Raw genomic sequence first — 72,089 nt, forward strand, 5'->3', positions numbered from 1 at the left:
ACTCAAAAGGAGCAGCAGACAGAGACATTAACTTAGCAGAGTGAATAGTTTCTCTGACTAAGAGACTCATATCATAGTTCTAATAACAGGAAGTAAGGGACTGCTTTGTGAATGGATGCGGGCTTCTAAACAATTTGGCTGGACAAGCAGAATCGAAAGCTATTCTGCATTCCGTGCTGCGCCTTACCAAGGGTTGGCATTCTAATGTCCAGGTTGATTGCTTCTAGCAAAATCCAACACAGAGGGAAAAAAATCCTTCAAGTGCAGATCTCCTATTCCACTATTTATCGATACTTAAACCAACCTGATGATGGCCATTCAAGCCCTGCCCAGTCGTTCTTTATCTCACGGTCCTCTCTTTGAACTGACAGGAAAGTAACAGTGGGAAGAAACTCATACACCACAGAAAAGTCGGCTAGTAAGGCCTGCCATTATGTAGGCAAGAGTTCTCAAAGTTTAACTAGCGATATTTATTCGATACAATAGTCATTAAGCAACTGAAGTTCCCACTGACTTTTTAGGCAGTTCTAACCGTCAGAATCACACACGCACACGGAGTTAAGGGATGTCGCATGCGTCAATTGGGACGAAAATACCATCCAAGTGATCTGGCTTATGGCCGTGCCATTCCAAGTCGTTCCACCAACTCCTCTCCGCCCTGATTTTCTTCAAATGCTCACCGGAAACTTCATTGGTCGAAAGAGTCTTGAGACTCGGGCAGTCATAAAAACTCAACCTTTCTAACCTCGGTGCGATCTGTAGCCCACAGGATATACTGGAAAGTTTTGGTACGTAATGGAGGGACAACTTCTTCAAAATAGGGAGGAAATAAGACGTCTCACGGACTTTGCCAGTAGAAGTTTGGCAGCTAATTAGGCTTTTGATGGCTGCGCAGTCCTCAATTGTGACCTCTTCCAAATTGTTGAGATTATCAAGCATCTCATGTGAGAAAATAACTGTCAACTTGGGGCATTTACACAATGTCAACAACTTGAGAGAAGATAAACATCCCTTATGCACTGAGCCCTTCCAAATGTTCCTCAAGTTTCTCATGTAATACACGTACAGAAACTCAAGCGATTCAAGACAGACGCTTTTGCAATAAGATTCAGTCAAAGCTTCTAGATGAATGGTATCAGATGCATCCACGAGCACTTCAAGCTCGTTACACTCCCCCAGAACACACCATTTGAGTTGCTCCATGCTATCTATCCCTAGTTCAGACAGCTTCTTGAGATTAGCATGCCTTTCTAAGAAAAAAGCATCTGATTGTTGCAGAATGTCTTTAATATCTGTGAAGACACCGTCCCCATTTGTGTACCTCAAGTATCGGTCGCACCGCTCTAGCTCGAATTCAATATCTAATGGTAGTCGATTCATAATGCGGTTAGCCTGATTGCCAATGAGAAGTCTAAATTGAGCTAAATATGGATGCTGCATCGATTTCCTAAGCTGATTAAACTGCCTCAAAAGTTCCAACGTAGGAAAGGAGAACTTGATAGTGCTTAACCTTTTCAAGTTGCAAACTTCAGATACAACACCTTCAGCACATGTATCCCACCATTCAGCTTCAGCATCCACGTCGAGATTCAGTTCTTCCAAGTGTAATAGAGAAGATATTACCCCATGAGGAATCACTGTTTTAGAGTCATTTGAAGGTTCAGTTCCGCAAATTGAGATCCCCAAACAAGTTAGATTAATTAAACATTCAATTTCCTTGGGAAGATTCTTAATCTTGGTCCCCTCAAGATCAAATACCTCCAGCTGCTTGAGCCTTCCAATTGCTGGCGATATCGATCTCAAAAGCACACAATCATTCAAGAAGAGTCTTTTGAGGCTGACAAGTTGAGATATGGACTCTGGCAAGCACCGAATGCGGGTTCTGGACAGATTCAAAACTTCTAGAGCAGGCATCTGATTGAAAAATGAAGAAGAAAGCTTTCTCAGCTTGTAATTTCTTTGCAGAAATAACGATGAAAGTGAAGGGCACCTTGGTTCCTTCGGTAGCTCAGAAATTCCGGTATGCATCAAACATATCTCTTTTGCACTCTCCCATTCCTCAACCTCCGGTGGCTTTGTCAAATCCAAGCCACCCCGCAATAGAAACACGCGATTTTCCTCGGGCTGAAATATCAAGTTCACTAATATATCCTGATCCTGATCTTGAAACTTCACAAATTGCCCATTCTCATCAACTTCGACCAGGTTAGCATTGACAAGATCTTTTAGGACTCTTTGGCCATCATCATGGGTGTCTACAATACCATCCCTGACCCACAGGCCTATGGCAGAGTCAGATGCAATCTCATGGTAATTGTTACAAAGAGCAAGATTTTTCAAGCATCTTCTAGTTTTATCATCTTCTAGTTGGTCAATGCTGAATCTTAATACATTAACCATGAGATCTTCTATACCTGCTTCACGACTTGCTGGTCGAACAATCGATCTTTCAAGCGCACGTTTCCGCATTAAAATGTCATCAACATTTTGCAAAGGCCCTTGCCACTAGAATAACAGACATGCGAATATCGCCCGCACATCCTAACTATTTCCCTAGCTAGGACTTTTTTAGGATAATAAACAACATCACCCACATTCTGACGAAATAATTCACACAGCAACAGATCATCCAAACATATTTTCTTATCCACTGTGATTTCATCACAAAGTTGTGCTGATCCAGCCACAAAGACTATCTTGCTACCAACTGGTGTTGAATCAGGAATTCTCAATGTCTCCAGCTTCATGTGTTGATTAATGCCAACAAGAATGAGCAAAAACTTGAGGCCTTCCAATGCATTCGCCTCCAAATGTGGCATATCAACTGCATTGGCTTCAGTTAAATCAGAAGATATTTGTCCAGCAATCTCCTTTTGCACCTTGTCCATGTCGCAGTTCAAAGGAACAGTAATACAGATGACTCTATCAAATAGATTCCTCAAAATTGCAGATTCCTTCAAAGCTTCAATGACAATAGCTTTTCCAACCTCGTTTCTGCCATATATTCCAATTTTTTCAATGTTGGATTTTTTTATGGACTTGATGAGATGGTCGACTATAGAATCATAGTTAATGGCACCCCATCTTTCTGATGGTCTCCCTTTTTGTTTTCCACCGTTGCCTAACATATCCATTGAGGCATCGGTATTATCCAAAGTAGCGTGTGGAGAACTTTCCTTTTGCATTTTAGGTATGTGCAAAATATCGTTATATTCTGGACTTGCTTCAATCCTCGCCTTTTTATCCCCAACTTCATATTCCAGTTCCGAGCAATATGAATCAACTTCAGATTCTTGTTCCGAAGAATATGAATCAACTTCCTCAGAAGCAGTGTCTTGGTTTACTTCCAAGGAAAAGGGTTCAACCTCTGGCTCTACAGTGTTCTGCAATTGCAAAACTGCAGTTTCTGATGCTTCTCTCTTATGATATTCTTGACTTGCTTCAATCTTCATCTTCTTATCCTTGTCTTTAGATTCTGATTCTGAGCAATGTGAACCAACTTCCGATTCTGAGTGTGATGAATACAAGTGAACTTTTTCCAAAGCGGCATAAGGATCGGCGTCCCTTTTCACTAGCCAGGGAAATAGTTCAGTCTCTTTATCTCGAGTGTTTTGCATTGGCACAAAATCACTTTCTGCTCTTTGCTTCTGCATGGTTTCTACTTTTTCCGCTTCACTTGACACCATCACATTTTCTTCTTCTTTCAGATCACTCCGTAGTGATCCTTCGTTCGTGAGATGGCCTGACTTTGTGTGAAGCAAACCGATCCCAAAGAACGGCTTGACTTCTGTATAGAAACAAATTCATGAGGCAAAGGCACAATCGTTATTCATAATCTACCCCGGGATACAAAAACTTTTCTTTCTGTAATTTAGCCATCACATTTCACGATAATGCAGCTACACTTATCTAAGTGGACAACTTGAAAACAGAAAGCCAAAGTCAGTTCCTTTGTTCACCATAAACGAAATTACTTGGTCCCTCCATTTATCTGACTTTGGTTCAGTTCAGAGAAACAGAGAGAGCCTGTTTTTGCCCAAAATAAATCCCAATACACAAGAAGTGCTTCTTTGGAAATAGCAGCAATTCTAGACTTTACACTATCTACAATAGTAATTTGATGCATATATAAATGCAACTTTACTGATCGAACCAGTAAGATAGTGACCTCGCAAGCACAGTAAAAACTCTCGTCTCTTTTTCTCTATACAACACTAGGAGTTAAAGTGTGATTCTCAAATATGAATGGTAAATTGTATAGTTCGAGGGTAGTTTTCCCAAAAAGAAAAAGAATGGCACCTTTTAGTCACCTTCAGCTTAGCAATATGCTATTGTCTAAACGAAGAGTACTAGAAAACTTATCCTTTAGGACAAACGAAGGTTGAAATTGAATGGGCTAAGGTTATATCAGGGTCATGTTGCAAATTTCTCCCCAGAACATTTAACATGTAATAATTCTTTGAAGAATAAAAGCTACCTTTCTGATCTTCAGCAGCACGAGAACAGAGGCCCGAACCCAAACTAATGGATGATTCAACTGAACTAGCGATGGGCTGATCAGAGATTGATTTTTCCTGAAGCAGCAGGCAATTACAACAATGTCAGTACATTCAATATGCAAACGACATTGATAGTGTTGAAATTATATCTCGCGTCCATGCGGACCGTGCCTAACGTCACATTGATCTGCCTGAAGGCCTTGCTCGTCCGTCAGGCCAGAAGGTGGACTCCTTGCTCGTAGCCCACCTGGCCAGGCCACTGCGACGTGCTCAGTGGGGTTTTTTTGGGGGGCATAGCCCGTTAGGATTTATTCCAAGAATTCGCTATGTATTTGAGTTGTATCTTCATTTAATAGATAAGTCTTAGAGCGCTAGTTTGTGAGTTTAAGGGTGTAAAATCAGGGGTTAGCAAACACTTGAGATGTGAGGCAATGGTAATCTTCATTATATCGCTTGATTATTGTTAAATTTTTCTGTCACTCTTCATGTAGATTATTGATTGGTCCAACGAACCATGTAATCTCTTGTATGGTTTATTTTTGTTGTTTATCTCGCTTCTATTCGCATATTTTTTAGCAAATGAATATTATAGAGCCAAGGTTCCCAATGGCATCAGTAACATAAGGTTTGATAGAGGATAAGTTGCCTGCAACTTTTAGAGAAGAAATTTTTTCAAAAGAACGAAAAGGCACATGGCATCTTATAGTTGAATTTAGCAAAGGGTTAATACCACGATAAACCCCAAACTTGTACTCCTGTGACAAATTGACCCCAAACTATTTTTTTGACTAAAAAAAACAACAAATTGGTACACCTGTGACAGATTTACGCTAAACTAAGTTTTTGACAATCAAAAACCCCAAATTGATACGTTTGTAACAAATTTACCCTCTATTAAATTGGATTAATATCAAGAAAAATCACAAAATGGTACACCTGTAAACTGCCACGTGTTATCCAACTCAGAAATTTGACAGTAAAATTTAACGAAAACTAATAAAGAGTAAAATTGTCACAGATGTACCAGTTTGGGATTTTTCATGGTAAAAAAATTAGTTTGTGATAATAATTTATTACAAGTGTACCAGTTTAGGGTTCTTTGTGGTATTAACCCTTTAGCAAATAAGGTACTTTATGAAAAAGTTGGAGATTGAAAAGTAATGAGTTTTAGCAAGTGCTCAATGACAATCTTTAACATCTATATAAAAAATAAATAATACGAAAGTAGGATAGATTGGAGTTTTGTGATTAAACCACCTCGTCACAAAGCTTCATAATTATATTTAGTTAAGTTTGCACGTCCAATAACCATAACTTGTACCCTATTGAAGGAAAACATAGGCCCGAAAGTAATAATGTCATAAGAGGGAGAAAGAAAGGTATGGTGACCTCAACAAGTCGCTGCATCTCATTGCCATCCGACTTACTCCAGTGATATTCTACCTTCACGTCTGGCAATCGTCTCTGGAACAAAGAACATCATCAACCACGTTAACCCCGAAATAATTGCAGTCAGCAAAAAAAAGAAGAAATAATCCCGAATCATTCTGAGACTTATTGCTTAATCATATGTACGAGGATAAGAGATCACAAGAACAAAAGAGAAATCAAGTTATTCGCCATCGATTGAGAAAGTAGAATACAAATGATTTCTTGAGAGAGACGATTTACTTCTTCGCGATCGTAAACTCTGCCGTATCACTTGATTATAATTAGATATTGAAAAAATTACGAAAAAAGTTATAAATTTATGCATTTGTGCTAATTTAGTCCTAAATCGTGCCGATTTAGTCATAAACCTTTTGACAATTTGTCAATATTGACCGAAAATTGCTATTGTGGAAGCCAACCATCTTACGTGGCACGCTCGACGCTGACGTGAATAATTTTTACAATTTTTTTTGAATTTTTAATAATTATATTTTCTTTTTTCTTTTATTTTGTCCTTTTCTTTTCTTCTTTTCTTTCTTTTTCTTTTTCTATCTTCGGTTGCCGAGCCTCGGCGACAACCGGTGACCAGCCACAGGAGAGGACCGGCCAGGGCCAACCTCGCCGGCCTCGGGCGAGGCTCAAGCTCGCCAGATCTCGGCGAGGTCGAGCTTGCCCAAGGCCGGTGAGGTCAAGCCTTGCCCAATCCCGGCAAGCTCGAGCCTCGCCCGATCCCCAACTTCATATTCCATTCCCAAAGAATATGAATCGACTTCAGATTCTTGTTCTGAGGAATATGAATGAACTTCCTCAGAAGCAGTGTCCTTGTTTACTTCTAAGGAAAAGGGTTCAACCTCTGGCTCTACAGTGTTCCGCATTTGCAAAACTGCACTTTCCGATGTTTCTCTCTTAAGATATTTTGGACTTGCTTCGATCTTCATCTTCTTATCCGTGTCTTCAGATTCTGATTCTGAGCAATGTGAACCAACTTCCGATTCTGAGTGTGATGAATACGAACGAACTTTTTCCAAAGCAGGATGAGGATCGGCGTCCTTATTCACTAGCCAAGGAAATAGTTCGGTCTCTGTATCTCGAGTGTTTTGCATTGGCACAAAATCACTTTCTGCTCTTTGCTTCTGCATAGCTACTAGTTTTTCCGCTTCACTTGACACCGTCGCATTTTCTTCTTCTTTCAGATCACTCAGCAGTGATCCTTTGTTTGTAACATAGCCTGCCTTTGTGTGAAGCAAATCGATCCCAAAGACCGGCTTGACTTCTGTATAATCGATCCCGAAGACCGGCTTGACTTCTGTATAATCGATCTCAAAGAGCGGCTTGACTTCTGTATATAAACAAATTCATGAGGCAAAGGCACAATCATTATGCATAATCTACCCCGGGATATATAAAACTTTTCTTTCCGCAATTTCTCAAACACATTTCATGATAATGCAGCTGCACTTATCTAAGTGCGCACAACTTGAAAACAGAAAGCCAAAGTCAGTTCCTTTGTTCACCATAAACGAAATCACTTGGTCACCCCATTTATCGACTTTGGTTCAGTTGAGAGAGAGAGAGAGAGAGAGAGCCCGTTTTAGCCCAAATTAAATCCAAATACACAAGAGGTGCTTGTTTGGATATAGCAGCAATTCTAGACTTTATACTGTCTACACTAGTAATTTGATGCATATAAAGATACAACTTTATTGACCGAAGCATTAAGATAGTGATCTCGCTAGCACAGAAAAAACTTTCATCTCTTTTTCTCTATACAACACTAGAGGTAAAGTGTAATTCTCAAATATGAATGGTAAATCGTATAGTTCAACTGTAACTTTCCCATAAAGAAAAAGAATGGCACCTTTTTGTCACCTTCAGCTTAGCAATATGCTATCGTCTAAACAAAGAATACTAGGAAACTTATCTTTTAGGCCAAACGAAGGTTGAAATTGAATGGGCTAAGGTTATATCAGGGTCATGTTGCAAATCTTCTCCCCAGAGCATTTAACATGTAATGATTCTTTGAAGAATAAAAGCTACCTTTCTGATCTTCAGCAGCATGAGAATAGAGGCCCGAACCCAAACTAATGGATGTATCATCTGAACTAGTGACGGGCTGATCAGAGATTGATTTTTCCTGAAGCAGCAGGCAATTACAAAAACTTCAGTACATTCAAAATGTAAACGACATTGACAGTGTTGAAATAATATCTCGAGTCCATGTGGACCGTGCCCAATGTCAGATTGATCTGCCTGGAGGCCTTGCCTGTCGTCCGCCAGGCCAGAAACATCTCAATAAAATTTCCTGTCATTTCTCTATGTTATTCAAAATGAATAGATAAGTCTTAAAGCGCTCGTTTGTGAGTTTAAGGGTGAAAAAGCGGGGGTTAGCAAACACTTGAGACGTGAAGCGATTGCGATTTCCATTGTATCGCCTGATTATTGTTAAAAAAATTTCTGCCGCTCTCCGTGTAGATTATTCATCAGTCCAACGAACCATGTAATCTCTTATATGGTTAATTTTCGTTGTTTATCTCGTTCCTATTCGCATATTTTTTGGCAAATGAATATCATAGAGCCAAGGTTCCCAGTGGCATGGGCGACGATATTCGAATTGGAGAAAATAGTTTTAACAAGATGTGCAGATTTCTAGTGACATCAGCTTTGATTTGGCAGTGGTCTGGAGAGGATAAGTTGCCTGCAACTTTGAGAGAGAAGAAAATTTTTAAAGAGAAAGAAAAGGCGCATAGCATCTGATAGTTGAATTTAGCAAATAAGGTACTTTATGAAAAAGCTGGAGACCGAAAAGTAATGAGTTTTAGCAAGTGCTCCATGACAATCTTTAACATCTATATAAAAGATAAATAATATGAAAATAGGATAGATTGGAGTTTTGTGATTTAAACCACCTCGTCACAAAGCTTCATAATTATATTTAGTTAAGTTTGTATGTTCGGCAATAATTATAACTTGTACCCTGTTTGGAGGAAAACATAGGGGAGGAAGTAATAATGTAGTAAGAGAGAGAAAGAAAGGTATGGGTGACCTCAACAAGTCGCTGCATCTCATCGTCATCCGACTTACTCCAGCGATGAACTCCCTTCACCTCTGGTAATCGTCTCTGGAACAAGGAACATCACTAACCTTGTTAACCCCGAAATAATTGCAGTAAAAAAAAAACAAAAAGAATACTGAATCATTCTGAGACCTATTGCTTATTTATGTACGAGGATAAGAGATCATAGGAACAAAAGAACAAAAGAGAAACCAAGTTATTTGCCATGGATTGAGAAAGTAGAATGCAAATGATTTCTTGAGAGAGACGACTTATTTCTTTGCGATTATAATCTCCACTGTATCTTAGATCTTGGGAAAATGATCAAAAAAGTTTGAAACCTATTGTATTAGTGTCAATTCAGTCATAAACTTTTCAATTGTTCTAGTTGACTCATAAATCTTTTGACAATTGCCAATTTAGTCTTTCCTACTAATTTTGGTTAGAAATTGCAAACGTGGATGCCGGTCATCCTTTGTGGCACGGTTGAAGCTGACGTGAATATTTTTGCAATTTTTAATTTTCTTTTTCCTTTTCTTTTTCTTTCTTTCGCTGCCGGTTGCCAGGGCTCTCGTTGGCCTCTAGCGAGGCTCAAGCCCGCTAGATCCTAGAGGTCTACCTTGCCCAAGGCCAGCGAGGTTGAGCCTCGCCCAATCCCGAAAAGCTCGGGCCTCGCCTGAGCCTAGCGAGACTCGAGCCCCGCCCAATCCTGGCAAGCTCGAGCCTTGCTAGGCTGGGGTGAGGCTCGAGCCGCAAGATAGCGGCAAGATTGAGCCTTGCACGAGGCCGACGAGGTCTAGCCTGGCATGATCCCTGCAAGCTCGAGCCTCGCCAGGCTTGGGTGAGGCTCCACCACGCTAGATAGGGCGAGGTCGAGCTTGCTCAAGGCTAGTGAGGCACCACCTCGCCAAATCCTGTCAAGGGCAAGCCTTGCCCAAAATCGGCGAGGTCGGCCCTCGCCTGTGGCCAGTTGTCAAGGCCTGTCGACCAGCAGAGGAAGAAAGAAACAGAAAAAAAAAGAAAAAAGAAAATATAAAAAAAATAATTATTAAAAAATGTATAAATATTGTCCACGTCAGCGTTGATCTTACCACGTAGAATGGCCGACGTCCACGTCAACAATTCTGGCTAAAATTGGCCACAATGACTAAATTGGCAAATTATCCAAAGGTTTATAACTGAATTAACACAATTTAAAAGTTTAGGACTGAATTGGCACAAATACAATATATTTAGGATTTTTTTTGATAATTTTTCCTCAAAGGAAATGTTCTCGTTAGCAAACTCCATCCCGCAAAGCGCAGGATCTGAATTCGAACGTACCGTTTCTTGAGAGTTCCCTGAAGTAGCGGACGAGACAGTCATAGCAAGCTCGGATTTTGGAGTGCCGACCTGGAAACCGTCTAACCTAGCTGGAGACACTGAGAAGCAGTTGGTCCCGGAAATTGACGGAGACATGCAATGAGGGGTACTAGAGAAGTTGCTGTTGTTACTGATGACGCCGGAAATATTATCTGAGGTGCGAAAGAAATCAAACATCGAAGAAGATAAGTTGTGATTGTCATTGTTGGAGTCCAAGTTCGGAGTTATGACTGTGCGGCCTCTAAGGAAGTGGAACGCAATGTCTTGTGATTGGGTTTGCTTCTGTTGGGGCTGGGGTTGTATGATTTGGAGAGGGGCGGCATCGACGGAGGCATTGGAATCAGTTTGATTTTCAGGCGGCAGAGAAGGAGGGACGACAGAAGCAGGGTTGTCAATGCACGTGTGCCTTCCCCGGTACGTGATCTCGAAGACAGTGGGGTCGTCATCAGATCTTTGCACTTTCTTGGTAGCCAAACAACCTCGGACATTCCTATGAGTGCACCTATAGTAGCCCCTGAATATGAAGTGTGGGAAAATTATCAATGAGAGCTAGATATAGAGGCCAAAGAAAACATAATAGAACTTGTGTGCACTCATAGCCGAGCTACTTCGAAAGTGCTCAATTATATGTCAAACTTTAGTAGGCTAAGGAAGATAAATGTGATAGCAACATAAAAAGCTGCCAAACTGAACTAGCCGTTAATAACTGAAAGCGTTTCTAGGCAGCCGTGACATAAGAAAAGAATGGCTGATTCTACTCCTATCACACAACAAGGGGGACAAGTATCGAGTTCCTTCCCTTTAATGTTTTCAAGGATGTGGCTTATCTCAAGTCCACCAATGTAACGTGCTGGGGATGAATTTGGACTGATTGAGAAAGGCAAGTTCAAAGGAACAATGTGCTACTGAATCTTTGTGGTGGTGGAGCTTCAAGACCTGAGAATTAGAGAAGTGATCGTCTCTAAACTCACCTTGGATACTTGGATCCAAGAATTTCCTTCTGACCGTACTTCCTCCAAATGAACCCATCGTCAAGTAGCCCTCGGACCTCAACAAGTCGCTTTTCATCCGACTTTTTGCAGTGAAAAAGTTCCTGCAGCTGTTGTAATCTACGAAATCCCTGGAGCAAAGAACATCACCAACCTTGCAGTCAGCCCAAAAAAAAAAGGACAAAAAGAAAGAAAACTGAATCATTCTGAGACCTATTGCTTAATCATGTGCATACCTTCGGGAAATACTTTAACTCGAGTGGTGGTGGCTACAGAATTTCGACCACCGAGGAGGATAAGAGATGTCGCCGGAACAAAAGAGAAACCAAGTTACTTACCAAGTTCTTGAGAGAGAGAAACGATTATGCAAGACTAATAAATACACAGATGGAATAATAAATTTGGACAATATTTTTCTCCAATCATATCTTTTATAGGTAGTGTTTATTTTTTTTTGGCCACATTTTGATTGGTGAGTTAGAAGGTGTGAATATCACCCACTTTTAATATATGTAACCACCAATAAGAGACGTAATTGGATGACATCTTCTCTAAGAGATGGAAAAACACATGACCCTATTTCTTCCCATCTGATTATGAAGTGAAAACCTAAACTCTTTTACTTTGTTTGTAGTAACTAAAAATCCAACTGAAGGACCTGTTTTGATTAGTGATGAACTAGGGACAAAGGCCCAGAATTCAATTGGAGGACTTAAATCTTGCTGACTACCATATAGGTTAACTACATTCGTGCGTTATAGAACATAATTTAATGATTTGATTTCTTCTTTTTGATAGACAACAGTCATTAGCAGATCTAATTGAGTCATACTTTTGTCCATCTCTAATTGGAGCTAAGTTTTGAATTGATGGGTTACAGATGTGGATATCGGTGATATCCATATTCATCATTCACCAATTAAAGACCTGAATAGAGGAATTCTTTTCAACATGGTCCTAATCAATAAATTTATTTTAAAAATTCAAGGGCACGAATGCAAAGGCTCAGCTACTTGGAGGCCCATGAAACATCATGTAAGCCCCATGACGGATTAACTTTAAGCCTTTGGCCTATGTAGGTGGTCCTGCCGAAAACAGCTCACATGCAGTTAGTGAAATTCGAACAAGTGATATCTGATTTTTGAACTGGAAATCCCCTAATTCCCAAACCCAACTTTGTCAATCCTTGGCTAATTTATTTTTTCTGGAATTATTCTATTTAATTTTGGTGATTTTGTAAAAGGTCATTGACAATGGTAAAAGTCATGGTGCTTAGTTGTGTGATACATAGATAGTTCATCAATTAAGCAACTAGACAAATGGCACGATGCAGGGTTTGGTGGTGTCGGATAGGTACATGAGGTTTTCTTGGGCTGCACAATTCAAAAACAAAAAATAAATAAATAAAAATAAAAGAATTGTAAGATTTTATGTTTTTCTTTTCAAATTGTTGCCATCTATAAAAGTTAATTTTTCAGTCAATTAAAGAAACATTTCCGATAATCGAATAGCAGGCATGTCTTTAAACCAGCTTTGAGGAATTATAAATTATAATGTGATAAATATATCAACAGATTATTATATATATCATAGATGACAAAGAAAAGAATAATTTTTTTATTAATATGCTACGCTATCAATTTTGTGACTCAAGTCATGGTATTGAAAATAATATACCCGACTCGGCAATTTCAAGTGATTTGGAAGGAAAGTAAGCTGCGAGAATCCAGCTCCACAAGGGTTGCCGTGGCCTTCATCTTCATCCCCGTAGCCGAGACCTTTTTCCCTTTCTCCCATCGAGACCGTCTCGCCCCCTCCGCTCTGCCCCATCTGCTGGCAAATCTGGCTCAAGGATGACTGAGAATTCAAGACCCCACCATGGCCATCCTGTGATAACCCCAGCTCCAAACCCGGAATCCTCTGGTTAGACCCAGTCAAGAAATTGGGGAAGCTCATCAGCCCCACATTCTTGGGCGGAAACTCGACCCCTTGAAACCCAAACTTTGACACATAATCCGAGCTCTCGCCCCCGATGCTCGCCGCCGCAGCCGCAGACTGATAGGGGTAATGAATGATCCCCGGCCTGACACATCTCACCCGCGATTTACTGAGATTTCCATTCGAAATCGCCAAATTATCCCCGTCTCTGAACCCAATAAGCGGCCCTTCACCCCCCAACCCTTCCATCTTGGCCGAAACAGAGCTGCCCTGTTCCGAAACAGAGGAGCCAAACAGCGAGAGGAATGAGGAGGGGACCGTCCCAGCCCCAGTGGCGGCAATGATCGACGGCTCGGCTTGCTGCAACAGCCACTGAATCGTCTCTCCATCGGTCTTGTGACCCAATTCTCTGGTCAATTGGAAAATCCTAGCCGCACACAGAGAAGGCATCTTGATTCTCCTTCCTCTGCCATCGACCTTCTGGAGCCTGCCCTTGTTGGAGCTTCTCTTGGGCGCCAATTGCTTCCTTGAGTCGTCCTTGCTCGCAATCACAGTCTGGAAGTCTTTGATCTCAGAAGGGTTCTTTTCTTTTGGGTGTTGCTGCTGATTGGAGACATTGCACTCCATGAGAGTGATGAAGCAAAGAGAGAGAGAGAGAGAGAGAGGTGAATGAATGGGGCCAAATAAAGACGTTCTTCTTCCAAATAGAAAACCCTGGATATTTCCTACGACTTTTCAGGGCAATTTGTGACTTTGAGTCTTTGTTTTTTCAAGTTTAAAGTTGCCCCACACTCCACTCCACTCCACTATCTTTCTTTTTTGTTTTTTCTTTTTACCGCCACACAAAATTTATCCGAAAACCCACTCATCGATGGCCGCGTTGATTTGCGCTCAGTTCCTTTTACGAGAGGTTCTGGGTTCAAACTCGCCCATCGGTGATTTAAGTGGAGGGTCGTGGCGGTGGGATGCTGCGCTAGCCCCCCTCGAGGACTAGTCGGGCATCACCGCTGGTTTGAGCCCTAGCTCGCCGGCCGCGCGGACACCTCGGTTATCCAAAAAAAAAAAAAAAATTCCAAACCATTGACTGAACACTGCTCAACAGGAGATTTTGTCAAGTTTCACTGTTTTGCTCTAATCGAGAGAAAACAGAAGCCTTTTAGCTGGTCTATAATCCATCCATACGATGGAGGAGTGTGGCAATGAGAATGGAACGATCAGAATACAGAAAATAGGAGGAGTTGGAAGATGCTGCCTTCAAGAATTCTTGCAGACACCATAATTGATGACAATCATGAACTAGTTACAGACTTTTCCGCACCAAGCGATATGAGAAGAAGTTATTTCTTCTCTCTTTTGGCATTTTCACACTCGCAAATATCAGAAATTTCTGGTCTTAGGGGCAAAGACGGGGTCTTGGTTTTTCACTGTGTTCCTTCGTTTTACTCATTATTAAAATCGGAGGGCTGGACGTTGAAAATTCAAGCATCCATGCGTCAAACTGTGACTGGGGAATCAAACAAAAGTTGGTTTGTCAGGGCATTGATGTCCCCGTCTCCAACGTGACCGTACCAGTCGGTTGTTTGTTTCTCTTCCTGTGTGTCGGAGTAAATGGGGGATGCTCCACGCGGAAAACAGAGTCTTGCCCCAGAGCAACCTCTCTCTCCTTTCGACAGGGTAACGAAGGGGTGAGAACTGAGAAGTATTGACTTGTGTCGATAATCTCTCTCTATATATATTGAATGAATAACTAATTTGAGCCACAATTACTCTCTTTTGATGACTTAATTCCCTTGAAAAACACTGACCGTAGCTTGAATCTTAATTCTCAATTCTCTTCCAGATTTTCTTTTTGTCTCGTAAAAAGGTGCCACTTTTAGCTCTTGTCTCAATTCTGACCTCAATTTTTTTTATCTCGTAAAAGAAAAAAGCATCAACTTCAACATTTGTCCCAATTGAAGCCTAAACTTTTTTGTCTCGTAAAAAAATACAAACTTTTAGCTGGTACTTTAATCTAGTCCTTTTCAAGTATCTATTGAGTTCACGTGGAATAACACGTCGGTTTTTTAACAACAGAAACTTGACGAGGCCTAGATTTGAGTACCCACTGAAAGTTGATGCTTTTTTCATAATATAAAAAAAAATTGGACCAAAATTGGAACCCGATCCAAAGTTGGTGATTTTTTATGAGACAAAAAATAAGTTTAAGCCAGAATTGATACACAAGTTAAAGTTTGTGATTTTTTTTTTGGTGAGACCAAAAAAAGCTTGGACCAGATTGGGTCTCGAGCTAAAATTGATACTTTTTAAGGTAAATGGGCTCTCGTTTGATTTAGAGCCCTTATAATAATAAGCTCGAATTCTTTTGTTGCTTCTCGATTTCTAAAGATCATAACTCAGCCGCAATGATGCTAAATATCTTCTGTGGCTCTAGTTAGACATTCATTAACAGATACTTATGCTTAGGTCAACAAAGTTCAAGTCCGTTAATAACTCCCATTTATTTTGGAGGTAAATAAGATAGATATGCTATAATTAAGTTGAATGTCACGTGTCAATAAAAGATACTTATATATCACTTTTGCTTACAAAACGTGTTGTAAAATTAACAAACCATATCTTGCAATTAAGTCAATACGAAATCACCGAAGAAATAAATAAGGAACGATAAAGGACACCAAAATTTTACGTGATTCAATTTGAGTATCAGTACCTACATCCACGGAGAAAGCCAGTAATAAATAATTCACTAATAATCGGATAGAGTTTACAATCGCTTATATGCTCGAGTATTTTTCACGTCTAGATTACACCCAAATCCAAAATATTTACAAATAAAATATGTCACTTGAATAGAAAGCACAAGCACAAATCATGTATTTGGCTGTCTTCACGCGTCCTCCAAGAGTCTTCTGTTCGGCCTCTTTTCTTTTCCCTACGAGCTGCTACTGTAGGCTTGTCTTGTTTTGTGTCTGCTGCTCGTCTCTAGAACGAACTCCTCTTATATGAGACGTCCACTCTAGTGTTTCATGAAGAAGTCCAACTGTGCTGCTGAGAAACAGTGGATAGAAGCTCACCCTTTTGAACTCTTGTTGACTACCACAACGAAAACAACGCCCACATTAAACAGTCCAAGTCTAGGCCCCATTTGCTTTCCGTTTTTACACGGCCACAAGGTAATGGTAACTAGTGTCCACCGAAATTTCAGTTCCGTATACGGCTCAAACTCGAGATACAATCTAACTGAAAGTGTTTCGAAGAAAAACTCTCTTTCGTCTTTAGTGTTTGGGTGGCTTTAAGAGAGACAGAGAGAGAGATGCAGTGACCATATTTTGGCTTAGTCCCTTGCATCGTGTCAAGTCTACCTTTTTAATTTGATTTTACATAATTGTGCTTCGTGGCTGAGTAGGAATTTGAGTGAAATTGCTTTCAATTCAACTCGAAGAAGTTTCATTGAAAATAGAGATTTATTTTTTTGTAATTCCAGAGATATGGATGTGGAAACCCGACTATTGAAAAGCTTATCAAACATGCCGCAAGTCCCATAAACTGCTTTAGTCCTTACTTTCTCTATAACAATTTGTATGAATTTGGTGGAATTTAAACATGTGACCTCTGATTTCTGAGCTGGAAATCTCCTAACTTGCCAATCAATTGCGCCAATTTGAGGGTTGAGTTTATCGTTGATTATATTCACGAGGTATCCTCATTACCTTTTTCGACTTTCCTTTGGACATTTGGGATAAAATGCTTGCTTATAGAAATCAAATTCTTTGATGAGAGCGGACATGCTAATATTATGCACCACCTCTCTCTCTCTCTCCCCCCGCGCTCGCAGAGCTCTTTGTTCTCGTGATTGTGTAGTACAAATCAAGGCCCAAAACATATAAAACGGGCACATTGAGCTTCCCTTCTTCTTGATGATCAGGAGGCCAACATGATTGAATGTCACAATCAAATCTCCAATCTAGTCCCATTCCTTAATTATCGTTCTTATCACGTAAATGCAAATGGCTTTGTACTTAAGCCCATCTAAATAATCTAGCTGCGAAGTGCTGGGCCTCAACACAGCATACCAAGTCCTCCTAACAACAACCATCCATCGAGCAAGAATTTATTGCTTTTGAGCAGCCAATGAGAATCTTGACGACTTTTGATACAAATCTCTTAACTGTAAGAAATATCTTCGATTTGCTCATCAGAAGTCGTCGGACCAAAGATCCTGGCGATGTCTTGTAATGATGGGTAGGTGGAACATATGCATCGATAGAGAGAGCCTGCGATTTCAAAGTTCTAATAACAGGAAGTACAGGACTGCTTTGTGAATGGAATGAATGCAGGCTTTTAACCAATTCGGCTGGACAGGCATAATCGAAAGCTCTTCTGCATTCCGTGCTGCGCTGTACCAAGGGTTGGCATTCTAATGTCCAAGTTGATTGCTACTAGCAAAATCCAACAAACAGGGAAAAAAAATTCTTTCGAGTGCAGATCTCCTATTCCACTATTTATCGATACTTAAACCAACCTGATGATGGCCATTCCAGCCCAGCCCAGTCATTCTTTATGTCACAGTCCTTTCTTTGAACGACAGGAAATATACAGGGGAAGAAACTCATAAACCACAGAAAAGTCAGCTAGTAAGGCCTGCCATTATGTAGGCAAGACTTCTCAAAGTTTAACTAGCAATATTGATTCGATACAATAGTCATTAAGCAACTGAAGTTCCCATTGACATGTTAGGCAGTTCCAACAGTCAGAATCACGCACGCGCACAGAGCTAAGGGACGTCGCATGTATCAATTGGGACGAAAATACCGTCCAAGTGATCTGGCTTATAACCGCGCCATTCCAAGTCCTTCCACCAACTCCCCTCCCCCCTGATTTTCTTCAAATGCTCACTGGAAACTTCATCGGTCGAAAGAGACTTGAGACTCGGGCAGTCATAAAAACTCAACCTTTCTAACCTCGGTGCGATCAGTAGCCCACAGGATATACTGGAAAGTTTTGGTACGTAATGGAGGGACAACTTCTTCAAAATAGGGAGGAAGTAAGATGTCTCACGAACTTTGCCGGTGGAAATTTGGCAGCTAATTAGGCTTTTCATGGCTGGACAGTCCTCAATAGTGACCTCTTCCAAATTGTTAAGATTATCAAGCATCTCGTGTGAGAAAATAACTGTCAACTCGGGGCATTTACACAATGTCAACAACTTGAGAGAAGATAAACATCCCTTCTGCACTGAGCCCTTCCAAATGTTTCTCAAGTTTCTCATGTAATACACATACAGAAACTCGAGCGATTCAAGACAGATGCTTTTGCAGTGAGATTCAGTCAAAACCTCTTGATGAAGGGTATCAGATGCATCCACGAGCACTTCAAGTTCATTACACTCCCCCAGAACACACCATTTGAGTTGCTCCATGCTATCTATCCCCAGTTCAGATAGCTTCTTGATATTAGCATGCCTTTCTAAGAAAAAAGCATCTGATTGTTGCAGGATGTCCTTAATATCTGTGAAGACACCGTCCCCATTTGTGTACCTCAAGTATTGATCGCACCTCTCCAGCTCGAATTCAATATCTGATGGTAGTCGATTCATAATGCGGTTAGCCTGATTGCCAATGAGAAGTCTAAATTGAGCTAAAGATGGATGCTCCATCGATTTCCTAAGCTGATTAAACTGCCTCAAAAGTTCCAATGTAGGAAAGGAGAACTTGATAGTGCTTAACCTTTTCAAGTTGCAAACTTCAGATACAACACCTTCAGCACATGTATCCCACCATTCGGCATCAGCATCCACATCGAGATTCAATTCTTCCAAGTGTAATAGAGATGATATTACCCCTTGAGGAATCACTGTTTTAGAGTCATTTGAAGGTTCAGTTCCAGAAATCGAGATCCCCAAACAAGTTAGATTAATTAAACATTCAATTTCCTTGGGAAGATTCTTAATCTTTGTCCCCTCAAGATCAAATACCTCTAGCTGCTTGAGCCTTCCGATTGCTAGCGATATCGATCTCAAAAGGACACAATCATTCAAGAAGAGTCTTTTGAGGCTGACAAGTTGAGATATGGACTCTGGCAAGCACCGAATGCGGGTTCTGGACAGATTCAAAACTTCATGGCAGGCATCTGATTGAAAAATGAAGAAGAAAGCTTTCTCAGCTTGTAATTTCTTTGCAGAAATAACGATGAAAGTGAAGGGCACCTTGGTTCCTTTGGAAGCTCAGAAATCCCGGTATGCATCAAACATATCTCTTTTGCACTCTCCCAATCGTCAACCCTCTGGTGGCTCTGTCAAATCCAAGCCACCCCGCAACAGAAACACGCGATTTTCCTCAGGTTGAAATATTAAGTTCACTAATATATCTTGATCATGATCTTGAAACTTCACAAATTGCCCATTCTCATCAACTTCGACCAGGTTAGCATTGACCAGATCTTTTAGGACTCTTTGGCCTTCATCATGGGTGTCTACAATACCATCCCTGACCCACAGGCCTATGGCAGAGTCAGATGCAATCTCATGGTAATTGTTACAAAGAGCAAGATTTTTCAAGCATCTTCTCGTTTTATCATCTTCTAGTTGGTCAATGCTGAATCTTAATACATTAACCATAAGAGCTTCTATACCTGCTTCATGACTTGCAGGTCGACCAGTCAGTCTCTCAAGCGTACGTTTCCAGATTAAAATGTCATCAACATTTTGCAGTGCCCTCGCCATTAGAATGACAGCATGTAAATATGGCCTGCACATCCTAACTATTTCCCTAGCTAGGACTTTTTTACAATAATAAACAACATCACCCACATTCTGACGAAATAATTCACACAGCAACAGATCATCCAAACATATTTTCTTATCCACTTCAATTTCATCACAAAGTTGTCCTGATCCAGCCACAAAGACTATCTTGCTACCAACTGGTGATGTTGAATCAGGAATTCTCAATGTCTCCAGCTTCATGTGTTGATTAATGCCAACAAGAATGAGCAAAAACTTGAGGCCTTCCAATGCATTCCCCTCCAAATGTAGCATATCAACTGCATTGGCTTCAGTTAAATCAGAAGATATGTGTCCAGCAATCTCCTTTTGCACCTTTTCCATGTCACAGTTCAGAGGAACAGTAATACAGATGACTCTATCAAATAGATTCCTCAAAATTGCAGATTCCTTCAAAGCTTCAATGACAATAGCTTTTCCAACCTCGTTTCTGCCATAGATTCCAATTTTTTCAATGTTAGATTTTTTTATGGACTTGATGAGATGGTCGACTATAGAATCATAGTTAATGGCACCCCATCCTTCTGATGGTCTCCCTTTTTGTTTTCCACCGTTGCCTAACATATTCATTGAGGCATCGGTATTATCCAAAGTAGCATGTGGAGAACTTTCCTTTTGCATTTTTGGTATGTGTATAATATCGTTATATTCTACACTTGCTTCTATCCTCGCCTTTTTATCCCCAACTTCATATTCCAGTCCCGAAGAATATGAATCGACTTCAGATTCTTGTTCTGAGGAATATGAATGAACTTCCTCAGAAGCAGTGTCCTTGTTTACTTCCAAGGAAAAGGGTTCAACCTCTGGCTCTACAGTGTTCCGCATTTGCAAAACTGCACTTTCCGATGTTTCTCTCTTATGATATTCTGGACTTGCTTCGACTTTCATCTTCTTATCCGTGTCTTCAGATTCTGATTCTGAGCAATGTGAACCAACTTCCGATTCTGAGTGTGATGAAAATGAATGAACTCTTTCCAAAGCAGGATGAGGATCGGCATCCTTTTTCACTAGCCAAGGAAATTGTTCGGTCTCTGTATCTCGAGTGTTTCGCATTGGCACAAAATCACTTTCTGCTCTTTGCTTCTGCATAGCTACTAGTATTTCCGCTTCACTTGACACCGTCGCATTTTCTTCTTCTTTCAGATCACTCAGTAGTGATCCTTTGTTCGTGACATAGCCTGCCTTTGTGTGAACCAAATCGATCCCAAATAACGGCTTGACTTCTGTATAGAAACAAATTCATGAGGCAAAGGCACAATCATTATTCATAATCTACCCCGGGATATATAAAACTTTTCTTTCCGTAATTTATCGGCAAAAGGACACTATAAGTGCCATAACTTGTGTACGGCGCTCACTTTGGTGCCATAACTTTTTTTCGGATCACTTTGGTGCCAAGTCGGAGGAAAAACGATCACTTAAGTGTCATAACTTTTTTTTGGATCACTTCAGTGCTAAAATTTTTGAAAAACGATCACTTAAGTGCTAAATTTTTTGAAAAACGATCATTTAAGTGCTACAATTTTTGAAAAACGATCACTTAAGTGCCAATCTCCGGCGAGACTCCAGTGAGCCACGTCGCCTTCAAATTAATAAAAAAATGCCACGTCGATTTCCGCGAAAAATTGTGTACGATCAAGTTGACACTTAAGTGATCGTTTTTCAAAAATTTTAGCACTTAAGTGATCATTTTTCAAAAATTTTAGCACTAAAGTGATCCAAAAAAAAGTTATGGCACTAAAGTGAGCGCCGTACACAAGTTATGGCACTTGTAGTGTTCTTTTGCCGTAATTTATCAAACACATTTCATGACATTGCAACTGCACTTATCTAAATGCACAACTTGAAAACAGAAAGCCAAAGTCAGTTCCTCTGTTCACCATAAACGAAATTACTTGGTCACCCCATTTATCTGACTTTGGTTCAGTTGAGTGAGAGAGAGAGCCCATTTTAGCCCAAATTAATTCCCAATACACAAGAAGTGCTTCTTTGGAAATTTCTAGACTTTATACTATCTACAATAGTACTTTGATGCATATATAAAGGCAACTTTATTGGCCGAAGCATTAACATAGTGATCTCGCAAGCACAGTCAAAACTCTCATCTCTTAAGTCACCTTCAGCTTAGCAATATGCTATTGTCTAAACAAAGAGTACTAGAAAACTTATCTTTTAGGATAAACCAAGGTTGACATTGAATGGGCTAAGGCTATATCAGTGTCATGTTGCAAATCTTCTCCCTAAAGCATTTAACATGTAATGATTCTTTGAAGAATAAAAGCTACCTTTCTGATCTTCAGCAGCATGAGAACAGAGGCCCGAACCCAAACTAATGGATGTATCATCTGAACTGGTGACGGGCTGATCAGAGATTGATTTTTCCTAAAGCAGCAGGCAATTACAAAAACGTCAGTACATTCAATGTGTAAACGACATTGATAGTGTTGAAATAATATCTCAAGTCCATGTAAGGCCTTGCCACGTAGAATGGCTGGCGTCCACGTCAGCAATTTTCGGTCAAAATTGGCCGCAATGACTAAATTGGCAAATTATCAAAATGTTTATAACTGAATTGGCACAATTAACAGGTTTAGGACTGAATTGGCATAAATACAATAAGTTTAAGACTTTTTTGATAATTTTTTCTCAAAGGAAATGTTCTCGTTAGCAAACTCCATGCCACGAAGTGGAAGATTTGAATCTGAACGTACCGTTGCTTGAGAGTTGTTCCCTAAGATAGCGGCTCAGATAGACATAGCGAGCTCGGATTTTTGAGTGCCAACATGGAAACCGTCTAACCTAGCTGGAGACACCGGGAAGTCATTGGTCCCGGAAGTTAACGCAGACAAGAAAGTAGGAGTACTAGAGAAGTTGCTGTTGTTACATTTGACACCGAAAATATCATCCGGGGTGGGAGGGAAATCAAACATTGAAGAAGATGAGTTGTGATTGTCATTGTTGGAGTCCAAGTTCGGAGTTATGACTGTGCGGCCTCTAAGGAAGTGGAACGCAATGTCTTGTGATTGGGTTTGGTTCTGTTGGGGTTGGGGTTGGGGTTGTATGATTTGGAGAGGGGCGGCATCGACGGAGGCATTGGAATCAATTTGATTTTCAGGCGGCAGAGAAGGAGGGACGACAGAAGCAGGGTCGTCAATGCACGTGTGCCTTCCCCGGTACGTGATCTTGAAGATAGTGGGGTCGTCATCGGATCTTTGCACTTGCCTGGTAGCCAAACAACCTCGGACATTCCTATGAGTGCACCTATAGTAGCCCCTGAATATGAAGTGTGGGAAAATCATCAATGAGAGCTAGTTATAGAGGCCAAAGAAAACATAATAGAACTTGTGTGCACTCATAGCCGAGCTACTTCGAAAGTGCTCAATTATATGTCAAACTTTAGTAGGCTAAGGAAGATAAATGTGATAGCAACGTCAAAAGCTGCCAAACTGAACTAGCCGTTAATAACTGAAAGCGTTTCTAGGCAGTCGTGATACGAGAAAAGAATGGCTGAGTCTACTCTTATCACACAACAAGGGGGACAAGTATCGAGTTCCTTCCCTTTAACGTTTTCAAGGATGTGGCTTATCTCAAGTCCACCAATGTAACGTGCTAAGGATGAATTTGGACTAGGAGTGAGAAAGGGAAGTTCAAAGGAATAATGTGCTAGTGCATCTTTGTGGTGGTGGAGCTTCAAGACCTGATAATTAGAGAACTGATCGTCTCTAAACTCACCTTGGATACTTGGATCCAAGAATTTCCTTCTGACCGTACTTCCTCCAAATGAACCCATCGTCAAGTAGCCCTCAGACCTCAACAAGTCGCTTTTCATCCGACTTTTTGCAGTGAAAAAGTTCCTGCAGCTGTTGTAATCTACGAAATCCCTGGAGCAAAGAACATCACCAACCTTGCAGTCAGCCCCCAAAAAAAACATGAAAAAAAAGAAAGAAACTGAATCATTCTGAGACCTATTGCTTAATCATGTGCATACCTTCGGGAAATACTTTAACTCGAGCGGTGGTGTCTACAGAATTTTGACCACCGAGGAGGATAAGAGATGTCGCCGGAACAAAAGAGAAACCAAGTTACTTGCCATGGATTGAGGGAGTAGAATGTAATCAGATTGGTTTCTTGAGAGAGAGAAACGATTATGCAAGACTAATAAATACATAGATGGAATAATAAATTTGGACAATATTTTTCTCCAATCATATCTTTTATAGGTAGTGTTTCTTTTTTTTTTTTTTGCCACACTTTAATTGGTGAGTTACAAGGTGTGAATATCACCTACTTTTAATATATGTAACCACCAATAAGAGGCGTAATTGGAGGACATCTTCTCTAAGAGATGGAAAAACACATGACCCTATTTCTTCCCATCTGATTATGAGATGAAAAACTAAACTCTTTTACTTTGTTTGTAGTAACTAAAAATCCAACTGAAGGACTTGTTTTGATTAGTGATGAACTAGGGACAAAGGCGCAGAATTCAATTGGAGGACTTAAATCTTGCTGACTACCATATAGGTTAACTACATTCATACGTTATAGAACATAATTTAATGATTTGAATTCTTCTTTTTGATAGACTATTGTCATTAGCAGATCTAATTGAGTCATACTTTTGTCCATCCCTAATTGGAGCTAAGTTTTGAACTGATGGGTTACAAATGTGGATATCGGTGATATCCATATTCATCATTCACCAATTAAAGACCTGAATAAAGGAATTCTTTTCAACATGGTCCTAATCAATAAATTTATTTTAAAAATTCAAGGGCACAAATGCAAAGGCTCAGCTACTTGGAGGCCCATAAAACATCATGTAAGCCCCATGACGGATTAACTTTAGGCCTTTGGCCTATGTAGGTGGTCTTGCCAAAATAGTTCACATGCAGTTAGTGAAATTTGAACGAGTAATATCTGGTTTTTGAACTAGAAATCCCCTAATTCCCAAACCCAATTTTGTCAATCCTGGGTTAATTTATTTTTTCTGGAATTATTCTATTTAATTTTGGTGATTTTGTAAAAGGTCATTGACAACGGTAAAAGTCATGTTACGAGTTATTAAGAGTTATTTTATTATTATTTACTATCATGTGTGAGAATGTCTACCACATTACTATATACCCTCACTATTAGTATAAATAAGAGAGCATGCTAACCTAGAGGGTTAGACAATTCATTCATCCCCTTCTCTTCTTTTCTTCTTCTTCAAACATGGTATCAGAGCCAACCCTAGCCGCCGCCGCCCCAACCTAAATCCTAACCCTAGCCAGCGCCACCATCACCACCACCATCACCATCACCACCATCTGCTCTCTCTCTCTCTCTCTCTCTCTCTCTCTCTCTCTCTCTCTCTCTCTCTCTCTCTCTCTCTCTCTCTCTCTGATCTAATCTCTCGGCCTGCTTCTCTTTTTGTCGGTCATTCTCTTCTTCCAGATCTGATCTAGTTCTGATCAAGGATCTATGAAATGGTGGAGCTTGTGATCTCTTTCTTTAATCTAATTTTCTGATTAATCTGGTGTGACTAGATTAAGTACGCATCATTATGTCAAGTGGTTCAGAGACTCCGATAGATGTTGCTGTTGAATCCGGTGAGACTGGATTAGCCATGAATAGATCTGGTGCGACTGGATCTGATGTGATGCGGTCACAAGCTCCGATCTTTATATCTACTTCATCTAAGCTCGTCGAACGTGTTTTGACGGGACAGTCTACATACACACTTTGGAAGAAGAATGTTTTCAAGAATTTGCACGGACAGCGGTTATCTCATCATCTTACTCAGCCTCCCCCGAGCAGGGATGACCCGACTTATGATGAATGGTACACTGTTGATTGTCGTATTTATAGTCAACTATTGAATGCTATGGATATTTCTGTTCAGACCGTTGTTAGCAATTCTGATACTGTTAAGGAGTTATGGGATGCTTTGGCAGATTTATACTCCTCTCTGAATGATTTCTCGCGACTCTATGATGTTGTGTGTGGGTTGTTGAAGCCGGCTTCTGCCGGTCGGCCTCTGCAGGGATATTATGAGGATTTTAAATCCTTTGCTGATGAATTTGATCGGTTAGTCCCGTTTACGTCTAGTCGGACTACTTTTCAAGAACAACGAAATCAGTTTCTGGTCACTTGCTATCTTAATGGGCTGGGAGCTGAGTTTGACACTGCTCGCTCACAAATCCTTTCAGATGCTCGAGTTCCTTCTCTTGGAGAAGTTCATCGTCGTGTTCTTTGTACTGCAAGTCGTGAGGAGGTTAAAGCTGCCCCCTCAGAGGTTGGTGAACAGGCTGCTGCTTTATATACGAACAAAGGAGGTGGCCGTGGCAGTGGAGGCCGTGACCGAGGGGGAGGTCGTGGTGGTACTGCCGGTCGTGGTCGGGAGACTCGTACTTGCAATTATTGTGGTATTGTTGGACATCTTCGCAGCTATTGCCGAAAATTACAAGCTGCACAGGCAGCTTCTGGTTCACTAACCACATCTGCTCATGTTGCGCCTGAGAGCGTGCCTATGGACCAAAAGGTGATCACAATGAGTCCTGAGGAGTATACTCGCTACTTGGAGTTTCAGACCTCAGGGAGTAGGACTGCGTCTGCCTCTATTGCACAACTACAGCAATCATCTAATTATTCCTCTACCTCAGCATGTGCAGCTCTTCCTTCCGCTACTTGGATTATTGATTCTGGTGCCGGTGCTCACATGACGGGTAATAGAGGTATTCTTACTGCATATCAGTCCTCAGCTCCGTTACGCCATATTACTATTGCGAACGGGTCATCCTTGATGGTTCAGGGACACGGAGTTGCACGACCTTCCGATGAGATCTCCTTATCTTCTGTTTTATATACTCCCGGCATGCCATTTAATTTGTTATCTGTTGGTCGTATCACACGGGATTTGAATTGCTCCGTGACTTTCTACCCTGATTATTGTGTTTTGCAGGATCTCTCGACGCGGAAGACTATCAGTAAGGGAAGTGTCAATGGTGGGATCTACCAGCTAGATGGTGCGTCTATTCCGGCTGCACTAGTGAAAGAGACAGATGTTTTAGACGTTCACTATCGTCTGGGACATCCCTCTCTATCTATGTTGCAGTCATTGTTTCCTCGTTTTCGTTCAGTGTCTACAATAAATTGTGAGTCCTGTCAGCTTGCAAAGCATAGTCGTGTTTCTTTACCACCAAGTGTATCTCAACGAGCAACTGCTCCGTTTGCCTTGGTCCATTCTGATGTGTGGGGACCTAGTCCTGTTATGTCAGTCTTTGGTTATCGTTATTATGTTCTCTTTGTCGATGATTTCACAAGAATGTCATTTGTTTACTTAATAAAAGAACGTTCTGAGTTATTTTCCGTGTTCCGTGAGTTTTATTTTTCTATCCACACTCAATTCCATCATAACATTCAGGCTTTACAATCTGATCGTGGAGGGGAATATATGTCGGATCATTTCCATCAATTTCTCCGTTCTCATGGTATTCACCATCGTCTTTCATGTGCTCGCACACCCCAACAAAATGGTGTTGCTGAGCGGAAGAATCGCCATCTTATGGATACTGCTCGTGCTCTTCTTATACATATGCATGTTCCACAAAAATTCTGGGGGGAAGCTGTTCTTACAGCATGCTATCTCATTAATCGTATGCCTCTTTCTTTTCTTGGGGGTAATACTCCACATGGGCTCCTCTTTCGTAATCGCAGTCTTTTTTCTCTTCCTCCTAAACTTTTTGGGTGTACTTGTTTTGTCCATGATGATCGTCCGGGTGTATCAAAACTAGATCCTCGTGCACTCAAATGTGTTTTTCTTGGTTACTCACGGGTGTCAAAGGGTTATCGTTGCTATTCTCCTACCTTAAGAAAAATGCTCACCTCCCGTCATGTCACATTCATAGAGTCTCAGCCTTACTTTTCTGCAACTAGCTCTAGTTCATCTGATTTAGTCCCGCAATTATCCGAGTCCACATCTTCTGACCCTGTACTTGTCTATTCTCCGCCAATGGTCTCTCATCCAGTCATCTCTCCAGCGTCTTCACCAGACATTTCTCCCTCTGAGCCAGTCTCTCCCGTGGAGGATCCTCCTGTTGAGCAAGTCCCTCATGTAGCTGATACACTTACTGAGACTAATACAGCCGAGCAACCTATTGCTCTTCGTAAGAGCTACCGTGCTTGCAGGGATCGCCCTCTTTATACACACTCCTACAAGGGTTTATCAGTGAGTTTGTCGGCTTTTGTGGCTAATATTGATGCTACCTCCCTACCTATTTCTGTTCTCGTGGCTCTCCAGCATGCAGGTTGGCGTTTGGCCATGGAGGAGGAAATGAGTGCCCTCCAACGCAATCAGACTTGGTCCTTGGTTGATCTTCCTCCTGGTGCTCAGGTTATTGGTTGTCGTTGGGTGTTTGCCGTGAAGGTCAATCCTGATGGAACTGTTGCTCGTCTGAAAGCCCGGTTGGTTGCTAAGGGTTATGCTCAAACTCATGGTCTTGATTACTTTGAGACCTTCTCCCCGGTTACAAAAATGGCATCTGTTCGGCTTTTCTTATCCCTTGCAGCTGTGCATTCTTGGTCTCTCCATCAGTTGGATATCAAGAATGCTTTCCTTCACGGTGATCTTGCTGAGGATGTTTATATGGAGCAGCCTCCAGGGTTTGCTGCTCAGGGAGGGAAAGTTTGTAAGCTTCGTCGCTCTTTGTATGGTTTGAAGCAGTCTCCTCGAGCATGGTTTGACCGATTCAGCTCAGTGGTTCAGACTTTTGGTTTGCTTCAGTCTCAAAAGGATCATGCAGTGTTCTATCGTCATGCTACTACTGGGTGTATCTTTCTGGTTTTATATGTGGATGACATTGTCTTGACAGGGGATGATGAGCAGGGTATTGTTGAGCTGAAGAGATATTTACATACTCACTTTGAGACGAAAGACCTGGGTGATTTGAGATATTTTCTTGGCATAGAGGTGGCTCGAAAGAAAGGAAGTATTTCTTTGTCACAACGTAAGTATATTCTAGATATTTTGGCTGAATTTAACATGCAGCACTCTCGATCTGCAGAGTCGCCTATGGAACCGGGATTGAAGCTTCTTCCTGATCAGGGCGAGTTGTTTGAACACCCTGAAAGATACCGACGTGTTGTTGGTAAACTAAACTATCTCACTACGATGACTAGACCTGATCTTGCATATTTGGTTAGTGTAGTTAGTCAGTTTATGGCAGCACCTAGACAACCACATTGGGAATGCTGTTTTGAGGATTCTGAGATATCTTCGAGGTAGTCCCGGCAAGGGAATTGTTTTTGCCGCTCATGGTCACGCTCGCATGGAGTGTTATACTGATGCTGATTGGGCTGGTTGCCCTACTGATAGGCGGTCTACCTCTGGATATGCTTTGTATGTTGGTGGTAATTTGGTTTCATGGAAGAGTAAGAAACAGGACATTGTTGCGAGGAGTAGTGCTGAAGCAGAGTATCAGGCCATTGCTGCAGCCACTGCAGAGATTATGTGGACTAGACATCTTCTGAATGAGGTTGGATATGGGTTGAGTGGTCCTACATCGCTATGGTGTGATAGTAGTTCAGCGATTCACATTGCTTCAAATCCTGTCTTTCACGAGAGAACAAAACACATTGAGATTGACTGTCATTTCGTTCGACAGGAGCTTACGCGTGGGAGTATCACTCTCTCACATGTTCGTACTGGCGATCAGCTAGCAGATGTGTTTACTAAATCTTTAGCTGGGCAACGGGTTCACTTTATATGTAACAAGCTAGGCATGGTCGATATCTATGCCTCAGCTTGAGGGAGGGTGTTACGAGTTATTAAGAGTTATTTTATTATTATTTACTATCATGTGTGGGAATGTCTACCACATTACTATGTACTCTCACTATTAGTATAAATAAGAGAGCATGCTAACCTAGAGGGTTAGACAATTCATTCATCCCCTTCTCTTCTTTTCTTCTTCTTCAAACAATGGTGCGTAGTTGTGTGATACATAGATAGTTCATCAATGAAGCGACTAGATAAATGGCACGATGCAGGGTTTGGTGTTGTTGGGAAGGTCCAAGAGATTTTCTTTGGCTGCATAATTTAGAATAAAAATAAAAATAAAAATAAAAGAATTGTAAGATTTTGTGTTTATCTTTTCAAATTGCTGCTACCTATAAAAGTTAATTTTTCAGTCAATTATAGAAACATTTCCGATAATCGAATAGCACGCATGTCTTTCAACCAGCTTTGAGGCATTATAAATCATTATGTGATAAACATATCAACAGATTAGTATATACCATGGATGACAAAGAAAAGAATAATTTTTTTTATCATTTAATATACTACACTATCAATTTTGTGATTCAATCATAATATTGAAAATAATATACCCGACTCGGCAATTTCAAGTGATTTGGAAGGAAAGTAAGCTGCGAGAATCCAGCTCCACAAGGGCTGCCTTCATTTTCATCCCCATAGCCGAGATGTATTTCCCTTTCTCCTCCTCCTCCGGCCGAATGGATTCCGCTGAATTCGTTGACCATTTCCCGAAAGTCGCCGCTACCACAGTTGATGGTTGTCGTCCAAACTCGAGCAGACTTCTTGAATTTGGCGCTCTGCTCTGATTTCAACAACCCCAGCCTTCGTTCCTTAACCGTTGTCTGGCTGGTGTTGATGGTCTTGTTAAGATTGGTCTTGTCTAGTTCTGGCAATTCTAGCCTCCGTTCTGTGCTGGTGCTGCTCATGGCTCAATTTCGCTCAATTTGGCGCTCTTCGTTTGTACGAAGAAGGAGGAGAAGAAGAAGAAGAGGACGGCGTAAATGCCTCGGCACGTTGTGAAATAGAAGAAGAAGAAGAGGATGACGTAAATGTCTTGGCACGTTGCGAAATAGAAGAAGAAGAGGACGGCGTGGATGCCTTGGAACAGTTCAGCGAGATAAAAGAAGAAGAACCGACCGACAAAACGTGCGGGGTATGCTTGCTTGTCACTATTTGTAATTCTCTTGTTGAGCTTGCATTTTGTGCTATTACTTTCTCTACAGTTTGATAAATAAATAAAGTATTGTGGTTAGATTGAACAATAGATCGTGAAAAGGCACTGAAAATGTATAACCAAGCTGTATTTGTCATTAAAAATGCCCTAGTCCACCCAACCTCAGTCAACGTGAATCAGTTATATGTGTCCTAATACATAATGTCCTCCCTTCTTCCTGGTAGGACAAAAAAAAAAGAAGGGAAAAGTGTCAAAAAAGTTATAAACTTTTGGCATTAGTGTCAATTTAATTCTAAATCTTTTTTTGATGCCAATTCAGTCCTAAACCTTATGGACAACTTTAGTAATATTTTAATATTTTTTTGAATTTTTATTTCTTTTCTTTTCTTTTTTTTTCCCCTCTCCTCCTCCGGCCGGTCGCCGGTCCGGCGACCGGCCAGAGGTCGGCGCTAGCGAGGGCGGCCTCGCGTTGGGTGAGGCTCGACCTCACCAGATCCGACAAGATCTTGCCTCGCCCAGCCGCCGGTGAGGCTCGACCTCTCCAGATTTGGCGAGGTCGGGCCTCGCCCAACCGCCAGCGACGGCAAAGGCGAGCCTCGCCAGCGATGGCAAAGGCAAGCCTCGCCAGCGACTGGGCGAGGCCCGACCTCGCCAAATCTGGAGAGACGATCTCTCAGATTTTCCCTCCACTAGCTGGGCTAGTGATTGTGGCTGAGAACATCTCCTCGACAAGGTATTGTCAAACGCCTTGCCATGCTCTGTTTTTGTTAAACTAGAGGCAGAGACCCGTTCTTCCCAGATTCATGCGCATGTTGGGTTTAAATGAGCTGATTTTGTTGATTGTGAACAATCCTTAATGATGTCTTGGGAGTCTGAATGTGAGTTCGAGTCCCCAAATGGTTAATATTCTCTCCTTAAACCACTGCACACCATGATTTCAACCAAAACTCTTCAAACGCTAAACCGCCAGCGACGGCAAAGGCGAGCCTCGCCAGCGACGGCAAAGGCGAGCCTTGCCAGCGACTGGGCGAGGCCCGACCTCGCCACCGACTGGGCGAGGCCCGACCTCGCCAAACCTGGAGAGGTCGAGCCTCACCGGCGGCTGGGCGAGGCATGATCTTGTCGGATCTGGTGAGGTCGAGCCTCACCCAACGCGAGGCCGCCCTCGCCAGCGCCGACCTCTGGCCGGTCGCTGGTCCGGCGACCGGCTGGAGGAGGAGAGGGGAAAAAAAAGAAAAGAAAAGAAATAAAAATATAAATAAAATTTCAAAAAAATATTAAAATATTATTAAAGTTGTCCATAAGGTTTAGGACTGAATTGGCATCAAAAAAAGGTTTAGAATTAAATTGACACTAATACCAAAAGTTTATAACTTTTTTGATACTTTTCCCTTCTTTTTTTTTTTTTTGTCCTGCCAGGAAGAAGGGAGGACATTATGTATTAGGACACATATAACTGATTCACGTTGACTGAGGTTGGGTGGACTCGGGCATTTTTAATGACAAATACAGCTTGATTTTACATTTTCAGTGCCTTTTCACGATCTATTGTTCAATCTAACCACAGTACTTTATTTATTTATCAAACTGCAGAGAAAGTAATAGCACAAAATGCAAGCTCAACAAGAGAATTACAAATAGTGACAAGCAAGCATACCCCGCACGTTTTGTCGGTCGGTTCTTCTTCTTTTATCTCGCTGAACTGTTCCAAGGCATCCACGCCGTCCTCTTCTTCTTCTATTTTGCAACGTGCCAAGACATTTACGTCATCCTCTTCTTCTTCTTCTATTTCACAACGTGCCGAGGCATTTACGCCATCCTCTTCTTCTTCTTCTCCTCCTTCTTCGTACAAACGAAGGAGTAACTCACGGTAACTATCATCCTTGCCAAAAGGGATTTCCGAGGTATTATCGCCGTGGTCGTCTTTTTCCCCTCCTCCTTTCGTCCTTCATATAGAAGCAGCAAGAATTCCCTATAACTCTCGTCATTACCAAATGGTACATGACAGTCACCCGTGGCTACTCTCTTCTTGGGTCTGCCATGAGAGATGGAGCGAGAGAAAACGTGGCGGGAGGGATTGCAAAAGACACAAACACTCTTCAAATCAGAATGTGAACGAGGCTTTTTTACGTGCTTAGACAACAGTGCTTTCAATCCGGGTCTAGCCTACTACTTGCATTTCCATTACTTACAAAATCTTAAATTCATGAGGAGCGTTGCTATGAGTGTCAAAATTTTTCCCAAATTCTCGGACTCGAAGACAAGCTCTAATGTCACAGCAAAACAGGGATAAAGAGCAAAAAGGAAAATAAAGAAAAGATTAGAAATTTGAGCAACAGGATACTTTTCGTCCTTTGACGTGGACACTAATTAAGACAAACTTAAAAATTGTCCATATTATTAATGATACATTGATGCAAGACAGAAAAGTTCATGTTCCTTCGGAGAAAGGCTACATTGTGTCACGGGAAAATTGTCAAAAAAGTTCTATATCTATTGCACTTTTACCAATTCGGTCATAAATATTTTAAGTTTGTTAATTCAATCCTAAACCTTTTCACTTCTTGACAATTCAGTCCATTTGGCCGGCCGGCACTGACTTGGCCGCCAGCCGTTCGGCCAACGCTGACGTGGCAATTTTTAATTTTTTTTTTCGAATTTTTTAATATCTTTTTCGTTTTCTTTTTTTTCTGCTTTTTCCCTCTGGTCGGTCCGGCGACCGATGACCGGCCAAAGGCACAGGCCGGCAAGGTTGACCTCGCCGGCCTCTGGCGAAGCTCTCCCCTACCGGCCACTGGCGAGGGCAAGCCTCACCCGCCGCTACAAGGCTGGCCTCGCCATGGTTGGGTGAGGCTCAACTAGCCATGGCGAGGTCGCGCCTCGCCCAGCCAAGGCGAGATTGGCCTCGCCGTCGTTGGGTTTCGTGACGGCGAGGCCGGCCTTGCAGCGGCGGGGGCGAGCTTCGCCAAAGGCCGACGAGGTCGACCTCGCCGGCCTACACCTTTGGCCGATCGCCGGTCGTTGGACCGGCCAGAGGGAAAAGGCAGAAAAAAAGTATTAAAAAATTTTAAAAAGTATTTAAAAATTGCCACGTCAGCGTTGGCCGGACGGCTGGCGGCCAAGTTAGCGCCGGACGGACGGCCACATCAACACCAGCCGGTCAAATGGACTCAATTGATAAGAAGTGAAAATGTTTAGGACTAAATTGACAAGAAATGAAAAGGTTTATGACTGAATTGGTAAACTTAAAATGTTTATGACTGAATTGGCAAAAGTGTAATAGGTTTATGACTTTTTTGACAATTTTCCCATTGTGTCACTGGTTGCATGGGAAATTCATGCCGTATCATCGTGTTCTGTTACAGGATCGAGATCGAAGCTAGAAAGGCCAACAGCGCCGCTTGGAAATAAGTTAGTGGTCTTACTAGTCCAATTGAGTCTATAACTTAGGCCTCCATCCGGTGAGATTCAATGACTCAGGCCTTCATTTGTCGAGAAATTATCCGGTGGTTACAAAATGCCACGTCATAAGCTGACATCATCGTCATTGTCAAGCCTATTTTCCCAACCAATTTTTTTCAATTATTTATTTTTTCTGATTTTTTTTAATTAATTCCAAATATAGCGACTCGGGCTGGGCCATTGGGCCCTCTCCGAATATAGACTGATGTGGCTCACGGGTCTGGTCCACAGATGCAAATGGGCTTACTAATTAAGCCTCTTTCAATCAAAATCTCACAAGCCCAATCGTGAGTTTTAACACGCAAAACCCATTCATTACTGATGTTTTGGTGACCTTCTAACTGCACCAACTCCATGTTTAAGCCCAATTTCTAACACTAAGCCCGCCCTAACCCCATTTTATTATTTTCTTTTTATCCAATTTTCCTCTTTTCTTATATTTATTTATTTATTTTCTCCTTTCCAGGGGTTCCAGCGTTTCTTCTCTTAATGCTTCATGCTGAATCAAAACAGTAAAATCATTAACAAAACTAAACTTCACCTAAATCAAAAGTTTCCACCACATTATTCTTCAAGCAAACCAAGAACAAGCGATTTCAACCAAAACTCTTCAAACACTATGTGCGAATCTACATCAATATGTTCTCAGACTAGAAAAAATTATGAGCTATTTCAGAAATATGTCTAAGAGGCATTTCAACAAACAGGATGCATGCATTGAGACTATTAAGATCCGGTCAATTATATTCACCGGTGAATATAATTGACAGTCACGGGAACATACCAAAACAGAGTAAAAACAAAGAACAAAAGGAATGTGGGCAGATTTAGTCTCTTAACAAATAAATCTAACTGAAATCAAACTCGGCGATCAAAGGTATCTCTCTGTCATACGACCCATGTTTGTATATACTCAGAATACAAACATGGTGTTGAATATAAAAGGGGTTTGACAATACCTTGTCGAGGAGATGTTCTCAGCCACAATCACTAGCCCAGCTAGCGGAGGGAAAATCTGGGAGATCGTCTCTTGTGAATGTGAGCAACAGGTACTGGGCTTCGGATATGAACAGCTTGTTTCGAGACTCCGAAGCCGAGGACAAGGTCGAATGGGGCACTCCTTGCAGCGAACGAATTGAGAGAGATGAGAAGCACTTGGGGGAAGGAAACGATTGGCAATGAAGAGGCAGGACGTTTGGCAGAGATCACCGAGAGAACGACTTCTATGCACTCCAAAGTCCCACCAATCTCTGCCGTCAATGTCTTCTGCCCCGGTCCTCTTTCAGTGTGCAGGCTTATCAATGGTAAGTTAGGGGATGAACCAGTAGTGTTCAATGGCCGATTCTGAAGATGACCCTGAGAGAAAAAACTTCGGAGAAAATTGCTTATGGAGTTTCCCCCTCCTTTCTCTCTGTTGTCCCTCGCCAACAGAGAAAGAGGAGAGCACGCGTGAAATTTACAATAAATAAATAAAATATAACCGGTTCAGTTCGAGCGATCTGGTCGATCTGGTCGGTCCGATTCCCTCCGGAATTGGGGACCGAACCGATGCCCTCAGAAACCGCTTTGAACTGGCTGATCCAGGTGGTTCCGGTTCGCTCGGTTCGTGTTGCTCACCATAAGTACAATGACATGGCAAGTTGTAAATACCCCTAGAATGCAAGCGGGAATAACCCGATCAGCTACGCAGACTACCTTAATAAATAGAAAAGGTACCATAAATAATACCCTTGGGCGGGAGGCATCACGCTCAACCCTATTTTGCTAGGGAGGGTACCACACTACTGCCTTGGCAATCAACAGCTAGCATGTTATTCCCTATTTTGCTAGAGTTTCCGTTATTGTTTGTGGTGGGGACATCGTATGTTGACGTTCTTGCCGATGTAGGAGAGCAACTCCATCATCCACATGCTGAGCTAGCATGCTCTGTCGAGCACTTTCATGGCTTTGTCTTTAAGGCCTTTCAATGTGAGTGAAGCATGCCTCTAGCTATGGCAGACTTAACTTATCTTTTGTTTTCTAGTTTCTGATAACAATTTGCAGGTAAGATTACTTATGATGGCCACGCGTTCTTTGTGCATGAATCACCCTTCATGAGAGATCATTTACCGTCAAAATATTTACAACTATTCCCTTTGCGTCCTCTTTAAACTGCATAAGATATTGAATGTCATATCGTGCAAAGACAAACGTGTCAAATATCAAGGAAAGAAAGATCCTATTTAGATGTTATACTGAGTGCGGAACTATAAAAGGATTTGGAATATTCATATTAATGAATTCTATGGTATACGACTTTCGAGACTTGGCTCATCAAAGTTATATCCTCTGCAACAAAATGAGTGATCCTCCATTCCAGAGTTAGGAGCTGCTGCTTAACTCCTCTTGAATGCGATCTCAAGCAGATCGGCAGGCACCAGGAATTAGTTCAAACTTGCCCGGAATTAACGACACAAAAAAAGCATAAGAAACTCAAGAACTTTAATGTTGCAAGGGTAGAAAAATGTGTAATAGTCAGCAGCTGTTGATGATTGAATAATAGAGTACAGCTCCTGAATGTTTCGAAGACCGTAATGGTAGCCAGTGGAAGAGCTCTGAGCGAGATTGAAGCTCTTCGGGCTTCTCGGCCACGGAATAGGGCTGAACAAAGCAGGGAAGGCGAGAAAGCGCGACCGCGATGACTAACGGGCTGTTAGTGTCACATCTCAATTTTTGGACCTGGAAAGCCGTAGGTAAATTGTAATATCCTCAATTTCAGTCCCTGGGAATTGGCTATGGTTTAAGTTTGGTGATTTTCCAATCGGAACTAATATTTTTACTCTTGTTTTGGAAAACCCAGTTTCGGATCCTTTGTACCTCTTCGTTTTGTTATTTTTGGGGAGACTTTTGTGGTCCGAATTTCCAATTGAGATATTTTATGCTTTGATTGGAGGTCGGCCCAAAGGAAAACCGAGAGAGAGAAGCAAGCTTGAAATTGGATGATTCTAGAGAAGTCAAAACTTGAAGCCCAAGTTTGGAAATGAATGGCCAAGGATGAAGCTTGTTCAAGAAGCCTAATTAAATGATCTTGACTTTGGAGTCCCTATCACGATGGCATGCCTTAATGGCCTTGAGTGATGATCAAGTTTGGAGTATGATAAATAGGGAGCCGTGAGAAAGGCCATTCGGACAAGGGGAGAGAGAGAGAGAGGATCAATGAGATTGAGATAAGCATCGGCCCTTCATCATTTTAGTTCATTAAGAGCATTTAATGACATTAAATGCATGCTATGATGACACTTGACTTAGAAGCCCTCCATTATTGCTTATTCTAGGATTTTCTAGGGTTTTCTAAGAATAGCAAGACAGCCCCTTCTCTCTCTACACACATCATCATCTCACGCCAACACCATCCACCATCTTCCTCTCCTTTTGTTTCTAGTTTTCTCACCAATAAAATGGGAAAAAGACCATTAAGCCACCGAATATGAATATTCCATGAATTTAGAAGAAGCATTTTAGAATAACCATTTATAGTTCAGAGTAAATTCACACGCTCTTGAGAGTTAATGATAAAATGTGGTATCGAAATTAATAGTTTCTGAAAATCATCAGCAATTCAATGATATTGATTAATGTGTTAATGGAAAAGCTTTTCTTGAAAAAATAAAAATTCTTCGAGGAGTTTGACTTTGAATTATGGGGTGCACCACTTGGGGAATCAACTCCTTTAACTATCTATTTAACTAACGCAAATGATATCTTATTAAACAAGATAATTAGATTTTTTAATAAATCATTTATATATTAATCGGTTCTCTCTTTCTCACTCGTCTTTTTTTTGGTTCACGTGTTCTTTGCACCTATCATACAAGATTCAAATATGGTTGATCTACATTATCGTTTTGTTTTGTGGTGAAAATTTGTTAAAGATTTCTAATTACATACTCTAAAAAGAATCATTTAAGCAAATGCTAATGTTATCAATATGAACTCTTCCTTTTGAATGACAATAAATATCATGAGGTGAATGGATAAATGCTGAGAAAAATTGAAACTTTTTGTTGAAATTATTCTGTGAACTTGTTAGATAGCACTTGAAAAACGTCTTTTAATTAATTTCCTTAAGGGCATCGCACAGAGTACGAGCAAATCAATTAGTTACAAAAGATCCTAATATAAACTATTATTGCTATAATTTCCTCAACTTGTTTTATTTCCTTAGGGATTGTAAATAACCTTACGAATGAATTGCTTATCTCTTCATAAAGAGTAACATCAATTAAGCTCGGCTTCTCTTCTTGCTTAACACAACTTCTTCACCATGGTAGTTACTTCGTTTTTTTTTCCCAAGAAATCTAATTATTGCTCAACAAGCCACTTTACTAATTCAATGAAATTTTCACTACGGTCCTATGGAAATTCACTCGTGAAAAAAATGAGTACTCATAGTTTATGTAAGTCATTCACGAAACGTCATTTTTTCGGGATTATGTCACGTATAATTTTTTTTTTTTGGGCATATTATCCAAAAACTTGGGTTTGGCATTGTTAGTTAAGGGTAATGATTATTTTTTTCTGCCGGTTATTGCTTTGGAATTTCGAATAAAAGATAATTGAACCGATTACAGATATATATATATATATTTATATAGCACGGGATAGACTTATTATAACTTTTTTTTTATGATTTCTGTCCCATCACTTTTTCTTTTCAGGCCCTCCTTTTTGCCCTTTAATTTTAAGAGGTTCTTTTGGGGACGTGGGAGAGATAGACTCTGGTCACTGCTGACCAAGCCGATGCATTTCAATGCCAAAGTTATTTTATAGAGCGTGAACATCTTGTTTTATCTCAATGTCACAAACTTAAAGAAAAGGAAGATGAATCTTGCTGGTGAACATCTTTTGGCTTTTGGACCTCCATCCAGAATTATATACCACTAAGAATATTGAGAAAAGACAGGTAATGCATTTGTGTATGTGTCACATGAATCCATCACCAACCTATCTAAAAACCACGAATCGATGGACATAAATCTGGTTCGATATCTAAACATTATCCGATCCTTTTATGATGTGGAGAGACAAATTGGTTTAAGCCCATAGGGTCAAAATTGATTGTAAACGAAAGATAATGAGGTAGTCTATGTAGTACAGACACGTTTAGGAGGCTGATGTGTCGGTGTCCGACACGTTTCGACACTCGGTTAACAGGTGTCGGAAATCTGACATGCGGTTAACGCGCCGGACATGCTGCCGACATGTGAGTCCGGAATTTCGACACGCGATTCCAACACGCATGGTCAATTTTATAAATTTTCAAAAAATTAGAGGTCAAAATGTAAATTTATAAAAAAAATAAAAAAAAAAAGAAAGAAAAAGGGTGAAAGAAAACCCTAATCGTACGTTCTCATCTCTAGAGTGCCTTCACTTGTGCTCTATACTCTCTCCCCCTCTCAATTCGTGATTTCTCTTCTTTGCTCGAACCAACAACGTTTGCCGAGAAGGCCATAAAGAGGAACACCGATTGCGTCTATTTCCTTAAAAGTTGGATGAACCGATTACATTAAGACCCTTGGCCAGTGCAGGTGACTCTAACCCAAAGCAATTTGTAAGTAGTTTGCAGGATTCGAGCGAACGATGTCCGGTTTTCGAGTTGTGAATGCCGTAACACCCCAACCAACAACACTAGCCTTGAAGGGTCAAGAGATCACATCAACATTAGCCTTTCACCGTTAAATTTCACAGAAGCTCATGATTTACACTAAATGAACGTTAATAAAATAACATGAAACGATGATCTGATTCGAAAGTGAGCTAAATCCTTAATTCATAAATCACGATTCTTTAAATATTGGATACTTTATAATTTAGGGTTAATATCACGAAAAATCCCAAACTGGTATATCTGTGACAAATTTACCCCAAACTATTTTTTTTATCACAAAAAATCCCAAACTGGTACACTTGTGACAATTTTTTCCCAAACTATTTTTTTTACCACCAAAAACCCCACACTTGTATATTAGTGAAATTTTATCCCCGAACTAATTTTTTGATCACCAAAAACTCCAAACTGGCACATATGTGACAAATTTACCCTCTATTCATTTTCGTTAAATTTTACTGTCAAATTGTTAAGTTTAATGACACGTGGTAATTGATAGGTGTACCGATTTTGGGTTTTACTGCTCTGTTTGTCACAAGTTTACTAATTTGTGATTTCTTGTGATATTAATCCAATTTAACGGACACTAACGAAGGGTAAATTTTATCACAAATGTACCAATTTGGGATTTTTAGTGGTAAAAAATTTAGCTCAGGGTAAAATTATCACAAGTATACCAGTTTGGGATTTTTTATGGTCAAAAAATTAGTTCGGAGTAAATTTGTCACAAGTGTACCGGTTTGGGATTTTTTGTGATAAAAAAAAGTTCGGTGTAAAATTATCAGAGGTGTATCAATTTGAGATTTTTCGTAGTAAAATTATCATAAATATATTAATTTGAGATTTTTCATGGTATTAATCGTATAATTTAAACTTTCGTTTTAGGTAAGTTAATCAAATCATTTCCACTTTCCCTTCAATGCTTGAGAAGGGCAGTGTAAGAAACCTGTTGGATGCTGCATGAGGCCACGCCGCGTTGGTAACGGCGGACACGTGGCAAGCGCTTACACGTCTGTTAGACTTTAGAATTTGTTTGTGGGTCTCTCTCTCTCTCGCGCATAATAGTAAGAAACTTTACTAGATGAGCAATTTTTCGAGGCCATTCGATTTTGGTTTGGTTTTGAGATCGCTTGTAGGTTGTGAGGTTTGAGTATGATTTAAGTAACGACTTTTATGGCGAGTCGGATGGGAACGATATTTATCTACATAAATCCGAATACGATAGTCATCACAGGAAAATGGTCGATTTAAAATTAGCGTAGCGTAATAATCCGACTTACTTTTAAGTTTTAATGGACACTTCCCTATTGTATCAAAGTGGGTTTAGCTATTGTGATTGTTTCTACAAATTGCGTGTGTTTGTGATCACGTGTGCATTTCGTTTTCTTCTGTTGTTGTGTCTGCGCAACCCTTTTTAGATGTACAAGTATAACAGCAGGTAATTTTGAACCCAAAATATCTCGTACATTTTCTACTAACAATTCTTCTTCTTTTAAACATAAGGTTACTTGCATAGGGATAGAGATTTGCATATTTAAGGTGAGTTTTCTCTCGTCATTATAGTGAGTAACTTAGCGCATAATTACTCGAATTTTGCCACATAAGCTTTTCAAACACCAAGCAACATAAACTTAGGAACAATTGGACTTTGCAAACATATTGCTCGATGAAATTTTTTTTTATTAGTAAAAGAGTGGGGAGGGGACCGGTAGCTCATTTAGGGTGTTTTCACAAAAGTCCCACACTCGCTAATGGAGGGAAAATTGTCCAAAAAATCCAAAAAATATATTACACTTTTACCAATTCAGTCATAAACTATTTCACATTTTGCTAATTGAGTCTACTAGGCAAGGGTCGCGGCCCTCGCTCGTCCGCGGTTAGCAAGAGCTTTGCTGTCCTTGCCCTTGCCTAGACCATCGTGGCCGTGGGAGAGGTTGCCTCCCTTGCAGCCACAATGGCCTCACTTGAGGTCGACAAGGGCCTGGCAACCCTCGCCAGCCAGAGATGTAAAAAAACACAAAGAAAGAGAAGAAAAGGAAAAAAAAAAGAAGAAGAAAGTAAAGAAGGAAAATAGAAGAAAATAAAAAAATGAAAAAGATAATAAAATTCAAAAAATATTATTTTAAAAAATGTCTACGTCATTGCCAGTCGTGCCACAAGATGGTCGGCGTCCACGTTAGCAATTTCCGATCAAAATTGACCTGATTGACTCAATTAGCTAAATATCAAAATGGTTTAGAATTGAATTGATAAAAGTGCAATGTTTTTAAAACTTTTTGGACAAATTTCCCCTTCTTGTTGCATTAAGTTTCTAATAAGGTAATTGTACTGCGATAGGCAAGTTTAGATCATTGAAATTCAAAACCAACAAGTGTAATTACAGTAATTTTGAAAATTAATGCTCCGTAATAGGTCGAACCCCCTCGACTGCCAGAGTTCTGACTATTAACCATTTTTAGCGTCGTGTCCTTCCACTTTTCAACGTTGCATATGACCATTGATGCACTCCCATAACTCAACCACATGCCTTGCTTCTTCGTTTCTTTTTCTTTTTTCTTTCTGTAGATTTTATCGATGAGTACTTTTAAATTTCAGATTAAATAACCAAATCAGAAAGTTTCCAATGTTCAAAATACACCCTCCATTTTTTTTTATTTGCGATCTCACTCCACCGTATGCTTTTTCCATATCAATTTCGGAGCACCCCAACCCTTCTTCCCAGTCTTTTTCATGTGCAATGATCATGTAGTCATGAATTTATCTATCCTTAACAAAGGCATTTTGAAAATGTTAGATAGTTTGACATAAAAGCTGTTTCAACCTATCAACAATAACCTTATAGATTATCTAGTAAAGGAAAGTACACAAACTGACAACCCTATAATGAGATACTTCCTCGGGATTTGGGATTTTAGGAATGGGAACTATCAATGTATTGTTGGGATCCGGGGGGGGGGGGGGGAGGGGGAAGTGTACCTGTTTCAAAGAACCTTCTAACTGCGAAAATATTGGTTGATCCGAGAATTACCCAGAATTTCCAAATAGAAGAGGCCAGGGAACCCATCAGGACCTGAAGATTTTTGGGGGGCAAGCTGGAAGGGAGCTGTGTCAATCTCCGTACCAGTCACGTCACTGCTGCAGACAAGGCCTGGTTCATTTCATCAGAGCCCAAAAATCAAATCCGGCCCTCCAAGTTCTCCTAAATTCTTGTGACATTGCCATCACTTCATGCTCCTGTTCCAGCCATCTGGTACCATCCATCCTAACTTGCATGATCTTATTGTTGGCAACTTCGTTGAAGGGGTTGTTTGGTGGAAAATTTTCTCATGTTTTTATCCCCAAAAAACAACCGATTAACTCTGGAACGCTGGTGACAAGCCATTTCCTCTCTATTAGACACGTCAGCCAACTTTTGTTTTAATTCAGCTTTTTCCTGAACATCTTTGTCATCTACACATTCATCCGGGACCACAGCTAACTTCTTTTTAGTTGCATCAGGACCGCTTACTCCATTCAATTGAAGCTCTCCTACAACAACAAAGTTTCTCTTCAGTATACTCAGGTTCGTAGCTTCTAACTTCTGAGTTCTAGGCTTGAGTAATCACTTCTTTGCACTGATCAGAAGTAGTCCAAGCACTTTCAAACCTAAAAATTCCTGGGCTCTTTATATCATCAAAGGATATATCAATAATAATAGTGGAATGGACAGAGCCCCTAGCAGGATGATGAAGAACCTGAGATTTTAGGTGGTAAGCTTTCCGTTCAGCGGCAATAAGAGACCACACTTCTTGCAGCCGTGGAACAATTTCATTCTCCCGGATTGCCTCAATACTCATCACTGTCCATCTCTACTACAGATGCTAGCTTCTCCTCCAACTCATCTAGCAGTATTCTGTTATTGGCAAAAGCCTTCTTGCTCCTTACTAAGAGCATTCCTGCAGCAACACAGATTTAATGTCACATCTCTAAGACTCACATCCTTCCATCCCACTCCACAAGCAGATTTCACAACTTCTCTGCAGCCTTGATTTGTCAACCACATACTTTCGAATTTGAATATCTTCTTTACCTAAGTATCACCGAAGGCAGTATGTTACAAGAGGGGGCAGTGGTCTGAGCCAAATTAAATGTCAGGGAGCTGGGCTAAAGTTCCTTCCAGCTGCCTGTAGCCAATCCTCTATCTAACCTCTCCCTTACTTTATCATTCTCATCTCTTTTATTGGACCAGGTGAAGCATTGCCCATGAAAGTCCATATCCAACATACCCAGTTCAAAACTAATCTTTGAAACTTCTCCGTATTCCTGTAAGGCTGTAGCTGATGCCTCTTCCTCTCTTCCAACCCCTTTATTTCATTAAAATCCCGTATGCATAACCATGGATGGACGTTACTGCTAGCCATTGCCTTTAAATTCTTCCAAATCCTCTGTCTCCTTGATGTTTTTGGTTCAGTATAAACCCAAGCAATTCTGTGAACAGAGCACTTAAAATTGTGGTATTAACAAAGTTCTGGTATGCCCATTTCATCTCTACTAGAACTTCTTTACAGCACAAAGCTAATCCTCCACTCAGTCCAATTGGATCAAGATCAACATAACATTTATTATTGGGGTCCCATACAATTATTATTACGGACTGAATGGGTAGTTCTGTGTTTGTGTGAGCTTGAATGAAATTTAATCGAGATTTTGTACCGGATAAAATGCGTGAGCTGTGATAATATTGACCCTGAACATGACAATTTTGGTCGGAATTTGGGTTAAGACAATGGATTTATTCGATTTGGCTGAGATTACATCGAATTATTTAATACGAAAAAAAGTAACCAAAAATTTTGGAATCACCTCTAATTAAAGTAGGGAAAAATACGAAACGGATTTTAGATTTTATAACGACCGATTGTGTGATGGCAAAGGCCATTCTCTGTAGCGGTCCAAGGAAAGGGACCGAAGTGCAACGTTGGTCGACCAAAAGTTGGGTCCCCAACAATATGGTTATATTGCTTAGAAAAATTATTTAATGACAAATGTCTTCCTTATCAATAACATGTTATACCTAACTATTTTTGTGGATAATGAAAACATTTTTCATTCGTTTATTTTTATAGACGATACAAAGAATTATTTTTCGGAAAATGTTTCCCAAATTTTGAGTTTTTCGTGAAATAAACGCACCCTAAGGCTCCGTTTGTTTTGCGAAAAATATTTTCCTCATTTTCAAGCGTTTGGTTCGCTTAGGAAAATGAGTCAATGGAAAATGTTTTTTTTGTAATTTCCTCTTTTAAAAATCAAAAAACATATTTCAAAATATGACAAGGTATCGGCGCTTGGAATCGAAACTCTACGCTTGTGCACGGAAACCCCAACACTGGTTCTTGACATTTAGAATCGAGTCTCGAGCGCCCGGGCCCGGGTCTATAAAGGCCGTGATCGGGTCCCTGATGCTCAAGCTTTGATCCCCAGCAGTCAAACCCAGGGAAAAGTGCAAAAAAAGTCATAAACCTTTTACATTAGTGCTAATTTAGTCCTAAATCTTTTTTTGGTGCCAATTAAGTCCTAAACCTTTTGCATTGGTGCCAATTTAGTCCTAAACCTTTTTTTGGTGCCAATTAAGTCCTAAACCTTTTAAATTGGTGCCAATTTAGTCCTAAACCTTTTATTTTTATGCCAATTTAGTCATTCCAGCCAATTTTGACAGGAATTTGCCGACGTGGACTCCTGCCGGCCGGCGGCCGGTCACCGGCGCCGACGTGGACAACTTTAATAATATTTTAATATTTTTTTGAATTTTTATTTTTTGCCTTTTTTTCTTTTTTTTCCATTTTTTTTTTTGGTCTCTCTGCCTCCTTCGTCTGGCCGGTCGCCGGTCCGGCGACCGGCTAGAGGCCGGCGAGCTCGACCTCGCCGGCCACTGGCGAGGGCGACCTCGACCTCGCCGGCCACTGGCGAGGGCGACCTCATAGCGTCCTCCGGCGAGGTCGCCGGGCGAGGCTCGAGCCCTCGCCGGGAGGCTCGCGGCGAGGGCGAGCCTCGCCATGGTCGGGCGAGGCCCGACCTCGCCGGATCTAGTGAGGTCGGGCCTCGCCCCGACCTCGCCGGAAGCCGCGGCAAGGGCGAGCCTCGCCTTGGTCGGGCGAGGCTCGAGCCCTCGCCGGAGGCCGCGGCGAGGGCGAGCCTCGCCATGGTCGGGCGAGGCTCGACCTCGCCAGATCCGGCGAGGCCCGACCTCGCCAGATCCGACGAGGTCGGGCCTCGCCCGACCATGGCGAGGCTCGCCTCGCCGCGGCCTCCGGCGAGGGCTCGATCCTCGCCCAGCGACCTCGCCGGAGGATGCGGCGAGGCCGCCCTCGCCAGTGGCCGGCGAGGTCGAGCTCGCCGGCCTCTGGCCTTTGGCCGGTCGCCGGGCCGGCGACCGGCCAGAGGACGGAGGGAGAGAGACAAAAAAAAAAGTGGAAAAAAAAAGAAAAAAAAGGAAAAAAAATAAATATTCAAAAAAATATTAAAATATTATTAAAGTTGTCCACGTCGGTGCCGGTGACCGGCCGCCGGCCGACAAGCGTCCACGTCGGCAAATTCCAGTCAAAATTGACCGGAAGGACTAAATTGGCACAAAAACAAAAGGTTTTGGACTGAATTGGCACCAATTTAAAAGGTTTAGGACTTAATTGGCACCAAAAAGAGGTTTAGGACTAAATTGGCACCAATGCAAAAGGTTTAGGACTGAATTGGCACCAAAAAAAGGTTGAGGACTAAATTGGCACTAATGCAAAAGGTTTAGGACTTTTTTGGCACTTTTCCTTTTTTTTTTTGTAATTTCCTCTTTTAAAAATCAAAAAACATATTTCAAAATATGACTAGGTATCGGCGCTTGGAATCGAAACTCTACGCTTGTGCACGGAAACCCCAACACTGGTTCCTGACATTTAGAACCGAGTCTCTAGCGCCCGGGCCCGGGTCTATAAAGGCCGTGATCGGGTCCCTAATGCTCAAGCTTTGATCCCCAGCAGTCAAACCCAAGTTCACAAAGTTCATGCGCAAGTCCTTGGGGCTCGAGCTCGGGTCCTTGGTTAAAACATTCGTTCTTATAAAAATATAATATTTTAAAAAATCAAAATTTTAGTTATTTTTTATTTTTATTTTTCATTCTTCCTTGGCTGGTCGCCGGCAACTGGCCACAGGTGAGGGATGAACTCGAGCCTCACCGGCCTTGGGAGAGCTCGTCCCTCGCCAGCGGCTGGCGACCGATTGAGGAAGAAGGAAAATAAATAAAATAAAAATACTTAAAATTTTGAATTTTTCGGTAATTTTCCTAGAAAAATCAAATTAAGTTATTCATACCAAATGGCAGAAAATATTTTCTAGTTCATTTTTTGGTTTCAGCCAAACACCGATAACTTGTCATTTTCCTCGAAAATGACTTCCTGGAAAATATTTTTTGGAAATGTCACAATTTTCACGAAATAAACGGAGTCTTAGGATATATTTGTTTCGCTGAAAACTCAATGATAAATGAGCAAAAAACATTTTCTAAGAATATGGTTAGTTTTCTTTTGTATAGTGATAAATGATTAAAAACGTTTTTTGATGTTTGGATCTCATTGGAAAATGATTTCATTCTCATGACCATTTTCAAGAAAAAAATTTGAATTTTTAAATAATCTTATTTTTATTTTTTTTAAATTATAACTTCTCATTATTTTTTATTTTTCTCTTTTTTATTTTTTCTTTTTTTTAAAAAAAAATTCGAATTTTCAATTGTATTTTCTTTTTCTTTTTCCTCCTTCCTCCGCCACGACCGGTCGGCGATGGCCATAGGCAAGGTCGAGGTGCGAGTTCGCCAAACATGGTGAGTTCGGGCCTCGCCTGAGGCCGGGGAGCTCGAGCTTGCCAAATCCCAGCAAGGTTGCGCGTCGCCGGACAACACCTATAGCCTGTTGCCGGTCATTGTCGAGGCCGGCGACCGGCGAAGGAGGGAGAAGGAAATAGAAAAAGAAAGAAAAGAAAATAAAAAATAAAAAATAAAATGAAATATTAAAAAATTCAAGAGGAGCAATTCCAGAAAAGTTTTTTCACCTCTTTAAATTTAGGAATTCACTTTCCTAAATTTATGCATGAATATTTTCGTTAACCGAAAAGTGTTTTCAATTGACTAGTTATTTTCGGCGAATCAAATAAGTGAAAGTCCGGAAAATCAATTCCTAGAAAACACTTTCCTCCAAACAAACACACCCTTAAATACCGATGCTTTTTCCGATCCACGCTCATATAGCCACATTGTTCCAGAACGAAATGAGTCTTAAAATAAGCAGCTTAAATTCCCAATAGTTTGTCTTGCTCTTTTTTCTGTGGCAAAGAGGAATACAAATTGCTTTGGCTCGTACTGTACATGTTGGCAAGTTGGAAGGCTCCGTGGGTGCTGCTTATGTAACAACTATTTCATCATTGTCAAATTGACACTGTTTCCTCTATGTAGATATGAAAACTTTTCATGTACATGATGCTAGCTCACTGAGAAATTTATCCTGGATTTTTGTTTTCATGGATTCTCATTCTTGTAAATGATTCAGCATGAGGGTGGTACCTTCTTGCTACCTATCCAATGAATCTTTCGTTAAAGATATAAATGACATCTTTCTGCGCCAAAATCTGCACCTTTTATTCATTGAATATAAGGGTCTGCAACATATATCGATTCACATGCTGGATGCATACACTATATGAATGGATCTTGTTATGTGTTTTCTAGTCGTCTTCTACTCAAGGACGGTTCTGCTGTTTCATTAAAATATACGGATTTTTTTTTCTAAGCTGGTAGATTTTGAAAGAGTCGATAAGCATAAAAAAAGATTGTTAGTAAAAATAATTGTCGATCACTAGATTTTTGGTAACCTTTGTTTGTTTATTTTTCGACGCCTCAATCTTACTTACTCTTTTATGAATTTACCATTCTTTATTTGTGCGACTTAGTAACTTTGTCTGATTAGAATACAAATTAATTTTGTGTTATTGACTCTCATTTTAGTTGCTTACAAAAATTTCTTCAGTCATTTTTAATTTAACAGCATTAGTTTTTTTACAAACTTTTATTTATCTTCCTTAAAGATGCCTTAAATTTATTAATAATCATAGTTATCCTTTTCCCATTAGATCACCATGTAATTCAAGTTTGCCAACTCTTATTTAAGTTGCATATTGGCGATTTTTTTCCTTAAATTCTATCGATTTTTATTTCCTTACTTACCAACTCGCTAAATTAGAGTGATTATCAATTTTTTTCGATTAAATTATCAACTGGTTTAGCATTACCAACTTTTATTTAAGTTAGTTACCAATGTTTATTTGGTTTTTCTAAATTTTCAACGTTTCTTATTTCTGACCAAAGAATACTTCTCTTATCTTATTTTGAACAAAATTTCATTTGCATTTTCACTTGCAAGTACCTAATCAAATTTGCCAACGATTATATGAAATTAGTGACCTTCATGAGAGAGGTAGAAAAATTTGGATTAGTGATGGGTGACTGTTGTAAGAGAAGAAAGCCGAAACTCGCATCCACAAAAAAACTGAGCCAGGCCTGAGGAGGAAAACATCCATGAGAAAAGAAACCTAAAAAATGGGTTCCCCTTTTTGGTTTAGTGTAGAGTGCATACAATACAAATAAGTACATGACCATTTGAAATACAGAAAAGTAAATGCCTGTTGTACTGTCGAGTGATTTTGAATGATACTAGGTGATCGATTACTAGGTTGTATGGGCAGAAAGATCAAGGTTGCTTATTTGCCTACTTCCTGTTGCCTACAAAAAGTAGCAAAAAAGGGTATTAGTGATCAATGCCCCTATGCCTGAGTTTACTATTTTCTTCCTTGGTATAAAAAGATCAAGGTTGCTTGTTTGCCTACTTTCTGTTGCCTTTGAAAAGCAACAAGAAAAGGGCATATGTGATCAATGCCCCTTTGGAAACCGCTTGTTGCGGAGTAAGTACAGCGCAAGTGCCATAACTTTTGTACGGAGGACACTTAAGTGCCATAACTTTTTTTTGGCTCACTTGAGTTCCATAACTTTAAAAAAAAGATCACTTAAGTGCCACTTACAAGCTGGTCGTGAGGGCCCGAAACCGCGGCTTTTCCGGCCGAACAATGACCTTCCTGGCGACGCGAGCACCACCAGCTTGAAGAGGGGGTGTCGCTGAATCATTCCATGGCCTCCGTTCGTCTCAAAATTGCCGTTTTAGCCTCCGTTGACGAAGGTAAAAATGCTTCGTAGTCACACATTTATCGAGCCGATTTGTGTGACTACGAAGCATTTTTACCTTCGTCAACGGAGGCTAAAACGAAAATTTCGAGACGAACGGAGGCCATGGAATGATTCAGCGACACCCCCTCTTCAAGCTGGTAGTGCTCACCTTGCCAGAAAGGTCACCATTTGGCTGGAAAAGCCACGGTTTTGGGCCTTCACGACCAACTCCTCTGACAAGCTAGTCGTGAGGGCCTGAAACTGCGGCTTTTCCGAACGAACAGTGACTTTCCCGGTGAAGCGAGTACCACCAACTTGAAGAGGGGGTGTCGGTGAATCATTCCATGGCCTCTGTTCATCTCGAAATTGCCGTTTTAGCCTCCGTTGACGAAGGTAAAAATGCTTCGTAGTCACACATTTATCGAGCCGATTTGTGTGACTACGAAGCACTTTTACCTTTGTCAACGGAGGCTAAAACGGAAATTTTGAGATGAACAGAGGCCATGGAATGATTCACCGACACCTCTTCTTCAAGCTGGTGGTGCTCGCCTCGCCGGAAAGGTCACTGTTTAGCTGGAAAAATCGCGGTTTCAGGCCCTCATGACCAACCCTTCTGACAAGCTAGTCATGAGGGCCTGAAACCGCGGCTTTTTTGATCGAACGGTGACCTTCCCGGCGAGGCGAGCACCACCAGCTTGAAGAGGGGGTGTCGGTGAATCATTCCATGGCCTCCGTTCGTCTCGAAATTGCCGTTTTAGCCTCCGTTGGCGAAGGTAAAAATGTTTCGTAGTCACACAAATCGGTTCGATAAATTGTGTAACTATGAAGCATTTTTACCTTCGTCAACAGAGGCTAAAACGGAAATTTTGAGATGAACGGAGGCCATGGAATGATTCATCGACACCCCCTCTTCAAGCTGGTGGTGCTCGCCTCGCCAGGAAGGTCATCGTTCGGCCGGAAAAGCCGCGGTTTTGGACCCTCATGACCAGTTCGTAAGTGGCACTGAAGTGATCTTTTTTTTTTTTTAAGTTATGGCACTCAAGTGAGCCAAAAAAAAGTTATAGCACTTAAGTGTCCTCCGTATATAAGTTATGGCACTTGCACTGTACTTACCCCGCTTGTTGCATAAAATAGACTTGTACTCGGATTGAGTTCAACAGAAAAGAGACAATACAACTAACTCTTTACTCAAGTTTCAAGTTCTTTCCTTTACTTCCATCACTTCCACCCATTGCAGCGTATTTCTTCAACTTTAGGAGATTGAAGCCGAGAGCTATGGAGATTGAATGTTCTTCAGCCTTCAATGTTCTACCTAATAATATAGTGGTGGATATTCTTGCTCGGGTCGCCGCCAACTCTATAGACGATTTCTTCAATGCGAAAATAAGGTACTAATCTAATATACTCCTTCAAAAAGTATTCTAAAACAGGTGATTAATCATGAAATCTTATTCTTGGCAATATTTTGTCCCTGCAGTTGCAAGATCTTTAACAAATTAGCTGAAGAAGACTACATATATCAACAAATATCAATCAACAAAATTCCGGACATAATGTGGCGGCATGCCGAAGAAGGCAATGCCTTCATTAAGAGGTGCATCAAATGCAATAATTTGGAGGCTTTGTACATGGAAGGACTAGTACGTGTCTAATTACATTATTTGTCTCTCTAGTTTATTCCCTATAATTTCGTTCAAAGCTAGAATTTGACCATCAACAATTTGTATATGTTGCAGAAAACGTATATAAGTCTTGGGAAGGTAGAGCTAGGAATGGAGCTACTGAAGAGGGCCGCGCAAATCGGGCACTTTGGAGCTTCCTATGCCATCGGACTCCTCCTTGTTGGCGAGGATGGCGAGTTATTGGAGGAAGGAGTTCGACTGTTGAGACAAGTCTACGCGAGCGGGCGAGTGGTGGAATGCCGCAAGAAGTTTCTCCATGTCATGCACAACATATGGTGGAAATATGCATCGTTCTTCAAAAAAGAGCCTCCTCGCTATTACTGCCCAATGGAGACCAAGCACCGCAAGAAGAGAGGATGGGTGTGCGACATCAACCATTACGTCGAAACCGAATGCGAACAATGCATTTGCCGAGCAGAAATAGAGATCCTCTGCGAGTATCGCAGACGGCCGTGATTGCGAGGTATCATTACTTGGTGCATGATACACTCACATGCCGTCGACGCAAGAAGATGTAAGAGATTGTGCAAATTATATGTATTGGCTTCGATTAGTATGACGTTGTGCGTTCGAGGGCCCCCAACCAGTCCAAGGTTTGGGCCTTTTATGAGGGATTTGTGAGTTTTTTTTTTATATAGTTGTATCTTTCTTGCAATATGTTTTATCCGGGCTCCATCTGTATTTTTTGTGCTAATGAAATATCAGTATAGTGATTAGTTTTGATTTCTACCGGTGATAAACCCGTGCCTCCGGCACATGGAGAATACATAATAGTATTAAATAAAATTATTCCGATCAGAATTTTTTTCTAAGATCAAAAGATATATCATGAACAATCTTTTAATAAAAATCTAGAAAGGGAAAATAAGTGTGTGTATATAATGAGTTCAGAATTCACATTTTTATTGTTTTTCTGAACAACAAAAAAAATGTTCTGCGTGTTACAACAACGTATCGTTGAAATGCATTTCAGATCTCTATTAGAGAAGAAAATCTGTAGTAGTATCAGCACGCCACGTCAATTGATGATGTGTCATGCATTTGCTTAGTTGGATCCATTTAGGAACCGACACGTGGCGAATATTTTATAATGAAATAAACACATCTGAAAATTGGACTGCTGTCTATAAATGCTTATAGCAGCTTTTTGCAGCAAAAAATTTGAACGCCCCATCCAAAGGGAGAGAGAGTTTCTCCTTCTTCCTTCCAATGCTTTTCTTTTCAAGGGAGAGAGAGTTTGTCCTTCATCCTTCCTTCCAAGAGTAGCTCAAGTGTCTCTATCTTGGCTTAGAATCGGACTCCTTCGTCTTCGCTCGACCGCAGCCTCGAAGACTTCCATTTTCGCGAGTACTGCCACTCGAAGATCTCCACTTTTGCAAAGACCGCCGGTCCACTGTCACTTCGAAGACCTCCATTTTCGTGAGGACGGCCGCTTCGAAGACCGCCACTTTTGCTTAGAAGACCTCCTTGAAGCGGCGGGAGATGTAATACCCAATCCTGGACTCTGATTTCCAGGTTCCGCATGCTGATTATGAATTACGGGGTGGGTGTACATACGAGCTTCCAACGTTCAAGAAAGAGAGAGACAGGCAATGGGAAAAAGAATGCAGGAGAAGTAGGAAAAATTTCAAACTTTTTTCCTCGTCTTTTTGCCTGTACCGGTATTAATTTTGATCATTTTCAGATAATTAGTTTTGACATATCGCATATTTATCTTTATAATCTATCTTAGTAATCTGCTAATTATAGCTAAAATACCAACCTTAGCGTAATTCTTTTATGATTAGCTATTTGTAATTTAGACGTTTTTGTTCTCTTGTCCATTGCAAAATGAAACGGGAGATAATTTATGGAACTAATTGATAACTATGAGGCATATATCACCAATTTTTTCCGTTCTTGCACGACCTATTATAACCATGTACAATGACTGCTTGGAGTGTAATATGGTTTTTCGTCACAAGTCAGCACTTTAATGAGCAACGAGTTTTGTTATATTGCACGATGAGGATTGGATTTGATTGCAACATTTTTTATAAAAAAAAAAATTAAGATTGGGTTGCCACCCTTTTTTTGATAAGTCGAGGATATTAGGTTTATTTCGGACCATGTATTTAATACTATTATCGTCCTGTTGGAAAATCACTAAATAATTAGGAAGTTTACTAGTAAATTTTGTGTGAATAATAGTTTATTCATTAGGTTAATAATGTTGATATATTCTTCGACCAAAAATCAATATTGATACACTCAATGAAAATTTAAGAACCCCTTTTAAGTTCTTGAACTGATCCTTCAATTCGCCTACGGCCAACCAATCTTCTTAAAATGTTAGGAAGTAAAGGTTTTTGGTCATCCTTTTCTCTGGTTGTGTTTTTAGCAGTATCTTCAATATCAGTAGCCTAGGGCAAACTCCTAAGTCCACCAACTCAGAAAGCTGTCCTGAATCAAGATGCACCTATCAATGAAGTTACCGAAAATTTGGATATAGTATGTTTGCCATGTCACATAGATTATAGATGGAGTGGCCCAATATTCGTCATTACCATCGTTCGACAAAAGTTAATGTACTATAAATCGAGGAGAACTACAATTGAGTTTCAAAACATCATCCATTCGTTTAGAGTCCAAATAACCTGACGGTGAAGCTTTTGTAACGGTAGAAACGGTCAAATGTTAGCCACGCTTTTTCATGAAAGAAACCGAATGAATTGTTCCTTCAATTTCAAATTTTTTTTACTTCCCATGGCTTCTTATTTTCTTGGCTCAATTTAGGTTTAGATTAGAGGATTTAAAAAGGCCCAAAAAGCACTAATTTGAAAGGGAAACTCTCATAAATCCACTGAAATTTTTTTGAATGTGAAGTATGAAAAAAAAATTAAATACTGAAATATAGATAATCACAAGTAGAAAAATCTTATTTCTAATTAAAAAAGATTCCAGGATCAATCTTAGATCACATGAGCCAAAGGTAAAGTTAAAAATTTTTAAAAAAAGCATTTTTGATCGAATTCCATATTAAGTTTATTTTTGAGTTATTAATGTTTTAATTTAAAACCCTTTGAATTTACCTTAAATCTTTTTTTTTAACCGGTCAAGCGAGCTTCTTATTTTTGACTCATTCAAACTCATGTATTCAGTTGAATAGCGAAAATTAAGCGAAATCGTGGTGCAAAAGATTTGGCCAGATAACCGCTCAGAAGGAGAGATTGGAGGGGAGGTGACAAAAACGATATCCGCTCCGGTTCTCATTCCACCGTGACTCCACCGCGAGCTTCGTCACGCTGGTCATCCTCCAATACACACTCAAATCTAGAAGATTTGAACGCTCTAAATATTACAAGGTTAAGCATTTCATATCATATAAAATTTTTGAAAAATGATATTAATATATATTTTTACCAAAATTGACCAAACTTTGACCAGACATAATTTTTTTATTTGACGTCTTATTGACTCGATTTGTGCACCTATGCGAACCTTGTGAGCCAATTGTTTAAAAAATATGATTCGGTTTAAAATAGATATTGGGATCACAAATTTTGATGATTGACTCAATTTTCTTAATTGAATAGAATGATGATCAGATAGAGATAGTAACAACAAGCATTGAAGAGGCACTATGGAACCAGTTCCCCCTTAGAGTTTGGCTAAAAAGAAGTGCTTTCTCTAGTTTTCCGTAAACAGGTTGATTTGTTTTTTTGTTTTTTTTAATAATCTGATTTTTAGAGATTAATAGGAAACTTGATTGCCAGAGTTGTTTCCTTGTTTGGAGCCTAGGAAAGACCCCATTATTATAAATAGAAAACATGTCGGTTGGATTGAGCTTAATATTTTATTCATGGTACGAAAATAAACTATATTTTGCAGTATGATTATTATTCATGTAATAGGACAAATTTATTTTTTTAAAACTAATTTCAAATTAGATGGATAAATTATGCATTCCAACATAATTTATTTTGCCATTTTTAAAAAAAAATTAAAATCAAGAAATAATAAATCCGATAGAGATAAATGTTTGAGAATCATAAGTAAATTTTTTAAAGATATTTTTTCTTCATCTACTTTTACATATTTTAATTAAAAGAGATAAAGTCTACAAATTGAAACACTACTTGAAAGACATTCAAAGACAAAATATTTCACCACGACTACAAAGAAATTAATGAAGCGCAAAATATAAGTTCATGATGGTATAAACATTGAATATTTTATACTTGATGGTATGCGATATTGGACACTTGTTGTGTTTTGAACCACAAACCAAACTTAAATTTGTAAGTAACTTAGTTTCTCTTTTGGTCTAGCTATATTTTTATCCTCTACAGTAATCTATATTCAGGAATGACGAGCATCCTTCTCAAGATTTATCAAAAAGGTACATTCACGATTAAGTAATAGGTCTCAAATTATTGAAAATTTCTATGGTCGCGATTTCTAAAGAAGGTACGTCCACTATAAAACTATTTCTGTGCCTCCATCTTGCCTAAGGTACTTTTAAATTAAGTAACTTCCTTTTATTCTTCTGGTTTGCTGGTTTTGCCGGTTGGCAGGCCAGAGATGCATTCAATATTACTGTTTTTGTATGGTCAGAGCAATATTTCTTCCAACTGTTGGCTTTATGGGATCAAATCTTTAATTGCCAAATCGAGAAATGGTGACCAGAAGAATGGGTCGCAAACATCTGAACCGAGTGGCGTAGCTCCTAATGAGGTCAACTCAGAGCTAACCTATTATTATTATTATTATTATTATTATTATTTTGGTAACCCAGGGAACCCCCGCACGGCCGACAGCCGGGAGGTAAACCCTGGGGGCGACACGTGCTAGCCACCACACACGTGCACCGGTTAAGTCACCCTGCGGCGCCCGGAATTCGAACACTCAACCTTTTACGAGAGGAAGAGTGTCCTTTCCAGCAGCGCCACCCAGGTGGGTGGTAGAGCTAACCTATTATTGTAGTCTTCAATTACCAATTCTCATGGTAAAGACAAGAAATAATGCAAGAAGAAGGTCCCATGGTTGTGGAAAGTTCAATAGTCCAAAGTTGTTGCTATATCTTCATATGGGTTGATTTGAAGATACTTGATAGAGCAAGGCACATGATAGTTGACTTCCTTGAAAGGAATCAAGCACTGTGCACATCATGCCAATCGAGGCGCAACAAGGTTGACATGAGCTCATTGCTAGCAGAAATCAAGAGCTCGCACATGAAAAAAGAAAAGAGAATATATCAATTGACATTTGTTTTGTGCATGTGTTGTAGGGGTGTGCAAAACGGACCACCCAATTGGGAACCGCCCGAACCGAATTGGACTGGCCGGTTTGGTGCGATTCCTAAAAGTGTCAGTTAGGTTCCCAGTTCCTAAAAGTGGAGCCACTTTCCGAGCGGTTCGGTTCCCGATTCCAAGAGGAGAACTGCACCGACCATATTGGACTGACTACATATCTTTTTTTTTTTATTTCTTCAAAAAAATTAATGAATTGTGAATTAAACCCTAAGTGACCGGTTTCATTAAACCGGACCAACGGTCCGGTCCCCGGTTCCCAAAATTGGGAAACGATCCTCCTGGTCCGGTTCTCCGTTCCACCTTGGAACCGGACTGGACCGGACCGGGAATCAATCACCCCTAATGTGTTGTGTCTTTGTGCTGGATTATGTGTAATATGAGAGTTGGTGGGAAGTTTCTAAAAATCTTCCACGGATCACTGTTTTATTGACATATTTCAAGGTGTAAGTAAATTGGTGATGTGAATTGATGGTAGACGGTTTGAGGAGTGGTCCTATATTCGTACATTATAGTCATTCAACAAAAGTTATTGTACTATAAATCAAGGAGGCCTATAATTGTGTTTCGAAGCATCATCCATTCGTTTAGAGCCGGATAGCCTGACGACGGGGGCTTTCGTGACGGTAGGATCGGTCAAACGTTAACCACGTTTTTTATGAAGGAAACAGGAAGTTGGATCCCCCAGTTTCAATTTTTTCTTTTTTGATTTCCCATGCTTCTTATTTTCTTGGCTCAATTTAGGATTAAATTAGAGTATTTAAAAAGGCTCAAAAGCACTAATTTGAAATGAAAACTCTCATAAATTCCAGTAAGTGGAATTTTTTTTAATATGAAGGATGAAAAAATAAATTAAATACTGAAATATAGATAATCACAAGTCCAAAAATATCATCACTAACTATAAGGAAATCATTAATAATAATCTAATAGACAAAAAAAATTACCCTATTGATTCGAATCTCAAAGATGAAGATATGCAATGACCTAAAAAAAATTACAAAAATCTTAGGATCACATAAGCCAAAGCTAAAGTTACAATAAAGAAAAAAGGATTTTCGATCGAATTTCATATTAAGTTTATTTTTGAGTTATTAATGTTGCAATTTAAAACCCTTTGAATTCACCTTAAATCTTTTTTTTAATTGATCAACGAGTCTCTTATTTTTGACTCATTCAAACTCATCTATTTAGTTGAATCGCCAAAATCAAGGAAATCGTGGTGCAAAAGATCCAGCCAGATAACAGCTCGGAAGGAGAGATTGGAGGGGAGGTGACGAAAACGATATCCACTCCAGTTCTCATATGTGCACGGCGTTCTTCTGCCATGACTCCACCGCGAGCTTCTTCATGCCGGTCATCCTCCAATACACATTCAAATCTACATCCATCGCCGGGACCATCATCTCCATTGAGTCCAGTTCTCAGAGAGCTCTAAAACACTTCGTTTTGTGGATTTCTTTCGTTCGCAAACCGTCACAATCGCTATCAAACGTTGTCTGCAGCCATCGTCTGCTTCACCTTGTTCTTTGATATTTGGTCGAGAGAATTCGAGGAGGTCTATTCTCGCTAGAAGTTTCTGGCGCTCAACTTCCCCGGGGACGCTCTCCAGAATCTGTCGTGCTCGCTTGACTAATAATCGCGATCAAAATTCCTCCTGAGCAAGGTAAGACTCGAAATGCTCTGATTCGGTTATTTTGCAGACGAAAGGTTAGTTTGAAGTCAGATGTTGATGTTTTTTCAAAGCAATTAGGGTTGGAACTAATTTTCATTGATAGGAATTAAAACCTTTTCAAGAAATACTTTGGATTGAAATGTAGACTTATTATTGCATATGGAATTGTTTTCCGCGATGCTCACCATTTTGTTCGATTAAATGCACGAGTTAGATCTATGGCTGTGACTATAAGCTCCTTTAGAAACCAATCCAGCATATCCTAGATGATTTTGTTAAAAAAATGTTGATTACTAGATATGTTTGCTAAGTCAATTTTCTGTCAATCCAGAATTTCTTTCACATACCGGTGGATTTGATTTCCATTACATTTTGTCGTCTTCGAGTACGTTACTGATTCCTTGTTTCTGCTGTTGTTGTGTTTGCATGGTTCGTGTTAAACGGTGACTGTTTGCGACAAAACGGCCGGAGTTGAGATCGTGCTCTTCCTTGTGAAGGTTTCACCGCTGTCTCGGTAAGTCATGGGTGATTGCTATTGGAATTGCAGTCCGCAAAAGGTGAGGGGGTAGTTCTTGCTATACAAATAAGAAATCGGCAAACGAATATATGGTTGATATCTTGACGTTCTGGTATGATGAGCTTTGAGTTTTGATAATCTGGTGTAGTGAGCTACGTTTTTTTTTTTTGGATCTGTGTATTCCCAGTTTGTCTTGAAGAAGAGGATGAAAGGAATACGCTAAAACAAATATAAAAAAAAAATCAAAGAGAAAAGAAAGAAAAAAGAAAAAAAAATACCATGGGTTTAATCTGTTCATAATAAAAGATGACCAAAGTTGAGGTTTTTTTTTAACATGAGCTTGTTACGATTTTAATTGAGTTTGGGTTTGGTTTGGTCTTTAGAAAGTTTGCGCTTAATTTCACTCAAATAGGTTTTGGCTGAATTAATATTTTTAGTGAACGATTCCAGACCAGTAGGATCAGATCAGCCCATATCCGAGCCCGGCCCAAGTTCTTGTTTCCAGAAAATAAAAAATAAAAAAATCTGAAAAGTAAAAAATTGGAAAAAATAGTTAGAAAAGTGCACCTTGATTAGGTTGTTAGATTTTAGTATTAAAATTAATCCAGTTTTGTTTAGTTATAGTTTAGGAATTAGGAAGTTTTGATTTTCTCTAGTTTTTTTTATCAAATATTTTCTCTAGTTTAAATACAGGAAAATTAGTTTATTTAGAAAATTGAATTTGATTCGAACTTAGCTCATGGGAGTTGCTATCCTAGAGCTTAATAACGAGGTCATGTATATTCTTTGCCCAACTCGTATCGACTTACTTTACCGCACTTTACTTTTTACTCTCCTCTTATTATCGCTTTTGATGTGTTTGTTTTAGCCTTCTATGTTGTATCCTTGATTGAGTTTCTCTTATTTTTTTAGCCTAGTTGGATGGTTTGGCCATACACTAGAATCATAATATACACATAAACATTTGTATGGACACTTAACTGAGCAAGAACCTTAGGATTCATAATTTCATAAAGAGACTAGACATTTTAGTTGACATACAATCAAGTTTGGGTACCGAAAGGGTAGTATAATCAAGTCCTCGATCCTATATCTCTGGTTGTGTAGAAAGTGAGGTATACTCTCATACTTCACTTGGTTCTTAGTCGACCCCAATAAATTAATGACGACTCCTCATATAGAATTTTAATAAGGTTAATTGAATCTATATGAATTTCCGACCGTAGTGCGAGTTAAGGGTTTGAGAGAACTCGAACTGATTGTGGACCGTCGGTCTGTGTTTGGCATTACCTCTAAACCCATATATCCCCCGACACCCGTCGTGACCTCTCAATAAGAAGCTGAAATCGGATATGGTCTCATGAGCGCATGTTCATGGAGCTATAACGGCAAAGAAGAGGAATCGAGGTTACATGCTACAATTAGTAACGAGGCCAATTAGGAGAACCTTGCTATTGGTCTTCAAGTGGGATCGACGACGCTGGAGCTTTAGATAGGACTTAATCTCCTCGCAGTTCTCGGCTCCAAGACAGAGCCGAAGAGGTGAAGTACACATTGACGGAAAAGCTCAACAAGGAAGAGTTATTTGCCACGATTTTCGGTCGAAATGACAAGAGGAAATCTCATAATGCTTTGACTGAGAAGATTAGCACCAGTGATAAGATTTAAACCGAAGATGGAGCACTTCGAGACTTTTGACCAAGAAAACAGAGCAACAGAGAGTATGCTCGACAGGTGATGAAATCACCTCCATGCGATCAATGACATCGGAAAAGATGATGAAAAAGGGCATGAATCTTGTAGAAACTTCTCGAATCTCCTTTTTCCCCGAGAACAAATTTCTTGAGTTGCTTTTAATTTTCTCTTGGTTTTGAACTAAAAAATATCTTCTCCCCTTCTAACAAGCAAAACTCACCTTTATATACTCTAATCCATTCAGTTAGATGAGAGATAAAGTTTGTTATCCGTCTTTCTTTGTATGTGCTCAATCCTCAGCGCGCATAATGCTCAACTTTCTCCTTTTCACATGTGCCTTCATCTCCAGCATTTCCAGTGGGCCTAGTTTTTATTTTTCATGGGGTGAGATGTTCGAATGCACAAGAAATGCCCAAACCATGAAAATCTACAGCGACATCAATCTCATTTTGCATTTTGTATTCTCATTTGTTTGAATAGCAAAGTATAATTTGTCCTATGTTTATTACATCATACCGTCAGTAGCATTAACATTCCTCAAACAGTCATCAATATGTGACGAAGTTTGATCTTCTAAAACATTGTGCTCTAAAGGGATACATATGATATAGTGCTATTGACCTGCGTTGTTGGGTGGCTCTGGGACAACGCACTCCATTCGCTTGTCCTCGTATTTGTGGTGTGGGCACATCAGAGATTCCTCTGGATGTTAAATTTGCTACTAAAGAGCCAAAGATAGTGGTTGGAAAGTGGTGACTGGGGCCACCGATGGATGGGTTCAAAAACCACATTAGATTGTCTAAAAGCCCTCATAGGTGCATACTATGACTCTGTTGAATTAGTCGCTACTCTTCATATGATAAAATGGCTTGAAATCGATTCTGAGTCGAGCTTTTATTTGTTGTTGAAGCCATTAATGGTGTATCTCTACAATCGTTCATCTTGTTAACTGATGAACTTGCAATTTTTTAGTCGAAAATTGGTTACATATTTTATGTTAAAGGACCGTTTCAACAAGCTGTAACACATGCAGTTTCCGTAATTATGAAATAAGGTTTGTAAGAGAAAGTCTCTTGATAGGTGCAACATTAAGAACTCGTTAGAGGAAAGCACACCAGATAGTTCGTAAAGTTTGCACACTGTTCCACAATCATATGTTGGGACTTTTCTGAGCTTGAAAATGCAAATGCTATGCGCAATAACAAACATGATTTGGCGAAAGAAAGAATGATCAGAGCTCTATGGCACTGCCAAGATATTTTTCGCAAGCTGTTTTGGGAAAAATCAAAAGCAAGTAAAGAGCGTGTGTGCATTAAGAGGATTTTGATTTTTCCCCTAATGCATGCACTCTCTTTATTTGATTAGAGCCTTAGAGTTTGATCATTCTCTCTCTGGCCATATCATGTCTATAATAGCACCTAGCTTTTGCATTTCTGAGCTTAGAAAAGGAAGTACTTACTCTCCTGACATTTGACTGTGGACAATGTTCAAACTTTCCAAGCTATCCGGTGTGCTTTCCTCTAAACGGTTCCTGATGTGGCACCTGTCAAGAGACTTTCTCTTGCAGCCTTTGTCCTTCATAATTGGTGAAGATGCATGTGTTACAACTTCTTGCGACAGTCCTTTAACAGAAAATGTGTACCCAAATTTTGACTCCAAAATTGCAAGGTCATAAGTTGACGAGATGAACGAATGTAGAGATGCACCATCAATGGCTTCGACAACAGATGAAAGCTCGACTTCAAAATCAATTCCAAGGCACTTTATCAGGTGAAGAACAGTGATTAATCCAATAGAGACAGTTTGCACCTATGAGAGCGTCTAGACAATCTGATATATTTTTTGAGCCTATCCATCGGTGGCCCTGATCGTAGCACTTTCCAACCACTATGTTTGGCTCTTTAGTAGAAAGTTTAACATTCAGAGGAACTTCTGAAATGGCCACAAAGAAAGGTACACAAAGTAAGAAATAAAAAAGGAACTTCATTATTATAAATCAAATTATTGAATATTTGGAAGGACAAGAAAATAGAGTGCCTTGTCCCGGAGCTACCCAACGGCACGTGTAAAATGCACTATCTCGGATATATTTCTTTAGCATAAAGCAAAATATTTTGGAAGATCAAAGTTTAGTCACATATAGATGAGTGTTTGAGGAATATTGATGCCACTGATGGTGTGATGTAATAAACATATCACACAATAAACTTTGCTATTCAAACATATGATAACACGATGCAAAATGAGATCGACATCGCTCAAGAATTTCATAATGGTTTGGGCATTTCTTGTGCTTGCGAAATGATTTTCATTTGAAAATCAACTCAGCCCAAGAAAAATAAAAACTAGGCCCACTGGGAATGCCGGAGATGAAGGAGAAAGTTTAGTGAAGATTATTGAAACCTAATGAAAATAAGAAAAATTACCAAAAAATGTCATAAGCCTGTTGCAATTGTGTCGATTTAGTCATAAACTTTTTTTTTATCAATCGAGTTTAAAACCTTTTGCATTTATGTTAATTCAGTCCATCCGGCTAATTTTGGCTGGAAATCGCTGACATGGACGCCAATCATCCTATGTGATATGGCTGGCGCTAACATAGACAATTTTTTATAGTATTTCAATATTTTTTATTGTAATTGGATGTTTCACTTTGGTAGTTTTCTGTTTGGGTGTGCATTGCTTTCAGGACTTATTCCCAAAACACTCGGCGCATTTCTTGTCCTTGTTAGTGCAGTGTAGCCTTCATCAAACCCCAATTATTACTCTCCCCAACAGAGACACTCAAACCAGCTTCTAGCAAAAGCAAAAGGCACCAATTGCACTAACAAGGAAGATCACGGCCTCCCTGTGACACTTGGGGGTGACGCATCCTCCTCACTGAGAAATGTTAGTGAGCTCAAACTAGGCTTGGGACTATTTTGTTGTAGATAAAAAGGGAAAAGAGCAGGTAATGTCAGCTTCATACTCGTTGCATGTGCGTTTTGCTCTCATACTGAGATTTTTTTCTCTAGTTCTTTTTGGACTTGCGGTTTGGCATTGCTCTATGTGATCCATGAATTGACAAAACAAGTATTAGGATATGGTTCATACTCCCCATCCACGGGAAAGCACGGGTCCCATTGCTTTTATAGTTTGGGCCCATTTTTTATTAGTAGTTTGGGATTGAGCCCATGAATAGCTACAAAGTATATATAATCTATTTATCTTATAATTAAAAATTGTAACAAAGGTGGGAGGTTTTAATTATTGTGGGGTTCTTAGCTGAATGTAGCCCTAGTTTAAGGATAAATTAGGATAAAATCTTGTATCTTGATTTCTTTTTCTCACATATACTTTCTATTTCGTTGCGTTTGTGCTTCTAATCCTAACATCAAGAAGAAAAGTCTGCAAGCGTTGGGCAATAACTATTGTCATGAGCACATGAAGAACTGTCTGAGTTCTGCAATATCTCAGGATTATAGTCTCTGACTTTATTGGTAAGGGATGGTTTAGATAAGAATAGGGAAGAACATCAAGAAGTTGAAAATATGTTTTCATAATTTGACAGGACAGTGAAAGAGAATAGATAAGGAAAATGTTCTCTCGGATAGAAGGAAAATTAGAACTAGGACAAGACAATGTCTTGGAAATGGACAATGACAATCAGTGCCCGAGGGTGTGAATTTGAATCCGATTGCTTCATCTTCATTGCAACCGGTGATGATACTCTAAACTTCGGTACGATGGATACTTCTTAGTTGCCGTCTTCAGTTTCCGTCCCTCATGAAGCTTTACATTATGATGGGCTCTCTATGAAACAGAGCCTGAACTTTTCAGATAGCCTGAAGGTACTATATGTCAGTACATAGCTACTTGTCAGTTGAGTCTAATCAGGAAATTGTGTTTATGCGTGGACCACGTTACGTATTTGATCAAAGTTTAAGGATCATTTTTATCATTATCCCTTATGTATGTGGTGGCTTGTTTACCATCGAGGATCATCAACAACATATATTGCTGATGTACTTTTCTCAGTTTATTAATATTATTGTCTTGTTAGTTTCCATCATTTACTGTCTTTTACCTTTAAATTTGTTATTCATCTTTGTTGTAAGGCTAATTGAGTTTCTATTTGAAATCACCTATAAACCAATTTATAGAAAACCATATCTGTCACTATTTGGGTCAATACCCATTTTTTGTGAAGCTGACTTATTTAGTTATTATCAATCTAGGGCATGACAATAGAGGCCCAGCTACCTAGAAACTCATATAATACCCTGCAAACCTCATGAAATGATTAAGTGCATACATTTGACCTATGCAAGTGGCCATGATGCAAAGTAGTTCGATGGAACTTTAGGAGTTGAACAAATGGCCTTTAGAACCTAAGCTGGAACTCCACCTTACGCCTCCAACCAACTATTCTAACCCTAAGGACTAGGAGACCATTAGACAGACAAAACCAAAATCTATGTATATATGCACTTTGTATCTAGCGTAAAATTTATCCCTGCGTTGATATTTCTATGATTATAAGAAACTATGCTCATCCAATCTTTTTTATGAAAAGGGAAAAACCAGAAAAAAAACAAAACAAAACAAACGAGAATTTCACTCGAGAGATGGAGGGACTGTTTAACCTTTGGAATATTAGTAACATATATGTCCCAAATAGTTGGAATCTATGGCTTTGTCAAGAACCGAAAACGAACCTAACGAAGAGATAAAATAGAAGAGTTCTTTATGAGGATTAACTTTTATCTTTTCTTTGCACTACAAGATGGAAAAGAACAAAGATTCTATGTAGGCTGTAGTGAGAAGAAAAGATTCTATATATGTCAAAAGTATGGGATAAAAACACCGCAAGTACCCAAGGTATAAAATTCTATATATGTCAAAAGATTCTATATATGTCAAAGATTCTAATTTTCGTATGACGCTCATTTGTGTGTCATAACTTTTTTTTTTCGCTTGCTTAAGTGCCATATGGGCATAAAATTATTTACTTGATTACTCATTCTAGTAATTCGTCCTGCATGTCTTTTTAAGTTAAATTTACAGCCCAACGTGGCTTTTTCAAAAGAAATTGAATTCGAACGTGGAAATTCTTCCTCCGATATGGCAAGAGTAAAAAAAAACGACAATGTTTCTCTCTCTCTCTCTCTCTAAATGCTTCTGTTTCTCTCTCTATGAATGCTTCCTCCATAAAAGAGGATGACATTTCTCTCTCTGTAAATGCTTCCATTTTCCTTCGGTTTCTCAGCAATCGAACAATTGGTTCTTGATCCTTCCACCGCAATGAAACATCTGCGCTTTCTCAAATTTTCTTGACCATTAATCGGTGAAGACTCTCCGTGTTCAACCGCTTTAAGAGCTGCGAAGAACTGTGTTTCTAAGATGGGAGTTTGAGTTTTGAGATTGAAACCATACGATATTCGATGCTTGTACCAATGAAGGCCTCTTCTCCTATTTCTGCTCTCCAAGAGCACTTTGAAGAATGCTGAGGTTTGCTTGAAAGCATGATTAGGGCGCTCGAGAAGGTGAAGACGGAGGGCGAGTCAAGAAGATGAAGGTTGAAGAGACCAAAGAGATACCCAAGGTGGAAGCAAAATAATGAGTGCTTGTGTTGGGGTCGATCAAGAGTGAGTAACCAAATTCAGAGGGAACAGTTAATTTGAGCTGATTAAGAAATTGGAATTAGGGTTCTTGAAGGTCTGTTGTGCCCCAATTCGTTAATTTGGGGCAAATATGATTTCGAACGACGCCATTTAGAGGCTCAAATGCTAACTTCATCTTGCCAGCCGACCACGTCGGAGATTATATAATAAATTAATGCCACGTGAGATTTTTCGGCGAGACAAATCGCTGATGGCACTCAAATGAAATTTTTTTTTTAACAAATGAGGTATTCAAGTAATCGAAAAAAGAAGAAGTTATAACACTCAAATAAGCGTTGTGTAAAAGTTATATCCTTAGGGCGCAAATGGTAACCATTCTGTTCCAGAAATCAAATTTTTGCTAGAAATTGATTTCTGGAATTCTTGCCAGAAATTGATTTCTGGAGGAGAAATCTGTTTGGTAAAACATGACTAATTCTGCTCCAGAAATTGATTTCTGGAACAGAAATCTGTTTTGATTTGTTGATTTTTTTTTGCACCTAAAAAAATTTAAATTTCACTCAAAGTGGGTGGCCACAGGTATTCTAAGCCATTCTGTGAAGTTTTAAAATATTTTATTTTTTGATTTTTTTTGGCATCTCAAAAAAATTAAATTTCACTCAAAGTGGGTGGCCAAAGGTATTCTAAGCCATTTTGTGAAGTTTTGAAATTTTTTATTTTTTGACTTTTTTGGGCACCTAAAAAAATTTAAATTTCACTCAAAGTGGGTGGCCAAAGGTGCAGCTATTTTGTGAAGTTTTAAAATTTTTTATTTTTTTATTCTTTTGGATACCTAAAAAAATTTAAATTTCACTGAAGGGTGGCTACATGTATTCTCAGACATTCTGTGAAGTTTTGAAATTTTTGATTTTTTTATATTTTTTGAAAAAAATTCACCAAATTTCCTATTTGCCAGAAATCTGACTTTTTTTATTTTCTGGAAATTTTTATGAATTTTTCTCGAATTTTTCAATTTTTATGCATTTTCTGAAAAAAAAATTAGTGAGATCTCAAAATGTGTTGTAAAGGCCACGAAAAAGAGAGAAAATAGGGAGAATGCATTCTGGAAGAGAGAAGCTACAAAAAGTAGCTTCTGTTTTTCTTGCCCAAAACTTATTCTGGAATCAAGAATTCATTTTGGAATCAAATATTTTTAACAAACGCATTTTTATTCCAGAATGCAAAAATTGCTCCTGAATACATTCCGGAAATTTTTTAACAAACGCATTTCTATTCCGGAATGCATTCTTGAGCAGAATTTTTGCTCCAGAATGGATTCCATGCGCGTCCTTATTTCCCCAAAAGTCCATTTTACCATTTGTACAAAATTTCTCAATCAAATCAAAAGGGGTAGCTCAAGAGTACGTACCATCTTCAATCATTTCAACTTCAAATGCGTAATTAGGGTTTAATTTGTCACTTCCAAATTCAAACAACGCGGCACTCCACCGAAAGCATTTAGGTGGGCAGGTCTTGACCGAGACGTCGAGTATTGGTATAGAGATGTAATTTTCATAGCTGTGCCGTACAAAATAATGAAAATAAATTCCAATGATGGAAACAAATACAATGAAAAGAGTGGGAATGGACTGGTGTTATGCGCTCATTTGTTTGACTTGATATATTTTCGAGAGATTGCAACATTTTTTATTTATATTTTGCACATCGCATTTTGATTAGGATACAGCCACCGGACATGGTTGGCTCGGAAATTCAAAATAAGTAAAAAAGTTGTATTTATAAATGGTGGGATTTAATAAAAAGTGAAGATATTAAATTATAATAATAGTTCAGGATAACTAAAACAGTACATAATACATTCAAAACACAGCCTACAGGTATGCTAATAATATTTATAATTTGGTATTTCATTTCTACGCTTCGCCGGTCGGTCTGGGACTACCCAAACACCCCTCTTGATCACAATTGCACTCTTTGTATCGCCACAAATGTCTTGTCCAGTCGTTTGGATTATACGCAAAAATTTGCCAACACCATCTACCCACTACACAAAGTCCAGGATTTCTTTCATCTCGAACAATTAAAAAATAATGGTGCCTCTTTCTCTTGATCGATTACCCAACTCAAGTACATAAACGTTCAAACCGGTAATATGTTGTTTAGTTGGATAATATAATAGGGTTAATATCACGAAAAATCCCAAACTGGTACAGTTGTGACAAATTTATCCTAAATTAATTTTTTTACCACAAAAAACCCCAAATTGATACATAATCACAAATTTAACAAAAAAAAATTTCTACCACCAAAAACCAAAAACTAGTACATTTGTGATAAATTTACCCTTCGTTAAATTGAATTAATATCACAGAAACCTACAAACTGGTACACCTACGACAAACGGAGTGTAAAACCCCAAACTGGTACACCTGTCAATTGCCACGTGTCATCCAACTCAGAAATTTGATGGTAAAATTTAACGGAAACTAATGGAGGGTAAAATTATCATAGATATACCAGTTTAGGGTTTTTTATGGTTAAAAAATTAGTTTGTGGTAAATTTGTTACAGGTGTACCAGTTTAGAGTTTTTTGTGGTATTAACCCTATATAATATGAAGAGTGTAAGGGTTTTTGAACACGTGAACATCGATTCACGACAGGTATGTGAGTTGTGATTTATGAATGTCTTGTACAAAATAGATGTTCTCTTTATAGGTGGATCGGGTTGGTTTTTTTTTTTAATTTTTATGTTGTCTCCATTGCCAACAATAGCTATTATGTATTTAAGTGGTAAATAAAATTCAAAAATTAAATAAGGAAAATCATCCAAAAACATTCATCCAATTACACAAATAAAATACAAATACATTTGCAAATTTGAGAAAAACAAATTACACTTGCAAGTTTTTTAGTACTAATTAAAAATACATCACACTCAAGAGAATGTCTAATTAGTTTTGTGTGTTCGCCGATGTGTTCTTAACCATGACTCGGATGATAGAGTAGCATGGTTGTCCTCTTCTTTTTGTTGGGCACGTTTGGTTGGGATCAATTCTTGCAATAACCAATCATGTCCGCAGATGGCCATTATAGATTTTTGCAGTCGACTTGAATTTATTGTCTTCCATAATCCGCTGGCTAGCACTAAATATGGAATCCAATAGTACCAAAGACATCGGCAGGCTCAGTAAGTCACGAGCGATGGTGGAATGAATCATGAATCCACCACTTCAGAACTTGGTCTTTGCTAACTCTTTCAGTAAATTCGGGGTAGTTTGTTGTGAAGCATGTCTTGACTTTGTTGGTTGATGATGACAAAGAGCTAGCGAAAGTTGATAGCATATTGTTCTTTTTACGAAGCAAAGACCATAAATATGACTAGAAACTTCTCAACGAGAGAGCCATCTTTGTCGATGGGGTAGTTCTTCGTATTGAATCGATTGGCATGTACATAATGCATCGTTTGGAGTCAATTACTCAACATTGCTAATATCTATTTTACTTGGCCTCCCTCATCTAGCTCCAGATTGTCATATTATGGAACAAGGAGAGTCCCGAGCCCCTCCGACTTGAACCTCCGTTTCAACTTAATGAACAAAAAAAAAATTGAATTTTCTTGTAGTAATTGAGGATATTTGCCTTCATGGCTAGTACCACTTCGTTGAAGGAGGATTACCGTACTTGTCCACTAATTTAAATGGCGTCATGTACAGAAATGGAATGGCACTGTTACTTAGCGGACAATTATTGGACAACAAAGTATTCGATGTATTGCTGAAAACCTACAAGAAGTCCTAAAGACTTGTGCAACCCTCCAATTTTGTTGTGTCAACAGCGGTAGACAAGCATATGCGACATGAGTGGTGGCGTACAAAGTCAGGGAAAAGTGCTGAATAAGTCCTAAACCTTTTGAGAAAGTGCCAATTTAGTCCTAAACCTATTTTTTATGCCAATTGAGTCCTAAACCTTTTGATATAGTGCCAATTCAGTCCTTTTGGCAGGATTTTGCTGACGTGGACGTCGGCCGGCCGACGACCGGTCACCGGAGCTGACGTGGACAAAATTTAATAATATTTTAATATTTTTTTGAATTTTTTTTCTTTTTTTCTTCTTTTTTTTTTTCTTCTCCCTCTTTCTCCAGCCGGTCGCCGGAGCGGCGACCGGCCGGAGGCCAGAGGCCGGCGAGGTCGACCTCGCCGGCCACTGGCGAGGCACGCCCTCGCCGGCGAGGTCGACCTCGCCGGCCACCGGCGAGGCACGCCCTCGCCGGCGAGGTCGACCTCGCCGGCCACCGGCGAGGCACGCCCTCGCCGGCGACGGCGAGGCGAGCCTCGCCATGGCTCGCCGCCGGCGAGGCTCGACCTCGCCGGATCCGGCGAGGTCGAGCCTCGTGCCTTTGGGCTGGCGAGGTTCGCTCGACCCTCGCCATGGCCGGGCGAGGGTCGACCTCGCCAGATCCGGCGAGGTCGAGCCTCGCCTAGCCATGGCGAGGCTTGCCTTCGCCGTCGCCGGCGAGGGCGAGCCTCGCGCCGGGTTGGCGAGGCTCGCTGGCCCTCGCCATGGCCGGGCGAGGCTCGCCGGCGGCAGGGCGAGGCGGACCTCGCCGGATGCTGGGCGAGGTCGACCCTCGCCGGCCATGGCGGCGAGGTCGAGCCTCGTCCGACCCATGGCGAGCGAGGCTGCGCCTCGCCGGCGCGGCGAGGCGAGCCCGCCGCTCGGGCGGCGACCTCGCGAGGTCGAGCCTCGCCCATGGCCATGGCGAGGCTCGACCTCGCCAGTCGAGCCTCGCCCAGCCATGGCGAGGCTCGCCCTCGCCATCGCCGGCGAGGGCGAGCCTCGCCCGGCCACGGCGAGGGCCGGGCGAGCCATTCCAGCCGGCCAACGCGAGGCTCGCCCTCGATGTCGACGGCGAAGGCGAGCCTCGCCAGTGGCTGGCGTGGCTCGCCCTCCGGCCGGCGAGGTCAACCTCGCCGGCCTCTGGAGGAAGAGGGAGAAGAAAAAAAAAAAGAAGAAAAAACGAAAAAAAATTTAAAAAAGTATTAAAATATTATTAAATTTTGTCCATGTCAGCTCCGGTGACCGGTCGCCGGCCGGCCGACGTCCACGTCAGCAAAATTCGGCCAAAAAGACTGAATTGGCACTACATCAAAAGGTTTAGGATTCAATTGGCACTAAAAATAGGTTTAGGACTAATTTGGCACTACCCCAAAAGGTTTAGGACTTATTCGGCACTTTTCCCTACAAAGTCAACATAGCC

General features: G+C 40.1%; 1 protein-coding gene and 1 pseudogene across 1 annotated transcript; one reads left to right on the forward strand and one right to left on the reverse strand.

Moving 5' to 3' along the window:
- Positions 1-396: 396 nt before the first annotated feature.
- LOC115664642 (uncharacterized) lies at positions 397-30,792 on the reverse strand (annotated as a pseudogene).
- A 20,851-nt stretch (positions 30,793-51,643) lies between these two features.
- On the forward strand, positions 51,644-52,506 carry LOC115663416 (uncharacterized). Its single transcript, XM_056306730.1, has 3 exons — positions 51,644-51,756; positions 51,846-52,008; positions 52,105-52,506. Exons 1-3 carry the CDS (start codon positions 51,644-51,646, stop codon positions 52,504-52,506), a joined length of 678 nt encoding a protein of 225 aa, XP_056162705.1.
- The last annotated feature ends 19,583 nt before the right edge of the window (positions 52,507-72,089 follow it).

This window comes from Syzygium oleosum, unplaced genomic scaffold (assembly GCF_021117445.2).
Source record: "Syzygium oleosum isolate NSW1041296 unplaced genomic scaffold, Sole_v2.1 Sole_v2.47, whole genome shotgun sequence".
NCBI classification, from domain to species: domain Eukaryota; kingdom Viridiplantae; phylum Streptophyta; class Magnoliopsida; order Myrtales; family Myrtaceae; genus Syzygium; species Syzygium oleosum.

Bases quoted from the DNA above. Each gene is read 5' to 3' on its own strand.
- LOC115663416 (XM_056306730.1), top strand. From the start codon at position 51,644: ATGGAGATTGAATGTTCTTCAGCCTTCAATGTTCTACCTAATAATATA. The intron at 51,757-51,845 runs GTACTAATCTAA...TTGTCCCTGCAG, and splicing joins TTCTTCAATGCGAAAATAAG to TTGCAAGATCTTTAACAAAT. The intron at 52,009-52,104 runs GTACGTGTCTAA...TATATGTTGCAG, and splicing joins CTTTGTACATGGAAGGACTA to AAAACGTATATAAGTCTTGG.